At 36.5% G+C, this 72089-nt stretch overlaps 1 protein-coding gene across 1 annotated transcript; it reads right to left on the bottom strand.

Annotated features, from left to right (window-relative positions):
- Window positions 1–37880: 37880 nt before the first annotated feature.
- LOC132142095 (uncharacterized) lies at window positions 37881–62500 on the bottom strand (the record flags this gene model as incomplete). The annotated part of the gene is given in 2 exon segments (XM_059551735.1): window positions 37881–40715; window positions 59636–62500. Coding segments are annotated over 2 exon segments (5691 nt in total), but the record flags the coding sequence as incomplete, so codon positions are not given.
- Between the last annotated feature and the right edge of the window lie 9589 nt (window positions 62501–72089).

Below are 72089 nucleotides of genomic sequence, written 5' to 3'. Positions count from 1 at the left end.
ATTTCACTTCATTTGAACAGAAGCACTATTTCAACATAACTGGTCTCAGAAACCTGTAAACTGACAATCTTCAGCATTGAAGTCCTAACATATGTTTTTGTGCATATAACTTCGAACACATTAAAAACTGTCTCACTGCATTGCAGAAGTCATTTTATTTCATAAGACATAAGCATCTTTCAGTTTGGCAAGATTTGCACTAAATATTGAATAAAGCAGCTTTCTCTCATAGAGAGACAAGCATTTGAGCAGATTTGGGCTAGATTTCGCTTCATTTGAACAAAAGCACTATTTCAACATAACTGGTCTCAGAAACTTGTAAACTGACAATCTTGAGTATTGAAGTCCTAACATAAGTTCCTTTTCAGGAACTCGAGCTGCGTCGAAACGCTTTTGGGGAACGTCCCTGACGAGACCGACTCTGAATATCGTGTGCAATCAGTCCATCGGAAAGGCGTGACGTCACGGGCGGGGTGACGTAGCGACCAGGAAGCTATAAAAGCACGTGCCGTGCAGCTGGCTTCAGTTTCGAATCTGTCAGCAAGCGCTCTGTGTGTGCATGTGCAAGAGTCTGTCTGTTGGTCCTATTTATTGTTGTCTGTCCCTTAGCTTAAAAAGATCGCTAAAACAGCTACAATATGCCTAAACAAAAGCAAAAGACCAAACATTTGAAGGGCGATTCCAAGCCGCGTTACAGACTGTGTGTTCCTCCCTGCACTCGCTACATTACGAGTGGGGATACACACATGCTGTGCGTGGCTTGCCTGGGATCGAAGCACGCTGAGTCGGCTCTCGAGGGGGCCGACTGCCCGCATTGTGAACGTTTGCCAATGCGGACGCTTCGATCCCGGAGGGCTCTCTTCGAGGAGGGAGCCTTTACCAGCGTTCCTCGCGGTGCTGGACCCGCTTCTGCCGAGGCAGAGCGGCTGCTGCACTCGTGGGGCTCGCAGGTGGATCTGTCAGAAGGAATGGAGACGGGCCAGCCTTATCTCCTTCCTCATCTGCCAGATCCGGCGCCCAAACCCTGGGTTCGGAAGCACGCTCGTCGGTTTCTTCCCCCCAGGGTGAGGGATCAGCTCTTCACCTCTCGTCCTCCGAGGAGGTCGATGTGGAGACTGTTGCTGGGGATTCGCCACCCCTGTCGCCCCAGTATGAGGAGCTGTTGGAGGTGGTCACGCGGGCAGTAGATAAATTAAAAATTGACTGGCCTGCTGAAAAACAGACTGAGCCGCAGAGAAGCAAATTAGATGAACGCTTTCTGCGGCCGCAGCAACCACCTCCACGTCGGAGCCTTCCATATTTTCCCGATCTCCATGACGAGTTATCGAGATCGTGGAAACACCCGTATTCGACCCGCCTTGAACAGACGCTCCCGAGCTATCTGTCACCCGGTTCGGCCTCGTCTCTAAAGGCTCCGACATTGCCCACTAAGCCGCTTCGAGTTACATCATCGCTAGTGGGCAAAGGTTATGTGGCAGCAGGTCAGGCTGGGGCGTGCCTTCATACTATGGCAGTCCTGCAAGCTTATCAGGCTGACCTGCTGAGAGATGTCGATGAGGGGGAGGGGATTAAGTCTGAGGAGATTGAAGAACTCAGGAAGACCGCTGATCTCTCCCTCCGCGCCACTAAGGAGACCGCTCGCGCAATTGGGCGGTCTATGGCAGCTTTAGTGGCCGCGGAGAGGCATTTGTGGCTGACCCTGTCAGAAATTAAAGAACGGGACAGGGTCTGCCTCCTGGACGCCCCGCTTCAAGCCTCGGGCCTGTTCGGCGACACAGTTAATACTGTCGTCGACAGGTTCCAGGAGGCGCACAAGCAGGCGGCGGCGTTCCAGAGTTTCCTCCCTCGTCGCTCTCGTGGTACATCTGGGCAGGAGATGACCACGCCACATACCGGCTCCTCACACCGGGTAGCGCAAAAACAGAGCGTCGCCACTCGTGCTCCCCCACGTCGGGACCGAGGGCAACGACGCTCTGAGTCGGGGGCTTCTAGGGCGAAAGCCGATTTAAGATCTGTCATCGAAGCCCGGAAGTCCTCGACGAAACGATCCTGACGCCAGGATCCAGAGGGTAGCCCCTGCTGGGGTAGAGCGCGGTTCACCTCATTACACGGTGCCCGTCTCACCTCAGTACCCTCAGGAGGTCGGTCTGCCAACCCTGCCAGAGTTTCAGGGCGCAGCGGCCTCCAGCGAGCACCACTCCCAGTTACTTCCGCCCGTGACCGTAGCGGAGCTGGGATGCTCGCCGCCCCTTCGGGGGCCTCTTACACCAGAGGTCAGTCTCGAGAGACTGATTCCCTTAGTAGATTATTTAGCAGCGTGGAAGCTACTGCCAAATGTATCTCAATGGGTCCTGCGTACAATAGAAAGAGGCTATTGCATTCAGTTCGGTCATCCACCACCGAAGTTCAACGGGGTTACACCGACTGTGGTCGGCCCCCAGCAGGCTCTGGTTATGGAACAAGAAGTGAATACCCTATTAAGGAAGGAGGCCATCGAGGTGGTCCCTCCTCTAGACAGGGAATCCGGATTTTACAGCCGGTATTTCATAGTTCCAAAGAAGGATGGGGGGTTGCGTCCGATCCTGGACTTGCGTCTCCTGAACCGCTCAGTTATGTCACTGAAGTTCAAGATGCTCACTGTCAACCAGGTTGTAGCTCAAATCAGATCCGAGGACTGGTTTGTCACAATAGATCTCAAAGATGCATACTTCCACATATCCATCCTTCCACAACACAGGAAGTTTCTGAGGTTCGCTTTCGGGGGCAAAGCTTATCAATATCGAGTACTTCCCTTTGGCCTCGCACTCTCACCCCGCACGTTCACGAAATGTATGGATGCGGCTCTGGTATCCCTCCGTATGCAGGGCATCCGCATTTTAAATTATATCGACGATTGGTTGATCCTAGCTCAATCAGAGCAGATGGCGGCTCGACATCGAGATGTCGTTCTCGCACACATGGGGGAGCTGGGTTTGAGACTAAACGCCAAGAAGAGTGTACTTTCTCCAGTTCAGAGAACCACCTATCTAGGCGTAGTGTGGAATTCGGCCACGATGCAGGCACGCTTGTCTCCTGCTCGGATCGAGTCGATCCTCACATCAGTCGAGAGAGTCAAAGAAGGCCAGTCACTCACTGTCAAACAATTCCAGAGATTGTTAGGGCTGATGGCAGCTGCGTCCAACGTGATACCTTTTGGCCTGCTGTACATGAGACCCCTACAGTGGTGGCTCAAGTCCAAGGGTTTTTCCCCGAGGGGAAATCCACATCGAGTTATCAAGGTCACGCGGCGGTGCCTTCGTGCCTTAGACATGTGGAGGAAACCTTGGTTCTTGAATCAGGGCCCGGTGCTGGGAGTTCCTTGTCGCCGTGTAACGCTAGCGACAGATGCGTCCCTCACCGGTTGGGGTGCGGTCATGAGTGGCCACCCTGCCCGCGGTCTGTGGAGTGGTCGCCATCTAACATGGCACATCAATTGCCTAGAGATACTAGCGGTCTATCGAGCATTGAAATATTTCCTCCCGGACCTGAGAGGTCACCATGTGTTGGTGCGCACCGACAACACATCAGTGGTCTCTTATATCAATCACCAGGGGGGTCTGCGTTCGCGCCCCTTGTACAAGCTGGCACACCAGATCCTTCTGTGGTCCCAGGGCAAGCTCCTCTCGATCAGAGCAGCGTATATTCCTGGGAGATTGAATGTGGGAGCAGACATACTGTCGAGACAGGGGCCGAGGCCCGGGGAATGGATGCTTCACCCCGAGGTGGTGAAGCAGATATGGAGAGTATTTGGTACAGCTCAGGTGGACCTCTTTGCGACTCAGGAGACATCGCAATGTCCCCTCTGGTTCTCTCTAGTTCATCCAGCTCCTCTGGGACTGGACGCTATGGTACAGACCTGGCCGAGGCTTCGTCTGTACGCTTTCCCCCTATCGCTCTGCTCCCGGGAGTTCTGGCGAGAGTACGCCGGGACGGGGCCCGTCTACTACTAGTAGCCCCGTTCTGGCCGGGCCGAGTATGGTTCTCAGATCTAGTCTCACTCCTCGACGGCTCTCCGTGGGAGATACCGATCAGGACAGACCTACTCTCACAGGCGCAGGGCACGATAATTCACCCTCGCCCGGAGTTGTGGAGGCTGTGGGTGTGGCCCCTGAGGGGGCACAGCTGTTAGCAGCCGGTCTCTCAACCGAGGTTGTTGAGACCCTACTCCAATCCAGAGCTCCCTCTACGAGGAAACTGTACGCCCTGAAGTGGAAGCTCTTCACTTCATGGTGCAGAGACCGCCAGCTTGACCCAGCAGACTGCCCAGTTGGTACAGTTCTGGAGTTTTTACAAGCCAGGCTCTCTGCGGGGTTATCCCACTCCACCTTAAAGGTTTACGTGGCGGCCATAGCTGCTTTCCACGTCCCTTTCAATGGTCAGTCAGTGGGTAGACACCCCCTAGTTACACGTTTCCTCCGCGGTGCGCTGAGGCTGAGACCTCCAGTACGATCCCGTGTTCCCCCCTGGGATTTGGTTGTGGTTCTAGAGGCTCTTTGTAAAGCTCCATTCGAGCCTATACAAGATATCTCAGATAGACATCTGACACTTAAAACTGCCCTATTACTGGCAATCACCTCACTAAAGAGAGTTGGAGATCTTCAGGCCCTTTCGGTGGCCCCTACCTACTTAGACTTTGCCCCTGGTATGGCCAAAGCATTTTTATACCCTCGAGCGGGTTACGTTCCGAAGGTTCCCTCTGTTACACCACAGCCTATCGTACTGCAGGCCTTCTGTCCTCCTCCCTTTCGGGAGCACGACCAAGAGAAGCTAAACTGTATGTGTCCAGTGCGAGCACTGGACGCATACGTCCACAGAGCTGCCCTGTGGAGAAAATCAGACCAATTGCTTGTTTGCTACGGTCCTTCTAACAAGGGTTCTCCTGCCACCAAGCAGACCCTTAGTCGTTGGATAGTCGAGGCTATCAACCTCTCCTATGAGTCCTCTGGTCTTCCCCCCCCTTTGGGGGCCAAGGCTCACTCTACTCGGAGTATGGCGGCCTCCAAGGCCTTCTCAGCAGGTGTGTCCCTCTTGGACATCTGCAACGCTGCGGGGTGGTCCACGCCCTCCACATTTGTCCGATTTTACGATCTTGACATGCGAGCCACGCCGGGCTCTTCTGTCCTCTCGTCTTAGCTGTGCTCTTTTGACTACACACTAGGCAGGGATTTGGAAGTCTGGCAGCGTTGGCACATCGTTCCCCAAAAGCGTTTCGACGCAGCTCGAGTTCCTGAAAAGGAACGTCCCAAGGTTACGTATGTAACCCTAGTTCCTTGAAGGAACGAGACGCTGCGTCGCAGAGCCATACTCCCGGCACTCCTGCTGGCGCTTGCTTCCCTACTCGAAGCTGAAGCCAGCTGCACGGCACGTGCTTTTATAGCTTCCTGGTCGCTACGTCACCCCGCCCGTGACGTCACGCCTTTCCGATGGACTGATTGCACACGATATTCAGAGTCGGTCTCGTCAGGGACGTTCCCCAAAAGCGTTTCGACGCAGCGTCTCGTTCCTTCAAGGAACTAGGGTTACATACGTAACCTTGGGACGTTTTTGTGCATATAACTTCTAACACATTAAAAACTGTCTCAACGCAATGCAGAAGTCATTTTATTTAATAAGACATAAGCATCTTTCAGTTTGGCAAGATTTGCACTGAACATTGAATGAAGCAGCTCTATCTCACAGAGAGACAAGCTTTTGAGCAGATTTGGGCTAGATTTCACTTCATTTGAACAGAAGCACCATTTCAACATAACTGGTCTCAGAAACCTGTAAACTGACAATCTTGAGCATTGAAGTCCTAACATAAGTTTTTGTGCATATAACTTCTAACACATTAAAAACTGTCTTACAGCATTGCAAAAACATTGTATTTCATAAGGCATAAACATCTTTCAGTTTGGCAAGATTTGCACTGAATATTGAATGAAGCAGCTTTCTCTCATAGAGAGACAAGCTTTTGAGCAGATTTGGGCTAGATTTCACTTCATTTGAAAAGAAGCACTATTTCAACATTACTCGTCTCAGAAACCTGTAAACTGACAATCTTGAGCATTGAAGTCCTAACATATGTTTTTGTGCATATAACTTCTAACACATTAAAAACTGTCTTACAGCATTGCAAAAACATTGTATTTCATAAGGCATAAGCATCTTTCAGTTTGGCAAGATTTGCACTGAATATTGAATGAAGCAGCTCTCTCTCATAGAGAGACATGCTTTTGAGCAGATTTGGGCTAGATTTCACTTTATTTGAACAGAAGCACTATTTCAACATAACTGGTCTCAGAAACCTGTAAACTGACAATCTTGAGCATTGAAGTCCCAACATAAGGTTTTGTGCATATAACTTCTAACACATTAAAAACTGTCTCAACGCATTGCAAAAACATTGTATTTCATAAGGCATAAGAATCTTTCAGTTTGGCAAGATTTGCACTGAACATTGAATGAAGCAGCTTTCTCTCATAGAGAGACAAGCTTTTGAGCAGATTTGGGCTAGATTTCACTTCATTTGAACAGAAGCACTATTTCAACATTACTGGTCTCAGAAACCTGTAAACTGACAATCTTGAGCATTAAAGTCCTAACATAAGTTTTTGTGCATATAACTTCTAACACATTAAAAACTGTCTCACTGCATTGCAGAAATCATTTTATTTCATAAGACATAAGCATCTTTCAGTTTGGCAAGATTTGCACTGAATATTGAATAAAGCAGCTTTCTCTCATAGAGAGACAAGCATTTGAGCAGATTTGGGCTAGATTTCACTTCATTTGAACAAAAGCACTATTTCATCATAACTGGTCTCAGAAACTTGTAAACTGACAATCTTGAGTATTAAAGTCCTAACATAAGTTTTTGTGCATATAACTTCTAACACATTAAAAACTGTCTCAACGCATTGCAGAAGTCATTTTATTTCATAAGACATAAGCATCTTTCAGTTTGGCAAGATTTGCACTGAATATTGAATGAAGCAGCTCTATCTCACAGAGAGACAAGCTTTTGAGCAGATTTGGGCTAGATTTCACTTCATTTGAACAGAAGCACTATTTCAACATTACTGGTCTCAGAAACCTGTAAACTGACAATCTTGAGCTTTGAAGTCCTAACATAAGTTTTTGTGCATATAACTTCTAACACATTAAAAACTGTCTTACAGCATTGCAAAAACATTGTATTTCATAAGGCATAAGCATCTTTCAGTTTGGCAAGATTTGCACTGAATATTGAATGAAGCAGCATTCTCTCATAGAGAGACAAGCTTTTGAGCAGATTTGGGCTAGATTTCACTTCATTTGAACAGAAGCACTATTTCAACATTACTGGTCTCAGAAACCTGTAAACTGACAATCTTGAGCATTAAAGTCCTAACATAAGTTTTTGTGCATATAACTTCTAACACATTAAAAACTGTCTCAACGCATTGCAAAAACATTGTATTTCATAAGGCAGAAGCATCTTTCAGTTTGGCAAGATTTGCACTGAACATTGAATGAAGCAGCTTTCTCTCATAGAGAGACAAGCTTTTGAGCAGATTTGGGCTAGATTTCACTTCATTTGAACAGAAGCACCATTTCAACATTACTGGTCTCAGAAACCTGTAAACTGACAATCTTGAGCATTGAAGTCCTAACATAAGTTTTTGTGCATATAACTTCTAACACATTAAAAACTGTCTCATTGCATTGCAGAAATCATTTTATTTCATAAGACATAAGCATCTTTCAGTTTGGCAAGATTTGCACTGAATATTGAATAAAGCAGCTTTCTCTCATAGAGAGACAAGCATTTGAGCAGATTTGGGCTAGATTTCACTTCATTTGAACAAAAGCACTATTTCATCATAACTGGTCTCAGAAACTTGTAAACTGACAATCTTGAGTATTAAAGTCCTAACATAAGTTTTTGTGCATATAACTTCTAACACATTAAAAACTGTCTCATTGCATTGCAGAAATCATTTTATTTCATAAGACATAAGCATCTTTCAGTTTGGCAAGATTTGCACTGAATATTGAATAAAGCAGCTTTCTCTCATAGAGAGACAAGCATTTGAGCAGATTTGGGCTAGATTTCACTTCATTTGAACAAAAGCACTATTTCATCATAACTGGTCTCAGAAACTTGTAAACTGACAATCTTGAGTATTAAAGTCCTAACATAAGTTTTTGTGCATATAACTTCTAACACATTAAAAACTGTCTCAACGCATTGCAGAAGTCATTTTATTTCATAAGACATAAGCATCTTTCAGTTTGGCAAGATTTGCACTGAATATTAAATGAAGCAGCTCTATCTCACAGAGAGACAAGCTTTTGAGCATATTTGGGCTAGATTTCACTTCATTTGAACAGAATCACTATTTAAACATAACTTGTCTCAGAAACCTGTAAACTGACAATCTTGAGCATTGAAGTCCTAACATAAGTTTTTTGTGCATATAACTTCTAACACATTAAAAACTGTCTTACAGCATTGCAAAAACATTGTATTTCATAAGGCATAAGCATCTTTCAGTTTGGCAAGATTTGCACTGAATATTGAATGAAGCAGCTTTCTCTCATAGAGAGACAAGCTTTTGAGCAGATTTGGGCTAGATTTCACTTCATTTGAACAGAAGCACTATTTCAACATTACTGGTCTCAGAAACCTGTAAACTGACAATCTTGAGCATTGAAGTCCTAACATAAGGTTTTGTGCATATAACTTCTAACACATTAAAAACTGTCTTACAGTATTGCAAAAACATTGTATTTCATAAGGCATAAGCATCTTTCAGTTTGGCAAGATTTGCACTGAATATTGAATGAAGCAGCTTTCTCTCATAGAGAGACAAGCTTTTTGAGCAGATTTGGGCTAGATTTCACTTCATTTGAACAGAAGCACTATTTCAACATTACTGGTCTCAGAAACCTGTAAACTGACAATCTTGAGCATTGAAGTCCTAACATATGTTTTTGTGCATATAACTTCTAACACATTAAAAACTGTCTCAACGCATTGCAGAAATCATTTTATTTCATAAGACATAAGCATCTTTCAGTTTGGCAAGACTTGCACTGAACATTGAATGAAGCAGCTCTATCTCACAGAGAGACAAGCTTTTGAGCAGATTTGGGCTAGATTTCACTTCATTTGAACAGAAGCACTATTTCAACATGACTGGTCTCAGTTACCTGTAAACTGACAATCTTGAGCATTAAAGTCCTAACATAAGTTTTTGTGCATATAACTTCTAACACATTAAAAACTGTCTCAACGCATCGCAAAAACATTGTATTTCATAAGGCATAAGCATCTTTCAGTTTGGCAAGATTTGCACTGAACATTGAATGAAGCAGCTTTCTCTCATAGAGAGACAAGCTTTTGAGCAGATTTGGGCTAGATTTCACTTCATTTGAACAGAAGCACTATTTCAACATTACTGGTCTCAGAAACCTGTAAACTGACAATCTTGAGCATTGAAGTCCTAACATAAGTTTTTGTGCATATAACTTCTAACACATTAAAAACTGTCTCACTGCATTGCAGAAATCATTTTATTTCATAAGACATAAGCATCTTTTAGTTTGGCAAGATTTGCACTGAATATTGAATAAAGCAGCTTTCTCTCATAGAGAGACAAGCATTTGAGCAGATTTGGGCTAGATTTCACTTCATTTGAACAAAAGCACTATTTCATCATAACTGGTCTCAGAAACTTGTAAACTGACAATCTTGAGTATTAAAGTCCTAACATAAGTTTTTGTGCATATAACTTCTAACACATTAAAAACTGTCTCAACGCATTGCAGAAGTCATTTTATTTCATAAGACATAAGCATCTTTCAGTTTGGCAAGATTTGCACTGAATATTGAATGAAGCAGCTCTATCTCACAGAGAGACAAGCTTTTGAGCATATTTGGGCTAGATTTCACTTCATTTGAACAGAATCACTATTTAAACATAACTTGTCTCAGAAACCTGTAAACTGACAATCTTGAGCATTGAAGTCCTAACATAAGTTTTTGTGCATATAACTTCTAACACATTAAAAACTGTCTTACAACATTGCAAAAACATTGTATTTCATAAGGCATAAGCATCTTTCAGTTTGGCAAGATTTGCACTGAATATTGAATGAAGCAGCTCTATCTCACAGAGAGACAAGCTTTTGAGCAGATTTGGGCTAGATTTCACTTCATTTGAACAGAAGCACTATTTCAACATTACTGGTCTCAGAAACCTGTAAACTGACAATCTTGAGCTTTGAAGTCCTAACATAAGTTTTTGTGCATATAACTTCTAACACATTAAAAACTGTCTTACAGGATTGCAAAAACATTGTATTTCATAAGGCATAAGCATCTTTCAGTTTGGCAAGATTTGCACTGAATATTGAATAAAGCAGCATTCTCTCATAGAGAGACAAGCTTTTGAGCATATTTGGGCTAGATTTCACTTCATTTGAACAGAAGCACTATTTCAACATTACTGGTCTCAGAAACCTGTAAACTGACAATCTTGAGCATTAAAGTCCTAACATAAGTTTTTGTGCATATAACTTCTAACACATTAAAAACTGTCTCAACTCATTGCAAAAACATTGTATTTCATAAGGCATAAGCATCTTTCAGTTTGGCAAGATTTGCACTGAATATTGAATAAAGCAGCTTTCTCTCATAGAGAGACAAGCATTTGAGCAGATTTGGGCTAGATTTCACTTCATTTGAACAAAAGCACTATTTCATCATAACTGGTCTCAGAAACTTGTAAACTGACAATCTTGAGTATTAAAGTCCTAACATAAGTTTTTGTGCATATAACTTCTAACACATTAAAAACTGTCTCAACGCATTGCAGAAGTCATTTTATTTCATAAGACATAAGCATCTTTCAGTTTGGCAAGATTTGCACTGAATATTAAATGAAGCAGCTCTATCTCACAGAGAGACAAGTTTTTGAGCATATTTGGGCTAGATTTCACTTCATTTGAACAGAATCACTATTTAAACATAACTTGTCTCAGAAACCTGTAAACTGACAATCTTGAGCATTGAAGTCCTAACATAAGTTTTTGTGCATATAACTTCTAACACATTAAAAACTGTCTTACAGCATTGCAAAAACATTGTATTTCATAAGGCATAAGCATCTTTCAGTTTGGCAAGATTTGCACTGAATATTGAATGAAGCAGCTTTCTCTCATAGAGAGACAAGCTTTTGAGCAGATTTGGGCTAGATTTCACTTCATTTGAACAGAAGCACTATTTCAATATTACTGGTCTCAGAAACCTGTAAACTGACAATCTTGAGCATTGAAGTCCTAACATAAGGTTTTGTGCATATAACTTCTAACACATTAAAAACTGTCTTACAGCATTGCAAAAACATTGTATTTCATAAGGCATAAGCATCTTTCAGTTTGGCAAGATTTGCACTGAATATTGAATGAAGCAGCTTTCTCTCATAGAGAGACAAGCTTTTTGAGCAGATTTGGGCTAGATTTCACTTCATTTGAACAGAAGCACTATTTCAACATTACTGGTCTCAGAAACCTGTAAACTGACAATCTTGAGCATTGAAGTCCTAACATATGTTTTTGTGCATATAACTTCTAACACATTAAAAACTGTCTCAACGCATTGCAGAAATCATTTTATTTCATAAGACATAAGCATCTTTCAGTTTGGCAAGACTTGCACTGAACATTGAATGAAGCAGCTCTATCTCACAGAGAGACAAGCTTTTGAGCAGATTTGGGCTAGATTTCACTTCATTTGAACAGAAGCACTATTTCAACATAACTGGTCTCAGATACCTGTAAACTGACAATCTTGAGCATTAAAGTCCTAACATAAGTTTTTGTGCATATAACTTCTAACACATTAAAAACTGTCTCAACGCATCGCAAAAACATTGTATTTCATAAGGCATAAGCATCTTTCAGTTTGGCAAGATTTGCACTGAACATTGAATGAAGCAGCTTTCTCTCATAGAGAGACAAGCTTTTGAGCAGATTTGGGCTAGATTTCACTTCATTTGAACAGAAGCACTATTTCAACATTACTGGTCTCAGAAACCTGTAAACTGACAATCTTGAGCATTGAAGTCCTAACATAAGTTTTTGTGCATATAACTTCTAACACATTAAAAACTGTCTCACTGCATTGCAGAAATCATTTTATTTCATAAGACATAAGCATCTTTTAGTTTGGCAAGATTTGCACTGAATATTGAATAAAGCAGCTTTCTCTCATAGAGAGACAAGCATTTGAGCAGATTTGGGCTAGATTTCACTTCATTTGAACAAAAGCACTATTTCATCATAACTGGTCTCAGAAACTTGTAAACTGACAATCTTGAGTATTAAAGTCCTAACATAAGTTTTTGTGCATATAACTTCTAACACATTAAAAACTGTCTCAACGCATTGCAGAAGTCATTTTATTTCATAAGACATAAGCATCTTTCAGTTTGGCAAGATTTGCACTGAATATTGAATGAAGCAGCTCTATCTCACAGAGAGACAAGCTTTTGAGCATATTTGGGCTAGATTTCACTTCATTTGAACAGAATCACTATTTAAACATAACTTGTCTCAGAAACCTGTAAACTGACAATCTTGAGCATTGAAGTCCTAACATAAGTTTTTGTGCATATAACTTCTAACACATTAAAAACTGTCTTACAACATTGCAAAAACATTGTATTTCATAAGGCATAAGCATCTTTCAGTTTGGCAAGATTTGCACTGAATATTGAATGAAGCAGCTCTATCTCACAGAGAGACAAGCTTTTGAGCAGATTTGGGCTAGATTTCACTTCATTTGAACAGAAGCACTATTTCAACATTACTGGTCTCAGAAACCTGTAAACTGACAATCTTGAGCTTTGAAGTCCTAACATAAGTTTTTGTGCATATAACTTCTAACACATTAAAAACTGTCTTACAGGATTGCAAAAACATTGTATTTCATAAGGCATAAGCATCTTTCAGTTTGGCAAGATTTGCACTGAATATTGAATGAAGCAGCATTCTCTCATAGAGAGACAAGCTTTTGAGCATATTTGGGCTAGATTTCACTTCATTTGAACAGAAGCACTATTTCAACATTACTGGTCTCAGAAACCTGTAAACTGACAATCTTGAGCATTAAAGTCCTAACATAAGTTTTTGTGCATATAACTTCTAACACATTAAAAACTGTCTCAACTCATTGCAAAAACATTGTATTTCATAAGGCATAAGCATCTTTCAGTTTGGCAAGATTTGCACTGAATATTGAATAAAGCAGCTTTCTCTCATAGAGAGACAAGCATTTGAGCAGATTTGGGCTAGATTTCACTTCATTTGAACAAAAGCACTATTTCATCATAACTGGTCTCAGAAACTTGTAAACTGACAATCTTGAGTATTAAAGTCCTAACATAAGTTTTTGTGCATATAACTTCTAACACATTAAAAACTGTCTCAACGCATTGCAGAAGTCATTTTATTTCATAAGACATAAGCATCTTTCAGTTTGGCAAGATTTGCACTGAATATTAAATGAAGCAGCTCTATCTCACAGAGAGACAAGTTTTTGAGCATATTTGGGCTAGATTTCACTTCATTTGAACAGAATCACTATTTAAACATAACTTGTCTCAGAAACCTGTAAACTGACAATCTTGAGCATTGAAGTCCTAACATAAGTTTTTGTGCATATAACTTCTAACACATTAAAAACTGTCTTACAGCATTGCAAAAACATTGTATTTCATAAGGCATAAGCATCTTTCAGTTTGGCAAGATTTGCACTGAATATTGAATGAAGCAGCTTTCTCTCATAGAGAGACAAGCTTTTGAGCAGATTTGGGCTAGATTTCACTTCATTTGAACAGAAGCACTATTTCAATATTACTGGTCTCAGAAACCTGTAAACTGACAATCTTGAGCATTGAAGTCCTAACATAAGGTTTTGTGCATATAACTTCTAACACATTAAAAACTGTCTTACAGCATTGCAAAAACATTGTATTTCATAAGGCATAAGCATCTTTCAGTTTGGCAAGATTTGCACTGAATATTGAATGAAGCAGCTTTCTCTCATAGAGAGACAAGCTTTTTGAGCAGATTTGGGCTAGATTTCACTTCATTTGAACAGAAGCACTATTTCAACATTACTGGTCTCAGAAACCTGTAAACTGACAATCTTGAGCATTGAAGTCCTAACATATGTTTTTGTGCATATAACTTCTAACACATTAAAAACTGTCTCAACGCATTGCAGAAATCATTTTATTTCATAAGACATAAGCATCTTTCAGTTTGGCAAGACTTGCACTGAACATTGAATGAAGCAGCTCTATCTCACAGAGAGACAAGCTTTTGAGCAGATTTGGGCTAGATTTCACTTCATTTGAACAGAAGCACTATTTCAACATAACTGGTCTCAGATACCTGTAAACTGACAATCTTGAGCATTAAAGTCCTAACATAAGTTTTTGTGCATATAACTTCTAACACATTAAAAACTGTCTCAACGCATCGCAAAAACATTGTATTTCATAAGGCATAAGCATCTTTCAGTTTGGCAAGATTTGCACTGAACATTGAATGAAGCAGCTTTCTCTCATAGAGAGACAAGCTTTTGAGCAGATTTGGGCTAGATTTCACTTCATTTGAACAGAAGCACTATTTCAACATTACTGGTCTCAGAAACCTGTAAACTGACAATCTTGAGCATTGAAGTCCTAACATAAGTTTTTGTGCATATAACTTCTAACACATTAAAAACTGTCTCACTGCATTGCAGAAATCATTTTATTTCATAAGACATAAGCATCTTTTAGTTTGGCAAGATTTGCACTGAATATTGAATAAAGCAGCTTTCTCTCATAGAGAGACAAGCATTTGAGCAGATTTGGGCTAGATTTCACTTCATTTGAACAAAAGCACTATTTCATCATAACTGGTCTCAGAAACTTGTAAACTGACAATCTTGAGTATTAAAGTCCTAACATAAGTTTTTGTGCATATAACTTCTAACACATTAAAAACTGTCTCAACGCATTGCAGAAGTCATTTTATTTCATAAGACATAAGCATCTTTCAGTTTGGCAAGATTTGCACTGAATATTGAATGAAGCAGCTCTATCTCACAGAGAGACAAGCTTTTGAGCATATTTGGGCTAGATTTCACTTCATTTGAACAGAATCACTATTTAAACATAACTTGTCTCAGAAACCTGTAAACTGACAATCTTGAGCATTGAAGTCCTAACATAAGTTTTTGTGCATATAACTTCTAACACATTAAAAACTGTCTTACAACATTGCAAAAACATTGTATTTCATAAGGCATAAGCATCTTTCAGTTTGGCAAGATTTGCACTGAATATTGAATGAAGCAGCTCTATCTCACAGAGAGACAAGCTTTTGAGCAGATTTGGGCTAGATTTCACTTCATTTAAACAGAAGCACTATTTCAACATTACTGGTCTCAGAAACCTGTAAACTGACAATCTTGAGCTTTGAAGTCCTAACATAAGTTTTTGTGCATATAACTTCTAACACATTAAAAACTGTCTTACAGGATTGCAAAAACATTGTATTTCATAAGGCATAAGCATCTTTCAGTTTGGCAAGATTTGCACTGAATATTGAATGAAGCAGCATTCTCTCATAGAGAGACAAGCTTTTGAGCATATTTGGGCTAGATTTCACTTCATTTGAACAGAAGCACTATTTCAACATTACTGGTCTCAGAAACCTGTAAACTGACAATCTTGAGCATTAAAGTCCTAACATAAGTTTTTGTGCATATAACTTCTAACACATTAAAAACTGTCTCAACTCATTGCAAAAACATTGTATTTCATAAGGCATAAGCATCTTTCAGTTTGGCAAGATTTGCACTGAATATTGAATAAAGCAGCTTTCTCTCACAGAGAGACAAGCTTTTGAGCAGATTTGGGCTAGATTTCACTTCATTTGAACAGAAGCACTATTTCAACATTACTGGTCTCAGAAACTTGTAAACTGATAATCTTGAGCTTTGAAGTCCTAACATAAGTTTTTGTGCATATAACTTCTAACACATTAAAAACTGTCTTACAGCATTGCAAAAACATTGTATTTCATAAGGCATAAGCATCTTTCAGTTTGGCAAGATTTGCACTGAATATTGAATGAAGCAGCTTTCTCTCATAGAGAGACAAGCTTTTGAGCAGATTTGGGCTAGATTTCACTTTATTTGAACAGAAGCACTATTTCAACATTACTGGTCTCAGAAACTTGTAAACTGACAATCTTGAGCTTTGAAGTCCTAACATAAGTTTTTGTGCATATAACTTCTAACACATTAAAAACTGTCTTACAGCATTGCAAAAACATTGTATTTCATAAGGCATAAGCATCTTTCAGTTTGGCAAGATTTGCACTGAATATTGAATGAAGCAGCTTTCTCTCATAGAGAGACAAGCTTTTTGAGCAGATTTGGGCTAGATTTCACTTCATTTGAACAGAAGCACTATTTCAACATTACTGGTCTCAGAAACCTGTAAACTGACAATCTTTAGCATTGAAGTCCTAACATATGTTTTTGTGCATATAACTTCTAACACATTAAAAACTGTCTTACAGCATTGCAAAAACATTGTATTTCATAAGGCATAAGCATCTTTCAGTTTGGCAAGATTTGCACTGAATATTGAATGAAGCAGCTTTCTCTCATAGAGAGACAAGCTTTTGAGCAGATTTGGGCTAGATTTCACTTCATTTGAACAGAAGCACTATTTCAACATTACTGGTCTCAGAAACCTGTAAACTGACAATCTTGAGCATTAATGTCCTAACATAAGTTTTTGTGCATATAACTTCTAACACATTAAAAACTGTCTCAACGCATTGCAGAAGTCATTTTATTTCTTAAGACATAAGCATCTTTCAGTTTGGCAAGATTTGCACTGAATATTGAATGAAGCAGCTCTATCTCACAGAGAGACAAGCTTTTGAGCATATTTGGGCTAGATTTCACTTCATTTGAACAGAATCACTATTTAAACATAACTGATCTCAGAAACCTGTAAACTGACAATCTTGAGCATTGAAGTCCTAACATAAGTTTTTGTGCATATAACTTCTAACAAATTAAAAACTGTCTTACAGCATTGCAAAAACATTGTATTTCATAAGGCATAAGCATCTTTCAGTTTGGCAAGATTTGCACTGAATATTGAATGAAGCACCTTTCTGTCATAGAGAGACAAGCTTTTGAGCATATTTGGGCTAGATTTCACTTCATTTGAACAGAAGCACTATTTCAACATTACTGGTCTCAGAAACCTGTAAACTGACAATCTTGAGCATTGAAGTCCTAACATCCGTCATAAGGTTTTGTGCATATAACTTCTAACACATTAAAAACTGTCTTACAGCATTGCAAAAACATTGTATTTCATAAGGCATAAGCATCTTTCAGTTTGGCAAGATTTGCACTGAATATTGAATGAAGCAGCTCTATCTCACAGAGAGACAAGCTTTTGAGCATATTTGGGCTAGATTTCACTTCATTTGAACAGAAGCACTATTTCAACATTACTGGTCTCAGAAACCTGTAAACTGACAATCTTGAGCATTGAAGTCCTAACATAAGTTTTTGTGCATATAACTTCTAACACATTAAAAACGGTCTTACAGCATTGCAAAAACATTGTATTTCATAAGGCATAAGCATCTTTCAATTTGGCAAGATTTGCACTGAATATTGAATGAAGCAGCTCTATCTCACAGAGAGACAAGCTTTTGAGCATATTTGGGCTAGATTTCACTTCATTTGAACAGAATCACTATTTAAACATAACTGGTCTCAGAAACCTGTAAAAAGACAATCTTGAGCATTGAAGTCCTAACATAAGTTTTTGTGCATATAACTTCTAACACATTAAAAACTGTCTTACGGCATTGCAAAAACATTGTATTTCATAAGGCATAAGCATCTTTCAGTTTGGCAAGATTTGCACTGAATATTGAATGAAGCAGCTCTATCTCACAGAGAGACAAGCTTTTGAGCATATTTGGGCTAGATTTCACTTCATTTGAACAGAATCACTATTTAAACATAACTGGTCTCAGAAACCTGTAAACTGACAACCTTGAGCATTGAAGTCCTAACATAAGTTTTTGTGCATATAACTTCTAACACATTAAAAACTGTCTTACAGCATTGCAAAAACATTGTATTTCATAAGGCATAAGCATCTTTCAGTTTGGCAAGATTTGCACTGAATATTGAATGAAGCAGCTTTCTCTCATAGAGAGACAAGCTTTTGAGCAGATTTGGGCTAGATTTCACTTCATTTGAACAGAAGCACTATTTCAACATTACTGGTCTCAGAAACCTGTAAACTGACAATCTTGAGCATTGAATCCTAACATAAGGTTTTGTGCATATAACTTCTAACACATTAAAAACTGTCTTACAGCATTGCAAAAACATTGTATTTCATAAGGCATAAGCATCTTTCAGTTTGGCAAGATTTGCACTGAATATTGAATGAAGCAGCTTTCTCTCATAGAGAGACAAGCTTTTGCAGATTTGGGCTAGATTTCACTTCATTTGAACAGAAGCACTATTTCAACATTACTGGTCTCAGAAACCTGTAAACTGACAATCTTGAGCATTGAAGTCCTAACATATGTTTTTGTGCATATAACTTCTAACACATTAAAAACTGTCTCAACGCATTGCAGAAATCATTTTATTTCATAAGACATAAGCATCTTTCAGTTTGGCAAGACTTGCACTGAACATTGCATGAAGCAGCTCTATCTCACAGAGAGACAAGCTTTTGAGCAGATTTGGGCTAGATTTCACTTCATTTGAACAGAAGCACTATTTCAACATAACGGGTCTCAGATACCTGTAAACTGACAATCTTGAGCATTAAAGTCCTAACATAAGTTTTTGTGCATATAACTTCTAACACATTAAAAACTGTCTCAACGCATCGCAAAAACATTGTATTTCATAAGGCATAAGCATCTTTCAGTTTGGCAAGATTTGCACTGAACATTGAATGAAGCAGCTTTCTCTCATAGAGAGACAAGCTTTTGAGCAGATTTGGGCTAGATTTCACTTCATTTGAACAGAAGCACTATTTCAACATTACTGGTCTCAGAAACCTGTAAACTGACAATCTTGAGCATTGAAGTCCTAACATAAGTTTTTGTGCATATAACTTCTAACACATTAAAAACTGTCTTACAGCATTGCAAAAACATTGTATTTCATAAGGCATAAGCATCTTTCAGTTTGGCAAGATTTGCACTGAATATTGAATGAAGCAGCTCTCTCTCATAGAGAGACAAGCTTTTGAGCAGATTTGGGCTAGATTTCACTTTATTTGAACAGAAGCACTATTTCAACATAACTGGTCTCAGAAACCTGTAAACTGACAATCTTGAGCATTGAAGTCCCAACATAAGGTTTTGTGCATATAACTTCTAACACATTAAAAACTGTCTCAACGCATTGCAAAAACATTGTATTTCATAAGGCATAAGAATCTTTCAGTTTGGCAAGATTTGCACTGAACATTGAATGAAGCAGCTTTCTCTCATAGAGAGAGAAGCTTTTGAGCAGATTTGGGCTAGATTTCACTTCATTTGAACAGAAGCACTATTTCAACATTACTGGCCTCAGAAACCTGTAAACTGACAATCTTGAGCATTAAAGTCCTAACATAAGTTTTTGTGCATATAACTTCTAACACATTAAAAACTGTCTCACTGCATTGCAGAAATCATTTTATTTCATAAGACATAAGCATCTTTCAGTTTGGCAAGATTTGCACTGAATATTGAATAAAGCAGCTTTCTCTCATAGAGAGACAAGCATTTGAGCAGATTTGGGCTAGATTTCACTTCATTTGAACAAAAGCACTATTTCATCATAACTGGTCTCAGAAACTTGTAAACTGACAATCTTGAGTATTAAAGTCCTAACATAAGTTTTTGTGCATATAACTTCTAACACATTAAAAACTGTCTCAACGCATTGCAGAAGTCATTTTATTTCATAAGACATAAGCATCTTTCAGTTTGGCAAGATTTGCACTGAATATTGAATGAAGCAGCTCTATCTCACAGAGAGACAAGCTTTTGAGCATATTTGGGCTAGATTTCACTTCATTTGAACAGAATCACTATTTAAACATAACTTGTCTCAGAAACCTGTAAACTGACAATCTTGAGCATTGAAGTCCTAACATAAGTTTTTGTGCATATAACTTCTAACACATTAAAAACTGTCTTACAACATTGCAAAAACATTGTATTTCATAAGGCATAAGCATCTTTCAGTTTGGCAAGATTTGCACTGAATATTGAATGAAGCAGCTTTCTCTCATAGAGAGACAAGCTTTTGAGCAGATTTGGGCTAGATTTCACTTTATTTGAACAGAAGCACTATTTCAACATTACTGGTCTCAGAAACTTGTAAACTGACAATCTTGAGCTTTGAAGTCCTAACATAAGTTTTTGTGCATATAACTTCTAACACATTAAAAACTGTCTTACAGCATTGCAAAAACATTGTATTTCATAAGGCATAAGCATCTTTCAGTTTGGCAAGATTTGCACTGAATATTGAATGAAGCAGCTTTCTCTCATAGAGAGACAAGCTTTTTGAGCAGATTTGGGCTAGATTTCACTTCATTTGAACAGAAGCACTATTTCAACATTACTGGTCTCAGAAACCTGTAAACTGACAATCTTTAGCATTGAAGTCCTAACATATGTTTTTGTGCATATAACTTCTAACACATTAAAAACTGTCTTACAGCATTGCAAAAACATTGTATTTCATAAGGCATAAGCATCTTTCAGTTTGGCAAGATTTGCACTGAATATTGAATGAAGCAGCTTTCTCTCATAGAGAGACAAGCTTTTGAGCAGATTTGGGCTAGATTTCACTTCATTTGAACAGAAGCACTATTTCAACATTACTGGTCTCAGAAACCTGTAAACTGACAATCTTGAGCATTAATGTCCTAACATAAGTTTTTGTGCATATAACTTCTAACACATTAAAAACTGTCTCAACGCATTGCAGAAGTCATTTTATTTCTTAAGACATAAGCATCTTTCAGTTTGGCAAGATTTGCACTGAATATTGAATGAAGCAGCTCTATCTCACAGAGAGACAAGCTTTTGAGCATATTTGGGCTAGATTTCACTTCATTTGAACAGAATCACTATTTAAACATAACTGATCTCAGAAACCTGTAAACTGACAATCTTGAGCATTGAAGTCCTAACATAAGTTTTTGTGCATATAACTTCTAACAAATTAAAAACTGTCTTACAGCATTGCAAAAACATTGTATTTCATAAGGCATAAGCATCTTTCAGTTTGGCAAGATTTGCACTGAATATTGAATGAAGCACCTTTCTGTCATAGAGAGACAAGCTTTTGAGCATATTTGGGCTAGATTTCACTTCATTTGAACAGAAGCACTATTTCAACATTACTGGTCTCAGAAACCTGTAAACTGACAATCTTGAGCATTGAAGTCCTAACATCCGTCATAAGGTTTTGTGCATATAACTTCTAACACATTAAAAACTGTCTTACAGCATTGCAAAAACATTGTATTTCATAAGGCATAAGCATCTTTCAGTTTGGCAAGATTTGCACTGAATATTGAATGAAGCAGCTCTATCTCACAGAGAGACAAGCTTTTGAGCATATTTGGGCTAGATTTCACTTCATTTGAACAGAAGCACTATTTCAACATTACTGGTCTCAGAAACCTGTAAACTGACAATCTTGAGCATTGAAGTCCTAACATAAGTTTTTGTGCATATAACTTCTAACACATTAAAAACGGTCTTACAGCATTGCAAAAACATTGTATTTCATAAGGCATAAGCATCTTTCAATTTGGCAAGATTTGCACTGAATATTGAATGAAGCAGCTCTATCTCACAGAGAGACAAGCTTTTGAGCATATTTGGGCTAGATTTCACTTCATTTGAACAGAATCACTATTTAAACATAACTGGTCTCAGAAACCTGTAAAAAGACAATCTTGAGCATTGAAGTCCTAACATAAGTTTTTGTGCATATAACTTCTAACACATTAAAAACTGTCTTACGGCATTGCAAAAACATTGTATTTCATAAGGCATAAGCATCTTTCAGTTTGGCAAGATTTGCACTGAATATTGAATGAAGCAGCTCTATCTCACAGAGAGACAAGCTTTTGAGCATATTTGGGCTAGATTTCACTTCATTTGAACAGAATCACTATTTAAACATAACTGGTCTCAGAAACCTGTAAACTGACAACCTTGAGCATTGAAGTCCTAACATAAGTTTTTGTGCATATAACTTCTAACACATTAAAAACTGTCTTACAGCATTGCAAAAACATTGTATTTCATAAGGCATAAGCATCTTTCAGTTTGGCAAGATTTGCACTGAATATTGAATGAAGCAGCTTTCTCTCATAGAGAGACAAGCTTTTGAGCAGATTTGGGCTAGATTTCACTTCATTTGAACAGAAGCACTATTTCAACATTACTGGTCTCAGAAACCTGTAAACTGACAATCTTGAGCATTGAATCCTAACATAAGGTTTTGTGCATATAACTTCTAACACATTAAAAACTGTCTTACAGCATTGCAAAAACATTGTATTTCATAAGGCATAAGCATCTTTCAGTTTGGCAAGATTTGCACTGAATATTGAATGAAGCAGCTTTCTCTCATAGAGAGACAAGCTTTTGCAGATTTGGGCTAGATTTCACTTCATTTGAACAGAAGCACTATTTCAACATTACTGGTCTCAGAAACCTGTAAACTGACAATCTTGAGCATTGAAGTCCTAACATATGTTTTTGTGCATATAACTTCTAACACATTAAAAACTGTCTCAACGCATTGCAGAAATCATTTTATTTCATAAGACATAAGCATCTTTCAGTTTGGCAAGACTTGCACTGAACATTGCATGAAGCAGCTCTATCTCACAGAGAGACAAGCTTTTGAGCAGATTTGGGCTAGATTTCACTTCATTTGAACAGAAGCACTATTTCAACATAACGGGTCTCAGATACCTGTAAACTGACAATCTTGAGCATTAAAGTCCTAACATAAGTTTTTGTGCATATAACTTCTAACACATTAAAAACTGTCTCAACGCATCGCAAAAACATTGTATTTCATAAGGCATAAGCATCTTTCAGTTTGGCAAGATTTGCACTGAACATTGAATGAAGCAGCTTTCTCTCATAGAGAGACAAGCTTTTGAGCAGATTTGGGCTAGATTTCACTTCATTTGAACAGAAGCACTATTTCAACATTACTGGTCTCAGAAACCTGTAAACTGACAATCTTGAGCATTGAAGTCCTAACATAAGTTTTTGTGCATATAACTTCTAACACATTAAAAACTGTCTTACAGCATTGCAAAAACATTGTATTTCATAAGGCATAAGCATCTTTCAGTTTGGCAAGATTTGCACTGAATATTGAATGAAGCAGCTCTCTCTCATAGAGAGACAAGCTTTTGAGCAGATTTGGGCTAGATTTCACTTTATTTGAACAGAAGCACTATTTCAACATAACTGGTCTCAGAAACCTGTAAACTGACAATCTTGAGCATTGAAGTCCCAACATAAGGTTTTGTGCATATAACTTCTAACACATTAAAAACTGTCTCAACGCATTGCAAAAACATTGTATTTCATAAGGCATAAGAATCTTTCAGTTTGGCAAGATTTGCACTGAACATTGAATGAAGCAGCTTTCTCTCATAGAGAGAGAAGCTTTTGAGCAGATTTGGGCTAGATTTCACTTCATTTGAACAGAAGCACTATTTCAACATTACTGGCCTCAGAAACCTGTAAACTGACAATCTTGAGCATTAAAGTCCTAACATAAGTTTTTGTGCATATAACTTCTAACACATTAAAAACTGTCTCACTGCATTGCAGAAATCATTTTATTTCATAAGACATAAGCATCTTTCAGTTTGGCAAGATTTGCACTGAATATTGAATAAAGCAGCTTTCTCTCATAGAGAGACAAGCATTTGAGCAGATTTGGGCTAGATTTCACTTCATTTGAACAAAAGCACTATTTCATCATAACTGGTCTCAGAAACTTGTAAACTGACAATCTTGAGTATTAAAGTCCTAACATAAGTTTTTGTGCATATAACTTCTAACACATTAAAAACTGTCTCAACGCATTGCAGAAGTCATTTTATTTCATAAGACATAAGCATCTTTCAGTTTGGCAAGATTTGCACTGAATATTGAATGAAGCAGCTCTATCTCACAGAGAGACAAGCTTTTGAGCATATTTGGGCTAGATTTCACTTCATTTGAACAGAATCACTATTTAAACATAACTTGTCTCAGAAACCTGTAAACTGACAATCTTGAGCATTGAAGTCCTAACATAAGTTTTTGTGCATATAACTTCTAACACATTAAAAACTGTCTTACAACATTGCAAAAACATTGTATTTCATAAGGCATAAGCATCTTTCAGTTTGGCAAGATTTGCACTGAATATTGAATGAAGCAGCTCTATCTCACAGAGAGACAAGCTTTTGAGCAGATTTGGGCTAGATTTCACTTCATTTGAACAGAAGCACTATTTCAACATTACTGGTCTCAGAAACCTGTAAACTGACAATCTTGAGCTTTGAAGTCCTAACATAAGTTTTTGTGCATATAACTTCTAACACATTAAAAACTGTATTACAGGATTGCAAAAACATTGTATTTCATAAGGCATAAGCATCTTTCAGTTTGGCAAGATTTGCACTGAATATTGAATGAAGCAGCATTCTCTCATAGAGAGACAAGCTTTTGAGCATATTTGGGCTAGATTTCACTTCATTTGAACAGAAGCACTATTTCAACATTACTGGTCTCAGAAACCTGTAAACTGACAATCTTGAGCATTAAAGTCCTAACATAAGTTTTTGTGCATATAACTTCTAACACATTAAAAACTGTCTCAACTCATTGCAAAAACATTGTATTTCATAAGGCATAAGCATCTTTCAGTTTGGCAAGATTTGCACTGAATATTGAATAAAGCAGCTTTCTCTCACAGAGAGACAAGCTTTTGAGCAGATTTGGGCTAGATTTCACTTCATTTGAACAGAAGCACTATTTCAACATTACTGGTCTCAGAAACTTGTAAACTGATAATCTTGAGCTTTGAAGTCCTAACATAAGTTTTTGTGCATATAACTTCTAACACATTAAAAACTGTCTTACAGCATTGCAAAAACATTGTATTTCATAAGGCATAAGCATCTTTCAGTTTGGCAAGATTTGCACTGAATATTGAATGAAGCAGCTTTCTCTCATAGAGAGACAAGCTTTTGAGCAGATTTGGGCTAGATTTCACTTTATTTGAACAGAAGCACTATTTCAACATTACTGGTCTCAGAAACTTGTAAACTGACAATCTTGAGCTTTGAAGTCCTAACATAAGTTTTTGTGCATATAACTTCTAACACATTAAAAACTGTCTTACAGCATTGCAAAAACATTGTATTTCATAAGGCATAAGCATCTTTCAGTTTGGCAAGATTTGCACTGAATATTGAATGAAGCAGCTTTCTCTCATAGAGAGACAAGCTTTTTGAGCAGATTTGGGCTAGATTTCACTTCATTTGAACAGAAGCACTATTTCAACATTACTGGTCTCAGAAACCTGTAAACTGACAATCTTTAGCATTGAAGTCCTAACATATGTTTTTGTGCATATAACTTCTAACACATTAAAAACTGTCTTACAGCATTGCAAAAACATTGTATTTCATAAGGCATAAGCATCTTTCAGTTTGGCAAGATTTGCACTGAATATTGAATGAAGCAGCTTTCTCTCATAGAGAGACAAGCTTTTGAGCAGATTTGGGCTAGATTTCACTTCATTTGAACAGAAGCACTATTTCAACATTACTGGTCTCAGAAACCTGTAAACTGACAATCTTGAGCATTAATGTCCTAACATAAGTTTTTGTGCATATAACTTCTAACACATTAAAAACTGTCTCAACGCATTGCAGAAGTCATTTTATTTCTTAAGACATAAGCATCTTTCAGTTTGGCAAGATTTGCACTGAATATTGAATGAAGCACCTTTCTCTCATAGAGAGACAAGCTTTTGAGCATATTTGGGCTAGATTTCACTTCATTTGAACAGAAGCACTATTTCAACATTACTGGTCTCAGAAACCTGTAAACTGACAATCTTGAGCATTGAAGTCCTAACTAAGGTTTAGTGCATATAACTTCTAACACATTAAAAACTGTCTTACAGCATTGCAAAAACATTGTATTTCATAAGGCATAAGCATCTTTCAGTTTGGCAAGATTTGCACTGAATATTGAATGAAGCAGCTCTATCTCACAGAGAGACAAGCTTTTGAGCAGATTTGGGCTAGATTTCACTTCATTTGAACAGAAGCACTATTTCAACATTACTGGTCTCAGAAACCTGTAAACTGACAATCTTGAGCATTGAAGTCCTAACATAAGGTTTAGTGCATATAACTTCTAACACATTAAAAACTGTCTTACAGCATTGCAAAAACATTGTATTTCATAAGGCATAAGCATCTTTCAGTTTGGCAAGATTTGCACTGAATATTGAATGAAGCACCTCTCTCTCATAGAGACACAAGCTTTTGAGCAGATTTGAGCTAGATTTCACTTCATTTGAACAGAAGCACTATTTCAACATTACTGGTCTCAGAAACTTGTAAACTTACAATCTTGAGCTTTGAAGTCCTAACATAAGTTTTTGTGCATATAACTTCTAACACATTACAAACTGTCTTACAGCATTGCAAAAACATTGTATTTCATAAGGCATAAGCATCTTTCAGTTTGGCAAGATTTGCACTGAATATTGAATGAAGCAGCTTTCTCTCATAGAGAGACAAGCTTTTGAGCAGATTTGGGCTAGATTTCACTTCATTTGAACAGAAGCACTATTTCAACATTACTGGTCTCAGAAACCTGTAAACTGACAATCTTGAGCATTGAAGTCCCAACATAAGTTTTTGTGCATATAACTTCTAACACATTAAAAACTGTCTCAACGCATTGCAAAAACATTGTATTTCATAAGGCATAAGCATCTTTCAGTTTGGCAAGATTTGCACTGAATATTGAATGAAGCAGCTTTCTCTCATAGAGAGACAAGCTTTTGAGCAGATTTGGGCTAGATTTCACTTCATTTGAACAGAAGCACTATTTCAACATTACTGGTCTCAGAAACCTGTAAACTGACAATCTTGAGCATTGAAGTCCTAACATAAGTTTTTGTGCATATAACTTCTAACACATTAAAAACTGTCTCCACTGCATTGCAGAAATCATTTTATTTCATAAGACATAAGCATCTTTCAGTTTGGCAAGATTTGCACTGAATATTGAATAAAGCAGCTTTCTCTCATAGAGAGACAAGCATTTGAGCAGATTTGGGCTAGATTTCACTTCATTTGAACAAAAGCACTATTTCATCATAACTGGTCTCAGAAACTTGTAAACTGACAATCTTGAGTATCGAAGTCCTAACATAAGGTTTTGTGCATATAACTTCTAACACATTAAAAACTGTCTTACAGCATTGCAAAAACATTGTATTTCATAAGGCATAAGCATCTTTCAGTTTGGCAAGATTTGCACTGAATATTGAATGAAGCAGCTCTATCTCACAGAGAGACAAGCTTTTGAGCATATTTGGGCTAGATTTCACTTCATTTGAACAGAATCACTATTTAAACATAACTGGTCTCAGAAACCTGTAAACTGACAATCTTGAGCATTGAAGTCCTAACATAAGTTTTTGTGCATATAACTTCTAACACATTAAAATCTGTCTTACAGCATTGCAAAAACATTGTATTTCATAAGGCATAAGCATCTTTCAGTTTGGCAAGATTTGCACTGAATATTGAATGAAGCAGCTCTATCTCACAGAGAGACAAGCTTTTGAGCATATTTGGGCTAGATTTCACTTCATTTGAACAGAATCACTATTTAAACATAACTGGTCTCAGAAACCTGTAAACTGACAATCTTGAGCATTGAAGTCCCAACATAAGGTTTTGTGCATATAACTCCTAACACATTAAAAACTGTCTCAACGCATTGCAAAAACTTTGTATTTCATAAGGCATAAGCATCTTTCAGTTTGGCAAGATTTGCACTGATCATTGAATGAAGCAGCTTTCTCTCACAGAGAGACAAGCTTTTGAGCAGATTTGGGCTAGATTTCACTTCATTTGAACAGAAGCACCATTTCAACATAACTGGTCTCAGAAACCTGTAAACTGACAATCTTGAGCATTGAAGTCCTAACATAAGGTTTAGTGCATATAACTTCTAACACATTAAAAACTGTCTTACAGCATTGCAAAAACATTGTATTTCATAAGGCATAAGCATCATTCAGTTTGGCAAGATTTGCACTGAATATTGAATGAAGCAGCATTCTCTCATAGAGAGACAAGCTTTTGAGCAGATTTGGGCTAGATTTCACTTCATTTGAACAGAAGCACTATTTCAACATTATTGGTCTCAGAAACCTGTAAACTGACAATCTTGAGCATTGAAGTCCTAACATAAGTTTTTGTGCATATAACTTCTAACACATTAAAAACTGTCTCAACGCATTGCAGAAGTCATTTTATTTCTTAAGACATAAGCATCTTTCAGTTTGGCAAGATTTGCACTGAATATTGAATGAAGCACCTTTCTCTCATAGAGAGACAACCTTTTGAGCATATTTGGGCTAGATTTCACTTCATTTGAACAGAAGCACTATTTCAACATTACTGGTCTCAGAAACCTGTAAACTGACAATCTTGAGCATTGAAGTCCTAACATCCGTCATAAGGTTTTGTGCATATAACTTCTAACACATTAAAAACTGTCTTACAGCATTGCAAAAACATTGTATTTCATATGGCATAAGCATCTTTCAGTTTGGCAAGATTTGCACTGAATATTGAATGAAGCAGCTCTATCTCACAGAGAGACAAGCTTTTGAGCATATTTGGGCTAGATTTCACTTCATTTGAACAGAAGCACTATTTCAACATTACTGGTCTCAGAAACCTGCAAACTGACAATCTTGAGCATTGAAGTCCTAACATAAGTTTTTGTGCATATAACTTCTAACACATTAAAAACTGTCTTACAGCATTGCAAAAACATTGTATTTCATAAGGCATAAGCATCTTTCAGTTTGGCAAGATTTGCACTGAATATTGAATGAAGCAGCTCTATCTCACAAAGAGACAAGCTTTTGAGCATATTTGGGCTAGATTTCACTTCATTTGAACAGAATCACTATTTAAACATAACTGGTCTCAGAAACCTGTAAAATGACAATCTTGAGCATTGAAGTCCTAACATAAGTTTTTGTGCATATATCTTCTAACACATTAAAAACTGTCTTACAGCATTGCAAAAACATTGTATTTCATAAGGCATAAGCATCTTTCAGTTTGGCAAGATTTGCACTGAATATTGAATGAAGCAGCTCTATCTCACAGAGAGACAAGCTTTTGAGCATATTTGGGCTAGATTTCACTTCATTTGAACAGAATCACTATTTCAACATTACTGGTCTCAGAAACGTGTAAACTGACAATCTTGAGCTTTGAAGTCCTAACATAAGTTTTTGTGCATATAACTTCTAACACATTAAAAACTGTCTTACAGCATTGCAAAAACATTATATTTCATAAGGCATAAGCATCTTTCAGTTTGGCAAGATTTGCACTGAATATTGAATGAAGCAGCTTTCTCTCATAGAGAGACAAGCTTTTGAGCAGATTTGGGCTAGATTTCACTTCATTTGAACAGAAGCACTATTTCAACATTACTGGTCTCAGAAACTTGTAAACTGACAATCTTGAGCTTTGAAGCCCTAACATAAGTTTTTGTGCATATAACTTCTAACACATTAAAAACTGTCTTACAGCATTGCAAAAACATTGTATTTCATAAGGCATAAGCATCTTTCAGTTTGGCAAGATTTGCACTGAATATTGAATGAAGCAGCTTTCTCTCATAGAGAGACAAGCTTTTTGAGCAGATTTGGGCTAGATTTCACTTCATTTGAACAGAAGCACTATTTCAACATTACTGGTCTCAGAAACCTGTAAACTGACAATCTTTAGCATTGAAGTCCTAACATATGTTTTTGTGCATATAACTTCTAACACATTAAAAACTGTCTTACAGCATTGCAAAAACATTGTATTTCATAAGGCATAAGCATCTTTCAGTTTGGCAAGATTTGCACTGATCATTGAATGAAGCAGCTTTCTCTCATAGAGAGACAAGCTTTTGAGCAGATTTGGGCTAGATTTCACTTCATTTGAACAGAAGCACTATTTCAACATTACTGGTCTCAGAAACCTGTAAACTGACAATCTTGAGCATTAAAGTCCTAACATAAGTTTTTGTGCATATAACTTCTAACACATTAAAAACTGTCTCACTGCATTGCAGAAATCATTTTATTTCATAAGACATAAGCATCTTTCAGTTTGGCAAGATTTGCACTGAATATTGAATAAAGCAGCTTTCTCTCATAGAGAGACAAGCATTTGAGCAGATTTGGGCTAGATTTCACTTCATTTGAACAAAAGCACTATTTCATCATAACTGGTCTCAGAAACTTGTAAACTGACAATCTTGAGTATTGACGTCCTAACATAAGGTTTTGTGCATATAGCTTCTAACACATTAAAAACTGTCTTACAGCATTGCAAAAACATTGTATTTCATAAGGCATAAGCATCTTTCAGTTTGGCAAGATTTGCACTGATTATTGAATGAAGCAGCTCTATCTCACAGAGAGACAAGCTTTTGAGCATATTTGGGCTATATTTCACTTCATTTGAACAGAATCACTACTTAAACATAACTGGTCTCAGAAACCTGTAAACTGACAACCTTGAGCATTGAAGTCCTAACATAAATTTTTGTGCATATAACTTCTAACACATTAAAAACTGTCTTACAGCATTGCAAAAACATTGTATTTAATAAGGCATAAGCATCTTTCAGTTTGGCAAGATTTGCACTGAATATTGAATGAAGCAGCTTTCTCTCATAGAGAGATAAGCTTTTGAGCAGATTTGGGCTAGATTTCACTTCATTTGAACAGAAGCACTATTTCAACATTACTGGTCTCAGAAACCTGTAAACTGACAATCTTGAGCATTGAAGTCCTAACATAAGGTTTTGTGCATATAACTTCTAACACATTAAAAACTGTCTTACAGGATTGCAAAAACATTGTATTTCATAAGGCATAAGCATCTTTCAGTTTGGCAAGATTTGCACTGAATATTGAATGAAGCAGCATTCTCTCATAGAGAGACAAGCGTTTGAGCAGATTTGGGCTAGATTTCACTTCATTTGAACAGAAGCACTATTTCAACATTACTGGTCTCAGAAACTTGTAAACTGACAATCTTGAGCTTTGAAGTCCTAACATAAGTTTTTGTGCATATAACTTCTAACACATTAAAAACTGTCTTACAGCATTGCAAAAACATTATATTTCATAAGGCATAAGCATCTTTCAGTTTGGCAAGATTTGCACTGAATATTGAATGAAGCAGCTTTCTCTCATAGAGAGACAAGCTTTTGAGCAGATTTGGGCTAGATTTCACTTCATTTGAACAGAAGCACTATTTCAACATTACTGGTCTCAGAAACTTGTAAACTGACAATCTTGAGCTTTGAAGTCCTAACATAAGTTTTTGTGCATATAACTTCTAACACATTAAAAACTGTCTTACAGCATTGCAAAAACATTGTATTTCATAAGGCATAAGCATCTTTCAGTTTGGCAAGATTTGCACTGAATATTGAATGAAGCAGCTTTCTCTCATAGAGAGACAAGCTTTTTGAGCAGATTTGGGCTAGATTTCACTTCATTTGAACAGAAGCACTATTTCAACATTACTGGTCTCAGAAACCTGTAAACTGACAATCTTTAGCATTGAAGTCCTAACACATGTTTTTGTGCATATAACTTCTAACACATTAAAAACTGTCTTACAGCATTGCAAAAACATTGTATTTCATAAGGCATAAGCATCTTTCAGTTTGGCAAGATTTGCACTGAATATTGAATGAAGCAGCTTTCTCTCATAGAGAGAAAAGCTTTTGAGCAGATTTGGGCTAGATTTCACTTCATTTGAACAGAAGCACTATTTCAACATTACTGGTCTCAGAAACCTGTAAACTGACAATCTTGAGCATTGAAGTCCTAACATAAGGTTTAGTGCATATAACTTCTAACACATTAAAAACTGTCTTACAGCATTGCAAAAACATTGTGTTTCATAAGGCATAAGCATCATTCAGTTTGGCAAGATTTGCACTGAATATTGAATGAAGCAGCATTCTCTCATAGAGAGACAAGCTTTTGAGCAGATTTGGGCTAGATTTCACTTCATTTGAACAGAAGCACTATTTCAACATTATTGGTCTCAGAAACCTGTAAACTGACAATCTTGAGCATTGAAGTCCTAACATAAGTTTTTGTGCATATAACTTCTAACACATTAAAAACTGTCTCAACGCATTGCAGAAGTCATTTTATTTCTTAAGACATAAGCATCTTTCAGTTTGGCAAGATTTGCACTGAATATTGAATGAAGCACCTTTCTCTCATAGAGAGACAACCTTTTGAGCATATTTGGGCTAGATTTCACTTCATTTGAACAGAAGCACTATTTCAACATTACTGGTCTCAGAAACTAGTAAACTGACAATCTTGAGCATTGAAGTCCTAACATCCGTCATAAGGTTTTGTGCATATAACTTCTAACACATTAAAAACTGTCTTACAGCATTGCAAAAACATTGTATTTCATAAGGCATAAGCATCTTTCAGTTTGGCAAGATTTGCACTGAATATTGAATGAAGCAGCTCTATCTCACAGAGAGACAAGCTTTTGAGCATATTTGGGCTAGATTTCACTTCATTTGAACAGAAGCACTATTTCAACATTACTGGTCTTAGAAACCTGTAAACTGACAATCTTGAGCATTGAAGTCCTAACATAAGTTTTTGTGCATATAACTTCTAACACATTAAAAACTGTCTTAAAGCATTGCAAAAACATTGTATTTCATAAGGCATAAGCATCTTTCAGTTTGGCAAGATTTGCACTGAATATTGAATGAAGCAGCTTTCTCTCATAGAGAGACAAGCTTTTGAGCAGATTTGGGCTAGATTTCACTTCATTTGAACAGAAGCACTATTTCAACATTACTGGTCTCAGAAACCTGTAAACTGACAATCTTGAGCATTGAAGTCCTAACATAAGGTTTAGTGCATATAACTTCTAACACATTAAAAACTGTCTTACAGCATTGCAAAAACATTGTATTTCATAAGGCATAAGCATCATTCAGTTTGGCAAGATTTGCACTGAATATTGAATGAAGCAGCATTCTCTCATAGAGAGACAAGCTTTTGAGCAGATTTGGGCTAGATTTCACTTCATTTGAACAGAAGCACTATTTCAACATTATTGGTCTCAGAAACCTGTAAACTGACAATCTTGAGCATTGAAGTCCTAACATAAGTTTTTGTGCATATAACTTCTAACACATTAAAAACTGTCTCAACGCATTGCAGAAGTCATTTTATTTCTTAAGACATAAGCATCTTTCAGTTTGGCAAGATTTGCACTGAATATTGAATGAAGCACCTTTCTCTCATAGAGAGACAACCTTTTGAGCATATTTGGGCTAGATTTCACTTCATTTGAACAGAAGCACTATTTCAACATTACTGGTCTCAGAAACCTGTAAACTGACAATCTTGAGCATTGAAGTCCTAACATCCGTCATAAGGTTTTGTGCATATAACTTCTAACACATTAAAAACTGTCTTACAGCATTGCAAAAACATTGTATTTCATAAGGCATAAGCATCTTTCAGTTTGGCAAGATTTGCACTGAATATTGAATGAAGCAGCTCTATCTCACAGAGAGACAAGCTTTTGAGCATATTTGGGCTAGATTTCACTTCATTTGAACAGAAGCACTATTTCAACATTACTGGTCTTAGAAACCTGTAAACTGACAATCTTGAGCATTGAAGTCCTAACATAAGTTTTTGTGCATATAACTTCTAACACATTAAAAACTGTCTTAAAGCATTGCAAAAACATTGTATTTCATAAGGCATAAGCATCTTTCAGTTTGGCAAGATTTGCACTGAATATTGAATGAAGCAGCTTTCTCTCATAGAGAGACAAGCTTTTGAGCAGATTTGGGCTAGATTTCACTTCATTTGAACAGAAGCACTATTTCAACATTACTGGTCTCAGAAACCTGTAAACTGACAATCTTGAGCATTGAAGTCCTAACATAAGGTTTAGTGCATATAACTTCTAACACATTAAAAACTGTCTTACAGCATTGCAAAAACATTGTATTTCATAAGGCATAAGCATCATTCAGTTTGGCAAGATTTGCACTGAATATTGAGTGAAGCAGCATTCTCTCATAGAGAGACAAGCTTTTGAGCAGATTTGGGCTAGATTTCACTTCATTTGAACAGAAGCACTATTTCAACATTATTGGTCTCAGAAACCTGTAAACTGACAATCTTGAGCATTGAAGTCCTAACATAAGTTTTTGTGCATATAACTTCTAACACATTAAAAACTGTCTCAACGCATTGCAGAAGTCATTTTATTTCTTAAGACATAAGCATCTTTCAGTTTGGCAAGATTTGCACTGAATATTGAATGAAGCACCTTTCTCTCATAGAGAGACCACCTTTTGAGCATATTTGGGCTAGATTTCACTTCATTTGAACAGAAGCACTATTTCAACATTACTGGTCTCAGAAACCTGTAAACTGACAATCTTGAGCATTGAAGTCCTAACATCCGTCATAAGGTTTTGTGCATATAACTTCTAACACATTAAAAACTGTCTTACAGCATTGCAAAAACATTGTATTTCATAAGGCATAAGCATCTTTCAGTTTGGCAAGATTTGCACTGAATATTGAATGAAGCAGCTCTATCTCACAGAGAGACAAGCTTTTGAGCATATTTGGGCTAGATTTCACTTCATTTGAACAGAATCACTATTTCAACATTACTGGTCTCAGAAACGTGTAAACTGACAATCTTGAGCTTTGAAGTCCTAACATAAGTTTTTGTGCATATAACTTCTAACACATTAAAAACTGTCTTACAGCATTGCAAAAACATTATATTTCATAAGGCATAAGCATCTTTCAGTTTGGCAAGATTTGCACTGAATATTGAATGAAGCAGCTTTCTCTCATAGAGAGACAAGCTTTTGAGCAGATTTGGGCTAGATTTCACTTCATTTGAACAGAAGCACTATTTCAACATTACTGGTCTCAGAAACTTGTAAACTGACAATCTTGAGCTTTGAAGTCCTAACATAAGTTTTTGTGCATATAACTTCTAACACATTAAAAACTGTCTTACAGCATTGCAAAAACATTGTATTTCATAAGGCATAAGCATCTTTCAGTTTGGCAAGATTTGCACTGAATATTGAATGAAGCAGCTTTCTCTCATAGAGAGACAAGCTTTTTGAGCAGATTTGGGCTAGATTTCACTTCACTTGAACAGAAGCACTATTTCAACATTACTGGTCTCAGAAACCTGTAAACTGACAATCTTGAGCATTAAAGTCCTAACATAAGTTTTTGTGCATATAACTTCTAACACATTAAAAACTGTCTCAACGCATTGCAGACGTCATTTTATTTCTTAAGACATAAGCATCTTTCAGTTTGGCAAGATTTGCACTGAATATTGAATGAAGCAGCTCTATCTCACAGAGAGACAAGCTTTTGAGCATATTTGGGCTAGATTTCACTTCATTTGAACAGAATCACTATTTAAACATAACTGGTCTCAGAAACCTGTAAACTGACAATCTTGAGCATTGAAGTCCTAACATAAGTTTTTGTGCATATAACTTCTAACACATTAAAAACTGTCTTACAGCATTGCAAAAACATTGTATTTCATAAGGCATAAGCATCTTTCAGTTTGGCAAGATTTGCACTGAATATTGAATGAAGCAGCTTTCTCTCATAGAGAGACAAGCTTTTGAGCAGATTTGGGCTAGATTTCACTTCATTTGAACAGAAGCACTATTTCAACATTACTGGTCTCAGAAACCTGTAAACTGACAATCTTGAGCATTGAAGTCCTAACATAAGGTTTAGTGCATATAACTTCTAACACATTAAAAACTGTCTTACAGCATTGCAAAAACATTGTATTTCATAAGGCATAAGCATCTTTCAGTTTGGCAAGATTTGCACTGAATATTGAATGAAGCAACATTCTCTCATAGAGAGACAAGCTTTTGAGCAGATTTGGGCTAGATTTCACTTCATTTGAACAGAAGCACTATTTCAACATTATTGGTCTCAGAAACCTGTAAACTGACAATCTTGAGCATTGAAGTCCTAACATAAGTTTTTGTGCATATAACTTCTAACACATTAAAAACTGTCTCAACGCATTGCAGAAGTCATTTTATTTCTTAAGACATAAGCATCTTTCAGTTTGGCAAGATTTGCACTGAATATTGAATGAAGCACCTTTCTCTCATAGAGAGACAACCTTTTGAGCATATTTGGGCTAGATTTCACTTCATTTGAACAGAAGCACTATTTCAACATTACTGGTCTCAGAAACCTGTAAACTGACAATCTTGAGCATTGAAGTCCTAACATCCGTCATAAGGTTTTGTGCATATAACTTCTAACACATTAAAAACTGTCTTACAGCATTGCAAAAACATTGTATTTCATAAGGCATAAGCATCTTTCAGTTTGGCAAGATTTGCACTGAATATTGAATGAAGCAGCTTTCTCTCATAGAGAGACAAGCTTTTGAGCATATTTGGGCTAGATTTCACTTCATTTGAACAGAATCACTATTTAAACATAACTGGTCTCAGAAACCTGTAAATGTCAATGTCAATGTCACCTTTATTTATATAGCGCTTTAAACAAAATACATTGCGTCAAAGCAACTGAACAACATTCATTAGGAAAACAGTGTCAATAATGCAAAAATGAGAGTTAAAGGCAGTTCATCATTGGATTCAGTTATGTCATCTCTGTTCAGTTAAATAGTGTCTGTGCATTTATTTGCAATCAAGTCAACGATATCGCTGTAGATGAAGGGTCCCCAACTAAGCAAGCCAGAGGCGACAGCGGCAAGGAACCGAAACTCCATCGGTGACAGAATGGAGAAAAAAACCTTGGGAGAAACCAGGCTCAGTTGGGGGGCCAGTTCTCCTCTGACCAGACGAAACCAGTAGTTCAATTCCAGGCTGCAGCAAAGTCAGATTGTGCAGAAGAATCATCTGTTTCCTGTGGTCTTGTCCTGGTGCTCCTCTGAGACAAGGTCTTTACAGGGGATCTGTATCTGGGGCTCTAGTTGTCCTGGTCCCCGCTGTCTTTCAGGGATGTAGAGGTCCTTTCTAGGTGCTGATCCACCATCTGGTCTGGATACGTACTGGATCCGGGTGACTGCAGTGACCCTCTGATCTGGACACAGACTGGATCTGGTGGCCACGGTGACCTCGGAACAAGAGAGAAACAGACAAATATTAGCGTAGATGCCATTCTTCTAATGATGTAGCAAGTACATAGGTTGTTATGGGAAGTGTTTCCGGTTCCGGTTTACCTAATTAATGCAGCCTAAAAATCCTTTAACGGATTTGGATAATAAAAGCATATTAGTATGTTATGTGTATGCCAGGTTAAAGAGATGGGTCTTTAATCTAGATTTAAACTGCAAGAGTGTGTCTGCCTCCCGAACAATGTTAGGTAGGTTATTCCAGAGTTTGGGCGCCAAATAGGAAAAGGATCTGCCGCCTGCAGTTGATTTTGATATTCTAGGTATTATCAAATTGCCTGAGTTTTGAGAACGTAGCGGACGTAGAGGATTAGAATGTAAAAGGAGCTCATTCAAATACTGAGGTGCTAAACCATTCAGGGCTTTATAAGTAATAAGCAATATTTTAAAATCTATGCGATGCTTGATAGGGAGCCAGTGCAGTGTTGACAGGACCGGGCTAATATGGTCATACTTCCTGGTTCTAGTAAGAACTCTTGCTGCTGCATTTTGGACTAGCTGTAGTTTGTTTACTAAGCGTGCAGAACAACCACCCAATAAAGCATTACAATAATCTAACCTTGAGGTCATAAATGCATGGATTTACATTTCTGCATTTGACATTGAGAGCATAGGCCGTAATTTAGATATGTTTTTGAGATGGAAAAATGCAGTTTTACAAATGCTAGAAACGTGGCTTTCTAAGGAAAGATTGCGATCAAGTAGCACACCTAGGTTCCTAACTGATGATGAAGAATTGACAGAGCAACCATCAAGTCTTAGACAGTGTTCCAGGTTATTACAAGCAGAGTTTTTAGGTCCTATAATTAACACCTCTGTTTTTTCAGAATTTAGCAGTAAGAAATTACTCGTCATCCAGTTTTTTATATCGACTATGCAATCCATTAGTTTTTCAAATTGGTGTGTTTCACCGGGCTGCGAAGAAATATAGAGCTGAGTATCATCAGCATAACAGTGAAAGCTAACACCATGTTTCCTGATGATATCTCCCAAGGGTAACATATAAAGCGTGAAGAGTAGCGGCCCTAGTACTGAGCCTTGAGGTACTCCATACTGCACTTGTGATCGATAGGATACATCTTCATTCACTGCTACGAACTGATGGCGGTCATATAAGTACGATTTAAACCATGCTAATGCACTTCCACTGATGCCAACAAAGTATTCAAGTCTATGCAAAAGAATGTTGTGGTCAATTGTGTCAAACGCAGCACTAAGATCCAATAAAACTAATAGAGAGATACACCCACGATCAGATGATAAGAGCAGATCATTTGTAACTCTAAGAAGAGCAGTCTCAGTACTATGATACGGTCTAAATCCTGACTGGAAATCCTCACATATACCATTTTTCTCTAAGAAGGAATATAATTGTGTGGATACCACCTTTTCTAGTATCTTGGACAGAAAAGGGAGATTCGAGATTGGTCTATAATTAACTAGTTCTTTGGGGTCAAGTTGTGGTTTTTTGATGAGAGGCTTAATAACAGCCAGTTTGAAGGTTTTGGGGACATGTCCTAATGACAATGAGGAATTAATAATAGTCAGAAGAGGATCTATGACTTCTGGAAGCACCTCTTTCAGGAGCTTAGATGGTATAGGGTCTAACATACATGTTGTTGGTTTAGATGATTTAACAAGTTTATACAACTCTTCCTCTCCTATAGTAGAGAATGAGTGGAACTGTTCCTCAGGGGATCTATAGTGCACTGTCTGATGTGATACTGTAGCTGACGGCTGAATGGTTGCAATTTTATCTCTAATAGTATTGATTTTAGAAGTAAAGTAGTTCATAAAGTCATTACTGCTGTGGTGTTGGGAAATGTCAACACTTGTTGAGGCTTTATTTTTCGTTAATTTAGCCACTGTATTGAATAAATACCTGGGGTTATGTTTGTTTTCTTCTAAAAGAGAAGAAAAGTAATCGGATCTAGCAGTTTTTAATGCTTTTCTGTAGGATATGTTACTTTCCCGCCAAGCAATACGAAATACCTCTAGTTTTGTTTTCCTCCAGCTGCGCTCCATTTTTCGGGCTGCTCTCTTTAGGGTGCGAGTATGCTCATTATACCATGGTGTCAAACTGTTTTCCTTAACCTTCCTTAAGCGTAAAGGAGCAACTTTATTTAAAGTGCTAGAAAAGAGAGAGTCCATAGTTTCTGTTACATCATCAAGTTGTTCTGAGGTTTTGGATATGCTAAGGAATTTGGATACATCAGGAAGATAACTTAAAAAGCAGTCTTTTGTGTTAGAAGTGATGGTTCTTCCATACTTGTAACAAGAAGTAGAATTTACAATTTTGGCTATATGAATTTTGCAAAGAACTAAATAATGATCTGAGATATCATCACTTGGCTGAATAATTTCAACACCATCAACATCAATTCCATGTGACAGTATTAAATCTAGAGTATGATTTCGACAATGAGTAGGTCCTGAAACGTGTTGTCTAACACCAATAGAGTTCAGAATGTCTATAAATGCTGATCCCAATGCATCGTTTTCATTATCAACATGGATATTAAAATCACCAACTATTAAAACTTTATCTGCAGCCAGAACTAACTCGGATGTAAAATCACCAAACTCTTTAATAAAGTCTGTATGGTGCCCTGGTGGCCTGTATACAGTAGCCAGTACAAACATAACAGGGGATTTATCATTAACATTTGTTTCTTTGGATAAAGTTATATGAAGTACCATTACTTCAAATGAGTTATACTTGAAGCCTGCCCTCTGAGAAATCCTGAAAACGTTGTTATAAATTGAAGCAACACCTCCACCTTTGCCTTTTAGACGTGGCCCATGTTTATAACAGTAATCTTGGGGGGTGGACTCATTTAAAATAATGTAATCATCAGGTTTTAGCCAGGTTTCTGTCAAACAGAGTACATCTATATTATGATCAGTGATCATATTATTTACAAAAAGTGTTTTCGTAGAAAGGGATCTGATATTCAATAAGCCAAGCTTTATCATTTGTTTATCCATATTGCTTCTGTTTTTTATTTGTTGAACCTCAATTAAATTGTTAATCTTAACTTGGTTTGGACGTTTTTTGTATTTTCTAGTTCGGGGAACAGACACAGTCTCTATAGTGTGATATCTAGGTGAAAAAGTCTCTATGTGCTGAGAATTAACTGTAATTAAATTAACTGTAATTAGAATTAACTGTAAACTGACAATCTTGAGCATTGAAGTCCTAACATAAGTTTTTGTGCATATAACTTCTAACACATTAAAAACTGTCTTACAGCATTGCAAAAACATTGTATTTCATAAGGCATAAGCATCTTTCAGTTTGGCAAGATTTGCACTGAATATTGAATGAAGCAGCTTTCTCTCATAGAGAGACAAGCTTTTGAGCAGATTTGGGCTAGATTTCACTTCATTTGAACAGAAGCACTATTTCAACATTACTGGTCTCAGAAACCTGTAAACTGACAATCTTGAGCATTGAAGTCCTAACATAAGGTTTAGTGCATATAACTTCTAACACATTAAAAACTGTCTTACAGCATTGCAAAAACATTGTATTTCATAAGGCATAAGCATCATTCAGTTTGGCAAGATTTGCACTGAATATTGAATGAAGCAGCATTCTCTCATAGAGAGACAAGCTTTTGAGCAGATTTGGGCTAGATTTCACTTCATTTGAACAGAAGCACTATTTCAACATTATTGGTCTCAGAAACCTGTAAACTGACAATCTTGAGCATTGAAGTCCTAACATAAGTTTTTGTGCATATAACTTCTAACACATTAAAAACTGTCTCAACGCATTGCAGAAGTCATTTTATTTCTTAAGACATAAGCATCTTTCAGTTTGGCAAGATTTGCACTGAATATTGAATGAAGCACCTTTCTCTCATAGAGAGACAACCTTCTGAGCATATTTGGGCTAGATTTCACTTCATTTGAACAGAAGCACTATTTCAACATTACTGGTCTCAGAAACCTGTAAACTGACAATCTTGAGCATTGAAGTCCTAACATCCGTCATAAGGTTTTGTGCATATAACTTCTAACACATTAAAAACTGTCTTACAGCATTGCAAAAACATTGTATTTCATAAGGCATAAGCATCTTTCAGTTTGGCAAGATTTGCACTGAATATTGAATGAAGCAGCTCTATCTCACAGAGAGACAAGCTTTTGAGCATATTTGGGCTAGATTTCACTTCATTTGAACAGAAGCACTATTTCAACATTACTGGTCTCAGAAACCTGTAAACTGACAATCTTGAGCATTGAAGTCCTAACATAGGTTTTTGTGCATATAACTTCTAACACATTAAAAACTGTCTTAAAGCATTGCAAAAACATTGTATTTCATAAGGCATAAGCATCTTTCAGTTTGGCAAGATTTGCACTGAATATTGAATGAAGCAGCTTTCTCTCATAGAGAGACAAGCTTTTGAGCAGATTTGGGCTAGATTTCACTTCATTTGAACAGAAGCACTATTTCAACATTACTGGTCTCAGAAACCTGTAAACTGACAATCTTGAGCATTGAAGTCCTAACATAAGGTTTAGTGCATATAACTTCTAACACATTAAAAACTGTCTTACAGCATTGCAAAAACATTGTATTTCATAAGGCATAAGCATCATTCAGTTTGGCAAGATTTGCACTGAATATTGAATGAAGCAGCATTCTCTCATAGAGAGACAAGCTTTTGAGCAGATTTGGGCTAGATTTCACTTCATTTGAACAGAAGCACTATTTCAACATTATTGGTCTCAGAAACCTGTAAACTGACAATCTTGAGCATTGAAGTCCTAACATAAGTTTTTGTGCATATAACTTCTAACACATTAAAAACTGTCTCAACGCATTGCAGAAGTCATTTTATTTCTTAAGACATAAGCATCTTTCAGTTTGGCAAGATTTGCACTGAATATTGAATGAAGCACCTTTCTCTCATAGAGAGACAACCTTCTGAGCATATTTGGGCTAGATTTCACTTCATTTGAACAGAAGCACTATTTCAACATTACTGGTCTCAGAAACCTGTAAACTGACAATCTTGAGCATTGAAGTCCTAACATCCGTCATAAGGTTTTGTGCATATAACTTCTAACACATTAAAAACTGTCTTACAGCATTGCAAAAACATTGTATTTCATAAGGCATAAGCATCTTTCAGTTTGGCAAGATTTGCACTGAATATTGAATGAAGCAGCTCTATCTCACAGAGAGACAAGCTTTTGAGCATATTTGGGCTAGATTTCACTTCATTTGAACAGAAGCACTATTTCAACATTACTGGTCTCAGAAACCTGTAAACTGACAATCTTGAGCATTGAAGTCCTAACATAGGTTTTTGTGCATATAACTTCTAACACATTAAAAACTGTCTTAAAGCATTGCAAAAACATTGTATTTCATAAGGCATAAGCATCTTTCAGTTTGGCAAGATTTGCACTGAATATTGAATGAAGCAGCTTTCTCTCATAGAGAGACAAGCTTTTGAGCAGATTTGGGCTAGATTTCACTTCATTTGAACAGAAGCACTATTTCAACATTACTGGTCTCAGAAACCTGTAAACTGACAATCTTGAGCATTGAAGTCCTAACATAAGGTTTAGTGCATATAACTTCTAACACATTAAAAACTGTCTTACAGCATTGCAAAAACATTGTATTTCATAAGGCATAAGCATCATTCAGTTTGGCAAGATTTGCACTGAATATTGAATGAAGCAGCATTCTCTCATAGAGAGACAAGCTTTTGAGCAGATTTGGGCTAGATTTCACTTCATTTGAACAGAAGCACTATTTCAACATTATTGGTCTCAGAAACCTGTAAACTGACAATCTTGAGCATTGAAGTCCTAACATAAGTTTTTGTGCATATAACTTCTAACACATTAAAAACTGTCTCAACGCATTGCAGAAGTCATTTTATTTCTTAAGACATAAGCATCTTTCAGTTTGGCAAGATTTGCACTGAATATTGAATGAAGCACCTTTCTCTCATAGAGAGACAACCTTCTGAGCATATTTGGGCTAGATTTCACTTCATTTGAACAGAAGCACTATTTCAACATTACTGGTCTCAGAAACCTGTAAACTGACAATCTTGAGCATTGAAGTCCTAACATCCGTCATAAGGTTTTGTGCATATAACTTCTAACACATTAAAAACTGTCTTACAGCATTGCAAAAACATTGTATTTCATAAGGCATAAGCATCTTTCAGTTTGGCAAGATTTGCACTGAATATTGAATGAAGCAGCTCTATCTCACAGAGAGACAAGCTTTTGAGCATATTTGGGCTAGATTTCACTTCATTTGAACAGAAGCACTATTTCAACATTACTGGTCTCAGAAACCTGTAAACTGACAATCTTGAGCATTGAAGTCCTAACATAAGTTTTTGTGCATATAACTTCTAACACATTAAAAACTGTCTTACAGCATTGCAAAAACATTGTATTTCATAAGGCATAAGCATCTTTCAGTTTGGCAAGATTTGCACTGAATATTGAATGAAGCAGCTCTATCTCACAGAGAGACAAGCTTTTGAGCATATTTGGGCTAGATTTCACTTCATTTGAACAGAATCACTATTTAAACATAACTGGTCTCAGAAACCTGTAAAATGACAATATTGAGCATTGAAGTCCTAACATAAGTTTTTGTGCATATAACTTCTAACACATTAAAAACTGTCTTACAGCATTGCAAAAACATTGTATTTCATAAGGCATAAGCATCTTTCAGTTTGGCAAGATTTGCACTGAATATTGAATGAAGCAGCTCTATCTCACAGAGAGACAAGCTTTTGAGCATATTTGGGCTAGATTTCACTTCATTTGAACAGAATCACTATTTAAACATAACTGGTCTCAGAAACCTGTAAACTGACAATCTTGAGCATTGAAGTCCTAACATAAGTTTTTGTGCATATAACTTCTAACACATTAAAAACTGTCTTACAGCATTGCAAAAACATTGTATTTCATAAGGCATAAGCATCTTTCAGTTTGGCAAGATTTGCACTGAATATTGAATGAAGCAGCTCTATCTCACAGACAGACAAGCTTTTGAGCATATTTGGGCTAGATTTCACTTCATTTGAACAGAATCACTATTTCAACATTAATGGTCTCAGAAACCTGTAAACTAACAATCTTGAGCATTGAAGTCCTAACATAAGTTTTTGTGTATATAACTTCTAACACATTAAAAACTGTCTTACAGCATAGCAAAAACATTGTATTTCATAAGGCATAAGCATCTTTCAGTTTGGCAAGATTTGCACTGAATATTGAATGAAGCAGCTTTCTCGCATAGAGAGACAAGCTTTTGAGCAGATTTGGGCTAGATTTCACTTCATTTGAACAGAAGCACTATTTCAACATTACTGGTCTCAGAAACCTGTAAACTGACAATCTTGAGCATTGAAGTCCTAACTAAGGTTTAGTGCATATAACTTCTAACACATTAAAAACTGTCTTACAGCATTGCAAAAACATTGTATTTCATAAGGCATAAGCATCTTTCAGTTTGGCAAGATTTGCACTGAATATTGAATGAAGCAGCATTCTCTCATAGAGAGACAAGCTTTTGAGCAGATTTGGGCTAGATTTCACTTCATTTGAACAGAAGCACTATTTCAACATTATTGGTCTCAGAAACCTGTAAACTGACAATCTTGAGCATTAAAGTCCTAACATAAGTTTTTGTGCATATATATCTTCTAACACATTAAAAACTGTCTCAACGCATTGCAGAAGTCATTTTATTTCTTAAGACATAAGCATCTTTCAGTTTGGCAAGATTTGCACTGAATATTGAATGAAGCACCTTTCTCTCATAGAGAGACAAGCTTTTGAGCATATTTGGGCTAGATTTCACTTCATTTGAACAGAAGCACTATTTCAACATTACTGGTCTCAGAAACCTGTAAACTGACAATCTTGAGCATTGAAGTCCTAACATCCGTCATAAGGTTTTGTGCATATAACTTCTAACACATTGAAAACTGTCTTACAGCATTGCAAAAACATTGTATTTCATAAGGCATAAGCATCTTTCAGTTTGGCAAGATTTGCACTGAATATTGAATGAAGCAGCTCTATCTCACAGAGAGACAAGCTTTTGAGCATATTTGGGCTAGATTTCACTTCATTTGAACAGAAACACTATTTCAACATTACTGGTCTCAGAAACCTGTAAACTGACAATCTTGAGCATTGAAGTCCTAACATAAGGTTTAGTGCATATAACTTCTAACACATTAAAAACTGTCTTACAGCATTGCAAAAACATTGTATTTCATAAGGCATAAGCATCTTTCAGTTTGGCAAGATTTGCACTGAATATTGAATGAAGCACCGCTCTCTCATAGAGACACAAGCTTTTGAGCAGATTTGAGCTAGATTTCACTTCATTTGAACAGAAGCACTATTTCAACATTACTGGTCTCAGAAACTTGTAAACTGACAATCTTGAGCTTTGAAGTCCTAACATAAGTTTTTGTGCATATAACTTCTAACACATTACAAACTGTCTTACAGCATTGCAAAAACATTGTATTTCATAAGGCATAAGCATCTTTCAGTTTGGCAAGATTTGCACTGAATATTGAATGAAGCAGCTTTCTCTCATAGAGAGACAAGCTTTTGAGCAGATTTGGGCTAGATTTCACTTCATTTGAACAGAAGCACTATTTCAACATTACTGGTCTCAGAAACCTGTAAACTGACAATCTTGAGCATTGAAGTCCTAAAATAAGTTTTTGTGCATATAACTTCTAACACATTAAAAACTGTCTCAACGCATTGCAAAAACATTGTATTTCATAAGGCATAAGCATCTTTCAGTTTGGCAAGATTTGCACTGAATATTGAATGAAGCAGCTTTCTCTCATAGAGAGACAAGCTTTTGAGCAGATTTGGGCTAGATTTCACTTCATTTGAACAGAAGCACTATTTCAACATTAGTGGTCTCAGAAACCTGTAAACTGACAATCTTGAGCATTGAAGTCCTAACATAAGTTTTTGTGCATATAACTTCTAACACATTAAAAACTGTCTCCACTGCATTGCAGAAATCATTTTATTTCATAAGACATAAGCATCTTTCAGTTTGGCAAGATTTGCACTGAATATTGAATAAAGCAGCTTTCTCTCATAGAGAGACAAGCATTTGAGCAGATTTGGGCTAGATTTCACTTCATTTGAACAAAAGCACTATTTCATCATAACTGGTCTCAGAAACTTGTAAACTGACAATCTTGAGTATTGAAGTCCGAACATAAGGTTTTGTGCATATAACTTCTAACACATTAAAAACTGTCTTACAGCATTGCAAAAACATTGTATTTAATAAGGCATAAGCATCTTTCAGTTTGGCAAGATTTGCACTGAATATTGAATAAGGCAGCTCTATCTCACAGAGAGACAAGCTTTTGAGCATATTTGGGCTAGATTTCACTTCATTTGAACAGAAGCACTATTTCAACATTACTGGTCTCAGAAACCTGTAAACTGACAATCTTGAGCATTGAAGTCCTAACTAAGGTTTAGTGCATATAACTTCTAACACATGAAAAACTGTCTTACAGCATTGCAAAAACATTGTATTTCATAAGGCATAAGCATCTTTCAGTTTGGCAAGATTTGCACTGAATATTGAATGAAGCAGCATTCTCTCATAGAGAGACAAGCTTTTGAGCAGATTTGGGCTAGATTTCACTTCATTTGAACAGAAGCACTATTTCAACATTATTGGTCTCAGAAACCTGTAAACTGACAATCTTGAGCATTGAAGTCCTAACATAAGTTTTTGTGCATATATATCTTCTAACACATTAAAAACTGTCTCAACGCATTGCAGAAGTCATTTTATTTCTTAAGACATAAGCATCTTTCAGTTTGGCAAGATTTGCACTGAATATTGAATGAAGCACCTTTCTCTCATAGAGAGACAAGCTTTTGAGCATATTTGGGCTAGATTTCACTTCATTTGAACAGAAGCACTATTTCAACATTACTGGTCTCAGAAACCTGTAAACTGACAATCTTGAGCATTGAAGTCCTAACATCCGTCATAAGGTTTTGTGCATATAACTTCTAACACATTAAAAACTGTCTTACAGCATTGCAAAAACATTGTATTTCATAAGGCATAAGCATCTTTCAGTTTGGCAAGATTTGCACTGAATATTGAATGAAGCAGCTCTATCTCACAGAGAGACAAGCTTTTGAGCATATTTGGGCTAGATTTCACTTCATTTGAACAGAAGCACTATTTCAACATTACTGGTCTCAGAAACATGTAAACTGACAATCTTGAGCATTGAAGTCCTAACATAAGGTTTAGTGCATATAACTTCTAACACATTAAAAACTGTCTTACAGCATTGCAAAAACATTGTATTTCATAAGGCATAAGCATCTTTCAGTTTGGCAAGATTTGCACTGAATATTGAATGAAGCACCTCTCTCTCATAGAGACACAAGCTTTTGAGCAGATTTGAGCTAGATTTCACTTCATTTGAACAGAAGCACTATTTCAACATTACTGGTCTCAGAAACTTGTAAACTGACAATCTTGAGCTTTGAAGTCCTAACATAAGTTTTTGTGCATATAACTTCTAACACATTACAAACTGTCTTACAGCATTGCAAAAACATTGTATTTCATAAGGCATAAGCATCTTTCAGTTTGGCAAGATTTGCACTGAATATTGAATGAAGCAGCTCTATCTCACAGAGAGACAAGCTTTTGAGCATATTTGGGCTAGATTTCACTTCATTTGAACAGAATCACTATTTAAACATAACTGGTCTCAGAAACCTGTAAACTGACAATCTTGAGCATTGAAGTCCTAACATAAGTTTTTGTGCATATAACTTCTAACACATTAAAATCTGTCTTACAGCATTGCAAAAACATTGTATTTCATAAGGCATAAGCATCTTTCAGTTTGGCAAGATTTGCACTGAATATTGAATGAAGCAGCTCTATCTCACAGAGAGACAAGCTTTTGAGCATATTTGGGCTAGATTTCACTTCATTTGAACAGAATCACTATTTAAACATAACTGGTCTCAGAAACCTGTAAACTGACAATCTTGAGCATTGAAGTCCCAACATAAGGTTTTGTGCATATAACTCCTAACACATTAAAAACTGTCTCAACGCATTGCAAAAACTTTGTATTTCGTAAGGCATAAGCATCTTTCAGTTTGGCAAGATTTGCACTGATCATTGAATGAAGCAGCTTTCTCTCACAGAGAGACAAGCTTTTGAGCAGATTTGGGCTAGATTTCACTTCATTTGAACAGAAGCACCATTTCAACATAACTGGTCTCAGAAACCTGTAAACTGACAATCTTGAGCATTGAAGTCCTAACATAAGGTTTAGTGCATATAACTTCTAACACATTAAAAACTGTCTTACAGCATTGCAAAAACATTGTATTTCATAAGGCATAAGCATCATTCAGTTTGGCAAGATTTGCACTGAATATTGAATGAAGCAGCATTCTCTCATAGAGAGACAAGCTTTTGAGCAGATTTGGGCTAGATTTCACTTCATTTGAACAGAAGCACTATTTCAACATTATTGGTCTCAGAAACCTGTAAACTGACAATCTTGAGCATTGAAGTCCTAACATAAGTTTTTGTGCATATAACTTCTAACACATTAAAAACTGTCTCAACGCATTGCAGAAGTCATTTTATTTCTTAAGACATAAGCATCTTTCAGTTTGGCAAGATTTGCACTGAATATTGAATGAAGCACCTTTCTCTCATAGAGAGACAACCTTTTGAGCATATTTGGGCTAGATTTCACTTCATTTGAACAGAAGCACTATTTCAACATTACTGGTCTCAGAAACCTGTAAACTGACAATCTTGAGCATTGAAGTCCTAACATCCGTCATAAGGTTTTGTGCATATAACTTCTAACACATTAAAAACTGTCTTACAGCATTGCAAAAACATTGTATTTCATATGGCATAAGCATCTTTCAGTTTGGCAAGATTTGCACTGAATATTGAATGAAGCAGCTCTATCTCACAGAGAGACAAGCTTTTGAGCATATTTGGGCTAGATTTCACTTCATTTGAACAGAAGCACTATTTCAACATTACTGGTCTCAGAAACCTGCAAACTGACAATCTTGAGCATTGAAGTCCTAACATAAGTTTTTGTGCATATAACTTCTAACACATTAAAAACTGTCTTACAGCATTGCAAAAACATTGTATTTCATAAGGCATAAGCATCTTTCAGTTTGGCAAGATTTGCACTGAATATTGAATGAAGCAGCTCTATCTCACAGAGAGACAAGCTTTTGAGCATATTTGGGCTAGATTTCACTTCATTTGAACAGAATCACTATTTAAACATAACTGGTCTCAGAAACCTGTAAAATGACAATCTTGAGCATTGAAGTCCTAACATAAGTTTTTGTGCATATATCTTCTAACACATTAAAAACTGTCTTACAGCATTGCAAAAACATTGTATTTCATAAGGCATAAGCATCTTTCAGTTTGGCAAGATTTGCACTGAATATTGAATGAAGCAGCTCTATCTCACAGAGAGACAAGCTTTTGAGCATATTTGGGCTAGATTTCACTTCATTTGAACAGAATCACTATTTCAACATTACTGGTCTCAGAAACGTGTAAACTGACAATCTTGAGCTTTGAAGTCCTAACATAAGTTTTTGTGCATATAACTTCTAACACATTAAAAACTGTCTTACAGCATTGCAAAAACATTATATTTCATAAGGCATAAGCATCTTTCAGTTTGGCAAGATTTGCACTGAATATTGAATGAAGCAGCTTTCTCTCATAGAGAGACAAGCTTTTGAGCAGATTTGGGCTAGATTTCACTTCATTTGAACAGAAGCACTATTTCAACATTACTGGTCTCAGAAACTTGTAAACTGACAATCTTGAGCTTTGAAGCCCTAACATAAGTTTTTGTGCATATAACTTCTAACACATTAAAAACTGTCTTACAGCATTGCAAAAACATTGTATTTCATAAGGCATAAGCATCTTTCAGTTTGGCAAGATTTGCACTGAATATTGAATGAAGCAGCTTTCTCTCATAGAGAGACAAGCTTTTTGAGCAGATTTGGGCTAGATTTCACTTCATTTGAACAGAAGCACTATTTCAACATTACTGGTCTCAGAAACCTGTAAACTGACAATCTTTAGCATTGAAGTCCTAACATATGTTTTTGTGCATATAACTTCTAACACATTAAAAACTGTCTTACAGCATTGCAAAAACATTGTATTTCATAAGGCATAAGCATCTTTCAGTTTGGCAAGATTTGCACTGATCATTGAATGAAGCAGCTTTCTCTCATAGAGAGACAAGCTTTTGAGCAGATTTGGGCTAGATTTCACTTCATTTGAACAGAAGCACTATTTCAACATTACTGGTCTCAGAAACCTGTAAACTGACAATCTTGAGCATTAAAGTCCTAACATAAGTTTTTGTGCATATAACTTCTAACACATTAAAAACTGTCTCACTGCATTGCAGAAATCATTTTATTTCATAAGACATAAGCATCTTTCAGTTTGGCAAGATTTGCACTGAATATTGAATAAAGCAGCTTTCTCTCATAGAGAGACAAGCATTTGAGCAGATTTGGGCTAGATTTCACTTCATTTGAACAAAAGCACTATTTCATCATAACTGGTCTCAGAAACTTGTAAACTGACAATCTTGAGTATTGAAGTCCTAACATAAGGTTTTGTGCATATAGCTTCTAACACATTAAAAACTGTCTTACAGCATTGCAAAAACATTGTATTTCATAAGGCATAAGCATCTTTCAGTTTGGCAAGATTTGCACTGATTATTGAATGAAGCAGCTCTATCTCACAGAGAGACAAGCTTTTGAGCATATTTGGGCTATATTTCACTTCATTTGAACAGAATCACTACTTAAACATAACTGGTCTCAGAAACCTGTAAACTGACAACCTTGAGCATTGAAGTCCTAACATAAATTTTTGTGCATATAACTTCTAACACATTAAAAACTGTCTTACAGCATTGCAAAAACATTGTATTTAATAAGGCATAAGCATCTTTCAGTTTGGCAAGATTTGCACTGAATATTGAATGAAGCAGCTTTCTCTCATAGAGAGATAAGCTTTTGAGCAGATTTGGGCTAGATTTCACTTCATTTGAACAGAAGCACTATTTCAACATTACTGGTCTCAGAAACCTGTAAACTGACAATCTTGAGCATTGAAGTCCTAACATAAGGTTTTGTGCATATAACTTCTAACACATTAAAAACTGTCTTACAGGATTGCAAAAACATTGTATTTCATAAGGCATAAGCATCTTTCAGTTTGGCAAGATTTGCACTGAATATTGAATGAAGCAGCATTCTCTCATAGAGAGACAAGCGTTTGAGCAGATTTGGGCTAGATTTCACTTCATTTGAACAGAAGCACTATTTCAACATTACTGGTCTCAGAAACTTGTAAACTGACAATCTTGAGCTTTGAAGTCCTAACATAAGTTTTTGTGCATATAACTTCTAACACATTAAAAACTGTCTTACAGCATTGCAAAAACATTATATTTCATAAGGCATAAGCATCTTTCAGTTTGGCAAGATTTGCACTGAATATTGAATGAAGCAGCTTTCTCTCATAGAGAGACAAGCTTTTGAGCAGATTTGGGCTAGATTTCACTTCATTTGAACAGAAGCACTATTTCAACATTACTGGTCTCAGAAACTTGTAAACTGACAATCTTGAGCTTTGAAGTCCTAACATAAGTTTTTGTGCATATAACTTCTAACACATTAAAAACTGTCTTACAGCATTGCAAAAACATTGTATTTCATAAGGCATAAGCATCTTTCAGTTTGGCAAGATTTGCACTGAATATTGAATGAAGCAGCTTTCTCTCATAGAGAGACAAGCTTTTTGAGCAGATTTGGGCTAGATTTCACTTCATTTGAACAGAAGCACTATTTCAACATTACTGGTCTCAGAAACCTGTAAACTGACAATCTTTAGCATTGAAGTCCTAACACATGTTTTTGTGCATATAACTTCTAACACATTAAAAACTGTCTTACAGCATTGCAAAAACATTGTATTTCATAAGGCATAAGCATCTTTCAGTTTGGCAAGATTTGCACTGAATATTGAATGAAGCAGCTTTCTCTCATAGAGAGAAAAGCTTTTGAGCAGATTTGGGCTAGATTTCACTTCATTTGAACAGAAGCACTATTTCAACATTACTGGTCTCAGAAACCTGTAAACTGACAATCTTGAGCATTGAAGTCCTAACATAAGGTTTAGTGCATATAACTTCTAACACATTAAAAACTGTCTTACAGCATTGCAAAAACATTGTGTTTCATAAGGCATAAGCATCATTCAGTTTGGCAAGATTTGCACTAAATATTGAATGAAGCAGCATTCTCTCATAGAGAGACAAGCTTTTGAGCAGATTTGGGCTAGATTTCACTTCATTTGAACAGAAGCACTATTTCAACATTATTGGTCTCAGAAACCTGTAAACTGACAATCTTGAGCATTGAAGTCCTAACATAAGTTTTTGTGCATATAACTTCTAACACATTAAAAACTGTCTCAACGCATTGCAGAAGTCATTTTATTTCTTAAGACATAAGCATCTTTCAGTTTGGCAAGATTTGCACTGAATATTGAATGAAGCACCTTTCTCTCATAGAGAGACAACCTTTTGAGCATATTTGGGCTAGATTTCACTTCATTTGAACAGAAGCACTATTTCAACATTACTGGTCTCAGAAACCTGTAAACTGACAATCTTGAGCATTGAAGTCCTAACATCCGTCATAAGGTTTTGTGCATATAACTTCTAACACATTAAAAACTGTCTTACAGCATTGCAAAAACATTGTATTTCATAAGGCATAAGCATCTTTCAGTTTGGCAAGATTTGCACTGAATATTGAATGAAGCAGCTCTATCTCACAGAGAGACAAGCTTTTGAGCATATTTGGGCTAGATTTCACTTCATTTGAACAGAAGCACTATTTCAACATTACTGGTCTTAGAAACCTGTAAACTGACAATCTTGAGCATTGAAGTCCTAACATAAGTTTTTGTGCATATAACTTCTAACACATTAAAAACTGTCTTAAAGCATTGCAAAAACATTGTATTTCATAAGGCATAAGCATCTTTCAGTTTGGCAAGATTTGCACTGAATATTGAATGAAGCAGCTTTCTCTCATAGAGAGACAAGCTTTTGAGCAGATTTGGGCTAGATTTCACTTCATTTGAACAGAAGCACTATTTCAACATTACTGGTCTCAGAAACCTGTAAACTGACAATCTTGAGCATTGAAGTCCTAACATAAGGTTTAGTGCATATAACTTCTAACACATTAAAAACTGTCTTACAGCATTGCAAAAACATTGTATTTCATAAGGCATAAGCATCATTCAGTTTGGCAAGATTTGCACTGAATATTGAATGAAGCAGCATTCTCTCATAGAGAGACAAGCTTTTGAGCAGATTTGGGCTAGATTTCACTTCATTTGAACAGAAGCACTATTTCAACATTATTGGTCTCAGAAACCTGTAAACTGACAATCTTGAGCATTGAAGTCCTAACATAAGTTTTTGTGCATATAACTTCTAACACATTAAAAACTGTCTCAACGCATTGCAGAAGTCATTTTATTTCTTAAGACATAAGCATCTTTCAGTTTGGCAAGATTTGCACTGAATATTGAATGAAGCACCTTTCTCTCATAGAGAGACAACCTTTTGAGCATATTTGGGCTAGATTTCACTTCATTTGAACAGAAGCACTATTTCAACATTACTGGTCTCAGAAACCTGTAAACTGACAATCTTGAGCATTGAAGTCCTAACATCCGTCATAAGGTTTTGTGCATATAACTTCTAACACATTAAAAACTGTCTTACAGCATTGCAAAAACATTGTATTTCATAAGGCATAAGCATCTTTCAGTTTGGCAAGATTTGCACTGAATATTGAATGAAGCAGCTCTATCTCACAGAGAGACAAGCTTTTGAGCATATTTGGGCTAGATTTCACTTCATTTGAACAGAAGCACTATTTCAACATTACTGGTCTCAGAAACCTGTAAACTGACAATCTTGAGCATTGAAGTCCTAACATAGGTTTTTGTGCATATAACTTCTAACACATTAAAAACTGTCTTAAAGCATTGCAAAAACATTGTATTTCATAAGGCATAAGCATCTTTCAGTTTGGCAAGATTTGCACTGAATATTGAATGAAGCAGCTTTCTCTCATAGAGAGACAAGCTTTTGAGCAGATTTGGGCTAGATTTCACTTCATTTGAACAGAAGCACTATTTCAACATTACTGGTCTCAGAAACCTGTAAACTGACAATCTTGAGCATTGAAGTCCTAACATAAGGTTTAGTGCATATAACTTCTAACACATTAAAAACTGTCTTACAGCATTGCAAAAACATTGTATTTCATAAGGCATAAGCATCATTCAGTTTGGCAAGATTTGCACTGAATATTGAATGAAGCAGCATTCTCTCATAGAGAGACAAGCTTTTGAGCAGATTTGGGCTAGATTTCACTTCATTTGAACAGAAGCACTATTTCAACATTATTGGTCTCAGAAACCTGTAAACTGACAATCTTGAGCATTGAAGTCCTAACATAAGTTTTTGTGCATATAACTTCTAACACATTAAAAACTGTCTCAACGCATTGCAGAAGTCATTTTATTTCTTAAGACATAAGCATCTTTCAGTTTGGCAAGATTTGCACTGAATATTGAATGAAGCACCTTTCTCTCATAGAGAGACCACCTTTTGAGCATATTTGGGCTAGATTTCACTTCATTTGAACAGAAGCACTATTTCAACATTACTGGTCTCAGAAACCTGTAAACTGACAATCTTGAGCATTGAAGTCCTAACATCCGTCATAAGGTTTTGTGCATATAACTTCTAACACATTAAAAACTGTCTTACAGCATTGCAAAAACATTGTATTTCATATGGCATAAGCATCTTTCAGTTTGGCAAGATTTGCACTGAATATTGAATGAAGCAGCTCTATCTCACAGAGAGACAAGCTTTTGAGCATATTTGGGCTAGATTTCACTTCATTTGAACAGAAGCACTATTTCAACATTACTGGTCTCAGAAACCTGCAAACTGACAATCTTGAGCATTGAAGTCCTAACATAAGTTTTTGTGCATATAACTTCTAACACATTAAAAACTGTCTTACAGCATTGCAAAAACATTGTATTTCATAAGGCATAAGCATCTTTCAGTTTGGCAAGATTTGCACTGAATATTGAATGAAGCAGCTCTATCTCACAGAGAGACAGGCTTTTGAGCATATTTGGGCTAGATTTCACTTCATTTGAACAGAATCACTATTTAAACATAACTGGTCTCAGAAACCTGTAAAATGACAATCTTGAGCATTGAAGTCCTAACATAAGTTTTTGTGCATATATCTTCTAACACATTAAAAACTGTCTTACAGCATTGCAAAAACATTGTATTTCATAAGGCATAAGCATCTTTCAGTTTGGCAAGATTTGCACTGAATATTGAATGAAGCAGCTCTATCTCACAGAGAGACAAGCTTTTGAGCATATTTGGGCTAGATTTCACTTCATTTGAACAGAATCACTATTTAAACATAACTGGTCTCAGAAACCTGTAAAATGACAATCTTGAGCATTGAAGTCCTAACATAAGTTTTTGTGCATATATCTTCTAACACATTAAAAACTGTCTTACAGCATTGCAAAAACATTGTATTTCATAAGGCATAAGCATCTTTCAGTTTGGCAAGATTTGCACTGAATATTGAATGAAGCAGCTCTATCTCACAGAGAGACAAGCTTTTGAGCATATTTGGGCTAGATTTCACTTCATTTGAACAGAATCACTATTTCAACATTACTGGTCTCAGAAACGTGTAAACTGACAATCTTGAGCTTTGAAGTCCTAACATAAGTTTTTGTGCATATAACTTCTAACACATTAAAAACTGTCTTACAGCATTGCAAAAACATTATATTTCATAAGGCATAAGCATCTTTCAGTTTGGCAAGATTTGCACTGAATATTGAATGAAGCAGCTTTCTCTCATAGAGAGACAAGCTTTTGAGCAGATTTGGGCTAGATTTCACTTCATTTGAACAGAAGCACTATTTCAACATTACTGGTCTCAGAAACTTGTAAACTGACAATCTTGAGCTTTGAAGTCCTAACATAAGTTTTTGTGCATATAACTTCTAACACATTAAAAACTGTCTTACAGCATTGCAAAAACATTGTATTTCATAAGGCATAAGCATCTTTCAGTTTGGCAAGATTTGCACTGAATATTGAATGAAGCAGCTTTCTCTCATAGAGAGACAAGCTTTTTGAGCAGATTTGGGCTAGATTTCACTTCATTTGAACAGAAGCACTATTTCAACATTACTGGTCTCAGAAACCTGTAAACTGACAATCTTTAGCATTGAAGTCCTAACATATGTTTTTGTGCATATAACTTCTAACACATTAAAAACTGTCTTACAGCATTGCAAAAACATTGTATTTCATAAGGCATAAGCATCTTTCAGTTTGGCAAGATTTGCACTGAATATTGAATGAAGCAGCTTTCTCTCATAGAGAGACAAGCTTTTGAGCAGATTTGGGCTAGATTACACTTCACTTGAACAGAAGCACTATTTCAACATTACTGGTCTCAGAAACCTGTAAACTGACAATCTTGAGCATTAAAGTCCTAACATAAGTTTTTGTGCATATAACTTCTAACACATTAAAAACTGTCTCAACGCATTGCAGACGTCATTTTATTTCTTAAGACATAAGCATCTTTCAGTTTGGCAAGATTTGCACTGAATATTGAATGAAGCAGCTCTATCTCACAGAGAGACAAGCTTTTGAGCATATTTGGGCTAGATTTCACTTCATTTGAACAGAATCACTATTTAAATATAACTGGTCTCAGAAACCTGTAAACTGACAATCTTGAGCATTGAAGTCCTAACATAAGTTTTTGTGCATATAACTTCTAACACATTAAAAACTGTCTTACAGCATTGCAAAAACATTGTATTTCATAAGGCATAAGCATCTTTCAGTTTGGCAAGATTTGCACTGAATATTGAATGAAGCAGCTTTCTCTCATAGAGAGACAAGCTTTTGAGCAGATTTGGGCTAGATTTCACTTCATTTGAACAGAAGCACTATTTCAACATTACTGGTCTCAGAAACCTGTAAACTGACAATCTTGAGCATTGAAGTCCTAACATAAGGTTTAGTGCATATAACTTCTAACACATTAAAAACTGTCTTACAGCATTGCAAAAACATTGTATTTCATAAGGCATAAGCATCTTTCAGTTTGGCAAGATTTGCACTGAATATTGAATGAAGCAACATTCTCTCATAGAGAGACAAGCTTTTGAGCAGATTTGGGCTAGATTTCACTTCATTTGAACAGAAGCACTATTTCAACATTATTGGTCTCAGAAACCTGTAAACTGACAATCTTGAGCATTGAAGTCCTAACATAAGTTTTTGTGCATATAACTTCTAACACATTAAAAACTGTCTCAACGCATTGCAGAAGTCATTTTATTTCTTAAGACATAAGCATCTTTCAGTTTGGCAAGATTTGCACTGAATATTGAATGAAGCACCTTTCTCTCATAGAGAGACAACCTTTTGAGCATATTTGGGCTAGATTTCACTTCATTTGAACAGAAGCACTATTTCAACATTACTGGTCTCAGAAACCTGTAAACTGACAATCTTGAGCATTGAAGTCCTAACATCCGTCATAAGGTTTTGTGCATATAACTTCTAACACATTAAAAACTGTCTTACAGCATTGCAAAAACATTGTATTTCATAAGGCATAAGCATCTTTCAGTTTGGCAAGATTTGCACTGAATATTGAATGAAGCAGCTTTCTCTCATAGAGAGACAAGCTTTTGAGCATATTTGGGCTAGATTTCACTTCATTTGAACAGAATCACTATTTAAACATAACTGGTCTCAGAAACCTGTAAATGTCAATGTCAATGTCACCTTTATTTATATAGCGCTTTAAACAAAATACATTGCGTCAAAGCAACTGAACAACATTCATTAGGAAAACAGTGTCAATAATGCAAAAATGAGAGTTAAAGGCAGTTCATCATTGGATTCAGTTATGTCATCTCTGTTCAGTTAAATAGTGTCTGTGCATTTATTTGCAATCAAGTCAACGATATCGCTGTAGATGAAGGGTCCCCAACTAAGCAAGCCAGAGGCGACAGCGGCAAGGAACCGAAACTCCATCGGTGACAGAATGGAGAAAAAAACCTTGGGAGAAACCAGGCTCAGTTGGGGGGCCAGTTCTCCTCTGACCAGACGAAACCAGTAGTTCAATTCCAGGCTGCAGCAAAGTCAGATTGTGCAGAAGAATCATCTGTTTCCTGTGGTCTTGTCCTGGTGCTCCTCTGAGACAAGGTCTTTACAGGGGATCTGTATCTGGGGCTCTAGTTGTCCTGGTCCCCGCTGTCTTTCAGGGATGTAGAGGTCCTTTCTAGGTGCTGATCCACCATCTGGTCTGGATACGTACTGGATCCGGGTGACTGCAGTGACCCTCTGATCTGGACACAGACTGGATCTGGTGGCCACGGTGACCTCGGAACAAGAGAGAAACAGACAAATATTAGCGTAGATGCCATTCTTCTAATGATGTAGCAAGTACATAGGTTGTTATGGGAAGTGTTTCCGGTTCCGGTTTACCTAATTAATGCAGCCTAAAAATCCTTTAACGGATTTGGATAATAAAAGCATATTAGTATGTTATGTGTATGCCAGGTTAAAGAGATGGGTCTTTAATCTAGATTTAAACTGCAAGAGTGTGTCTGCCTCCCGAACAATGTTAGGTAGGTTATTCCAGAGTTTGGGCGCCAAATAGGAAAAGGATCTGCCGCCTGCAGTTGATTTTGATATTCTAGGTATTATCAAATTGCCTGAGTTTTGAGAACGTAGCGGACGTAGAGGATTATAATGTAAAAGGAGCTCATTCAAATACTGAGGTGCTAAACCATTCAGGGCTTTATAAGTAATAAGCAATATTTTAAAATCTATGCGATGCTTGATAGGGAGCCAGTGCAGTGTTGACAGGACCGGGCTAATATGGTCATACTTCCTGGTTCTAGTAAGAACTCTTGCTGCTGCATTTTGGACTAGCTGTAGTTTGTTTACTAAGCGTGCAGAACAACCACCCAATAAAGCATTACAATAATCTAACCTTGAGGTCATAAATGCATGGATTAACATTTCTGCATTTGACATTGAGAGCATAGGCCGTAATTTAGATATGTTTTTGAGATGGAAAAATGCAGTTTTACAAATGCTAGAAACGTGGCTTTCTAAGGAAAGATTGCGATCAAGTAGCACACCTAGGTTCCTAACTGATGATGAAGAATTGACAGAGCAACCATCAAGTCTTAGACAGTGTTCCAGGTTATTACAAGCAGAGTTTTTAGGTCCTATAATTAACACCTCTGTTTTTTCAGAATTTAGCAGTAAGAAATTACTCGTCATCCAGTTTTTTATATCGACTATGCAATCCATTAGTTTTTCAAATTGGTGTGTTTCACCGGGCTGCGAAGAAATATAGAGCTGAGTATCATCAGCATAACAGTGAAAGCTAACACCATGTTTCCTGATGATATCTCCCAAGGGTAACATATAAAGCGTGAAGAGTAGCGGCCCTAGTACTGAGCCTTGAGGTACTCCATACTGCACTTGTGATCGATAGGATACATCTTCATTCACTGCTACGAACTGATGGCGGTCATATAAGTACGATTTAAACCATGCTAATGCACTTCCACTGATGCCAACAAAGTATTCAAGTCTATGCAAAAGAATGTTGTGGTCAATTGTGTCAAACGCAGCACTAAGATCCAATAAAACTAATAGAGAGATACACCCACGATCAGATGATAAGAGCAGATCATTTGTAACTCTAAGAAGAGCAGTCTCAGTACTATGATACGGTCTAAATCCTGACTGGAAATCCTCACATATACCATTTTTCTCTAAGAAGGAATATAATTGTGTGGATACCACCTTTTCTAGTATCTTGGACAGAAAAGGGAGATTCGAGATTGGTCTATAATTAACTAGTTCTTTGGGGTCAAGTTGTGGTTTTTTGATGAGAGGCTTAATAACAGCCAGTTTGAAGGTTTTGGGGACATGTCCTAATGACAATGAGGAATTAATAATAGTCAGAAGAGGATCTATGACTTCTGGAAGCACCTCTTTCAGGAGCTTAGATGGTATAGGGTCTAACATACATGTTGTTGGTTTAGATGATTTAACAAGTTTATACAACTCTTCCTCTCCTATAGTAGAGAATGAGTGGAACTGTTCCTCAGGGGATCTATAGTGCACTGTCTGATGTGATACTGTAGCTGACGGCTGAATGGTTGCAATTTTATCTCTAATAGTATTGATTTTAGAAGTAAAGTAGTTCATAAAGTCATTACTGCTGTGGTGTTGGGAAATGTCAACACTTGTTGAGGCTTTATTTTTCGTTAATTTAGCCACTGTATTGAATAAATACCTGGGGTTATGTTTGTTTTCTTCTAAAAGAGAAGAAAAGTAATCGGATCTAGCAGTTTTTAATGCTTTTCTGTAGGATATGTTACTTTCCCGCCAAGCAATACGAAATACCTCTAGTTTTGTTTTCCTCCAGCTGCGCTCCATTTTTCGGGCTGCTCTCTTTAGGGTGCGAGTATGCTCATTATACCATGGTGTCAAACTGTTTTCCTTAACCTTCCTTAAGCGTAAAGGAGCAACTTTATTTAAAGTGCTAGAAAAGAGAGAGTCCATAGTTTCTGTTACATCATCAAGTTGTTCTGAGGTTTTGGATATGCTAAGGAATTTGGATACATCAGGAAGATAACTTAAAAAGCAGTCTTTTGTGTTAGAAGTGATGGTTCTTCCATACTTGTAACAAGAAGTAGAATTTACAATTTTGGCTATATGAATTTTGCAAAGAACTAAATAATGATCTGAGATATCATCACTTGGCTGAATAATTTCAACACCATCAACATCAATTCCATGTGACAGTATTAAATCTAGAGTATGATTTCGACAATGAGTAGGTCCTGAAACGTGTTGTCTAACACCAATAGAGTTCAGAATGTCTATAAATGCTGATCCCAATGCATCATTTTCATTATCAACATGGATATTAAAATCACCAACTATTAAAACTTTATCTGCAGCCAGAACTAACTCGGATGTAAAATCACCAAACTCTTTAATAAAGTCTGTATGGTGCCCTGGTGGCCTGTATACAGTAGCCAGTACAAACATAACAGGGGATTTATCATTAACATTTGTTTCTTTGGATAAAGTTATATGAAGTACCATTACTTCAAATGAGTTATACTTGAAGCCTGCCCTCTGAGAAATCCTGAAAACGTTGTTATAAATTGAAGCAACACCTCCACCTTTGCCTTTTAGACGTGGCCCATGTTTATAACAGTAATCTTGGGGGGTGGACTCATTTAAAATAATGTAATCATCAGGTTTTAGCCAGGTTTCTGTCAAACAGAGTACATCTATATTATGATCAGTGATCATATTATTTACAAAAAGTGTTTTCGTAGAAAGGGATCTGATATTCAATAAGCCAAGCTTTATCATTTGTTTATCCATATTGCTTCTGTTTTTTATTTGTTGAACCTCAATTAAATTGTTAATCTTAACTTGGTTTGGACGTTTTTTGTATTTTCTAGTTCGGGGAACAGACACAGTCTCTATAGTGTGATATCTAGGTGAAAAAGTCTCTATGTGCTGAGAATTAACTGTAATTAAATTAACTGTAATTAGAATTAACTGTAAACTGACAATCTTGAGCATTGAAGTCCTAACATAAGTTTTTGTGCATATAACTTCTAACACATTAAAAACTGTCTTACAGCATTGCAAAAACATTGTATTTCATAAGGCATAAGCATCTTTCAGTTTGGCAAGATTTGCACTGAATATTGAATGAAGCAGCTTTCTCTCATAGAGAGACAAGCTTTTGAGCAGATTTGGGCTAGATTTCACTTCATTTGAACAGAAGCACTATTTCAACATTACTGGTCTCAGAAACCTGTAAACTGACAATCTTGAGCATTGAAGTCCTAACATAAGGTTTAGTGCATATAACTTCTAACACATTAAAAACTGTCTTACAGCATTGCAAAAACATTGTATTTCATAAGGCATAAGCATCATTCAGTTTGGCAAGATTTGCACTGAATATTGAATGAAGCAGCATTCTCTCATAGAGAGACAAGCTTTTGAGCAGATTTGGGCTAGATTTCACTTCATTTGAACAGAAGCACTATTTCAACATTATTGGTCTCAGAAACCTGTAAACTGACAATCTTGAGCATTGAAGTCCTAACATAAGTTTTTGTGCATATAACTTCTAACACATTAAAAACTGTCTCAACGCATTGCAGAAGTCATTTTATTTCTTAAGACATAAGCATCTTTCAGTTTGGCAAGATTTGCACTGAATATTGAATGAAGCACCTTTCTCTCATAGAGAGACAACCTTCTGAGCATATTTGGGCTAGATTTCACTTCATTTGAACAGAAGCACTATTTCAACATTACTGGTCTCAGAAACCTGTAAACTGACAATCTTGAGCATTGAAGTCCTAACATCCGTCATAAGGTTTTGTGCATATAACTTCTAACACATTAAAAACTGTCTTACAGCATTGCAAAAACATTGTATTTCATAAGGCATAAGCATCTTTCAGTTTGGCAAGATTTGCACTGAATATTGAATGAAGCAGCTCTATCTCACAGAGAGACAAGCTTTTGAGCATATTTGGGCTAGATTTCACTTCATTTGAACAGAAGCACTATTTCAACATTACTGGTCTCAGAAACCTGTAAACTGACAATCTTGAGCATTGAAGTCCTAACATAGGTTTTTGTGCATATAACTTCTAACACATTAAAAACTGTCTTAAAGCATTGCAAAAACATTGTATTTCATAAGGCATAAGCATCTTTCAGTTTGGCAAGATTTGCACTGAATATTGAATGAAGCAGCTTTCTCTCATAGAGAGACAAGCTTTTGAGCAGATTTGGGCTAGATTTCACTTCATTTGAACAGAAGCACTATTTCAACATTACTGGTCTCAGAAACCTGTAAACTGACAATCTTGAGCATTGAAGTCCTAACATAAGGTTTAGTGCATATAACTTCTAACACATTAAAAACTGTCTTACAGCATTGCAAAAACATTGTATTTCATAAGGCATAAGCATCATTCAGTTTGGCAAGATTTGCACTGAATATTGAATGAAGCAGCATTCTCTCATAGAGAGACAAGCTTTTGAGCAGATTTGGGCTAGATTTCACTTCATTTGAACAGAAGCACTATTTCAACATTATTGGTCTCAGAAACCTGTAAACTGACAATCTTGAGCATTGAAGTCCTAACATAAGTTTTTGTGCATATAACTTCTAACACATTAAAAACTGTCTCAACGCATTGCAGAAGTCATTTTATTTCTTAAGACATAAGCATCTTTCAGTTTGGCAAGATTTGCACTGAATATTGAATGAAGCACCTTTCTCTCATAGAGAGACAACCTTCTGAGCATATTTGGGCTAGATTTCACTTCATTTGAACAGAAGCACTATTTCAACATTACTGGTCTCAGAAACCTGTAAACTGACAATCTTGAGCATTGAAGTCCTAACATCCGTCATAAGGTTTTGTGCATATAACTTCTAACACATTAAAAACTGTCTTACAGCATTGCAAAAACATTGTATTTCATAAGGCATAAGCATCTTTCAGTTTGGCAAGATTTGCACTGAATATTGAATGAAGCAGCTCTATCTCACAGAGAGACAAGCTTTTGAGCATATTTGGGCTAGATTTCACTTCATTTGAACAGAAGCACTATTTCAACATTACTGGTCTCAGAAACCTGTAAACTGACAATCTTGAGCATTGAAGTCCTAACATAGGTTTTTGTGCATATAACTTCTAACACATTAAAAACTGTCTTAAAGCATTGCAAAAACATTGTATTTCATAAGGCATAAGCATCTTTCAGTTTGGCAAGATTTGCACTGAATATTGAATGAAGCAGCTTTCTCTCATAGAGAGACAAGCTTTTGAGCAGATTTGGGCTAGATTTCACTTCATTTGAACAGAAGCACTATTTCAACATTACTGGTCTCAGAAACCTGTAAACTGACAATCTTGAGCATTGAAGTCCTAACATAAGGTTTAGTGCATATAACTTCTAACACATTAAAAACTGTCTTACAGCATTGCAAAAACATTGTATTTCATAAGGCATAAGCATCATTCAGTTTGGCAAGATTTGCACTGAATATTGAATGAAGCAGCATTCTCTCATAGAGAGACAAGCTTTTGAGCAGATTTGGGCTAGATTTCACTTCATTTGAACAGAAGCACTATTTCAACATTATTGGTCTCAGAAACCTGTAAACTGACAATCTTGAGCATTGAAGTCCTAACATAAGTTTTTGTGCATATAACTTCTAACACATTAAAAACTGTCTCAACGCATTGCAGAAGTCATTTTATTTCTTAAGACATAAGCATCTTTCAGTTTGGCAAGATTTGCACTGAATATTGAATGAAGCACCTTTCTCTCATAGAGAGACAACCTTCTGAGCATATTTGGGCTAGATTTCACTTCATTTGAACAGAAGCACTATTTCAACATTACTGGTCTCAGAAACCTGTAAACTGACAATCTTGAGCATTGAAGTCCTAACATCCGTCATAAGGTTTTGTGCATATAACTTCTAACACATTAAAAACTGTCTTACAGCATTGCAAAAACATTGTATTTCATAAGGCATAAGCATCTTTCAGTTTGGCAAGATTTGCACTGAATATTGAATGAAGCAGCTCTATCTCACAGAGAGACAAGCTTTTGAGCATATTTGGGCTAGATTTCACTTCATTTGAACAGAAGCACTATTTCAACATTACTGGTCTCAGAAACCTGTAAACTGACAATCTTGAGCATTGAAGTCCTAACATAGGTTTTTGTGCATATAACTTCTAACACATTAAAAACTGTCTTAAAGCATTGCAAAAACATTGTATTTCATAAGGCATAAGCATCTTTCAGTTTGGCAAGATTTGCACTGAATATTGAATGAAGCAGCTTTCTCTCATAGAGAGACAAGCTTTTGAGCAGATTTGGGCTAGATTTCACTTCATTTGAACAGAAGCACTATTTCAACATTACTGGTCTCAGAAACCTGTAAACTGACAATCTTGAGCATTGAAGTCCTAACATAAGGTTTAGTGCATATAACTTCTAACACATTAAAAACTGTCTTACAGCATTGCAAAAACATTGTATTTCATAAGGCATAAGCATCATTCAGTTTGGCAAGATTTGCACTGAATATTGAATGAAGCAGCATTCTCTCATAGAGAGACAAGCTTTTGAGCAGATTTGGGCTAGATTTCACTTCATTTGAACAGAAGCACTATTTCAACATTATTGGTCTCAGAAACCTGTAAACTGACAATCTTGAGCATTGAAGTCCTAACATAAGTTTTTGTGCATATAACTTCTAACACATTAAAAACTGTCTCAACGCATTGCAGAAGTCATTTTATTTCTTAAGACATAAGCATCTTTCAGTTTGGCAAGATTTGCACTGAATATTGAATGAAGCACCTTTCTCTCATAGAGAGACAACCTTCTGAGCATATTTGGGCTAGATTTCACTTCATTTGAACAGAAGCACTATTTCAACATTACTGGTCTCAGAAACCTGTAAACTGACAATCTTGAGCATTGAAGTCCTAACATCCGTCATAAGGTTTTGTGCATATAACTTCTAACACATTAAAAACTGTCTTACAGCATTGCAAAAACATTGTATTTCATAAGGCATAAGCATCTTTCAGTTTGGCAAGATTTGCACTGAATATTGAATGAAGCAGCTCTATCTCACAGAGAGACAAGCTTTTGAGCATATTTGGGCTAGATTTCACTTCATTTGAACAGAAGCACTATTTCAACATTACTGGTCTCAGAAACCTGTAAACTGACAATCTTGAGCATTGAAGTCCTAACATAAGTTTTTGTGCATATAACTTCTAACACATTAAAAACTGTCTTACAGCATTGCAAAAACATTGTATTTCATAAGGCATAAGCATCTTTCAGTTTGGCAAGATTTGCACTGAATATTGAATGAAGCAGCTCTATCTCACAGAGAGACAAGCTTTTGAGCATATTTGGGCTAGATTTCACTTCATTTGAACAGAATCACTATTTAAACATAACTGGTCTCAGAAACCTGTAAAATGACAATCTTGAGCATTGAAGTCCTAACATAAGTTTTTGTGCATATAACTTCTAACACATTAAAAACTGTCTTACAGCATTGCAAAAACATTGTATTTCATAAGGCATAAGCATCTTTCAGTTTGGCAAGATTTGCACTGAATATTGAATGAAGCAGCTCTATCTCACAGAGAGACAAGCTTTTGAGCATATTTGGGCTAGATTTCACTTCATTTGAACAGAATCACTATTTAAACATAACTGGTCTCAGAAACCTGTAAACTGACAATCTTGAGCATTGAAGTCCTAACATAAGTTTTTGTGCATATAACTTCTAACACATTAAAAACTGTCTTACAGCATTGCAAAAACATTGTATTTCATAAGGCATAAGCATCTTTCAGTTTGGCAAGATTTGCACTGAATATTGAATGAAGCAGCTCTATCTCACAGACAGACAAGCTTTTGAGCATATTTGGGCTAGATTTCACTTCATTTGAACAGAATCACTATTTCAACATTAATGGTCTCAGAAACCTGTAAACTAACAATCTTGAGCATTGAAGTCCTAACATAAGTTTTTGTGTATATAACTTCTAACACATTAAAAACTGTCTTACAGCATTGCAAAAACATTGTATTTCATAAGGCATAAGCATCTTTCAGTTTGGCAAGATTTGCACTGAATATTGAATGAAGCAGCTTTCTCGCATAGAGAGACAAGCTTTTGAGCAGATTTGGGCTAGATTTCACTTCATTTGAACAGAAGCACTATTTCAACATTACTGGTCTCAGAAACCTGTAAACTGACAATCTTGAGCATTGAAGTCCTAACTAAGGTTTAGTGCATATAACTTCTAACACATTAAAAACTGTCTTACAGCATTGCAAAAACATTGTATTTCATAAGGCATAAGCATCTTTCAGTTTGGCAAGATTTGCACTGAATATTGAATGAAGCAGCATTCTCTCATAGAGAGACAAGCTTTTGAGCAGATTTGGGCTAGATTTCACTTCATTTGAACAGAAGCACTATTTCAACATTATTGGTCTCAGAAACCTGTAAACTGACAATCTTGAGCATTAAAGTCCTAACATAAGTTTTTGTGCATATATATCTTCTAACACATTAAAAACTGTCTCAACGCATTGCAGAAGTCATTTTATTTCTTAAGACATAAGCATCTTTCAGTTTGGCAAGATTTGCACTGAATATTGAATGAAGCACCTTTCTCTCATAGAGAGACAAGCTTTTGAGCATATTTGGGCTAGATTTCACTTCATTTGAACAGAAGCACTATTTCAACATTACTGGTCTCAGAAACCTGTAAACTGACAATCTTGAGCATTGAAGTCCTAACATCCGTCATAAGGTTTTGTGCATATAACTTCTAACACATTGAAAACTGTCTTACAGCATTGCAAAAACATTGTATTTCATAAGGCATAAGCATCTTTCAGTTTGGCAAGATTTGCACTGAATATTGAATGAAGCAGCTCTATCTCACAGAGAGACAAGCTTTTGAGCATATTTGGGCTAGATTTCACTTCATTTGAACAGAAGCACTATTTCAACATTACTGGTCTCAGAAACCTGTAAACTGACAATCTTGAGCATTGAAGTCCTAACATAAGGTTTAGTGCATATAACTTCTAACACATTAAAAACTGTCTTACAGCATTGCAAAAACATTGTATTTCATAAGGCATAAGCATCTTTCAGTTTGGCAAGATTTGCACTGAATATTGAATGAAGCACCGCTCTCTCATAGAGACACAAGCTTTTGAGCAGATTTGAGCTAGATTTCACTTCATTTGAACAGAAGCACTATTTCAACATTACTGGTCTCAGAAACTTGTAAACTGACAATCTTGAGCTTTGAAGTCCTAACATAAGTTTTTGTGCATATAACTTCTAACACATTACAAACTGTCTTACAGCATTGCAAAAACATTGTATTTCATAAGGCATAAGCATCTTTCAGTTTGGCAAGATTTGCACTGAATATTGAATGAAGCAGCTTTCTCTCATAGAGAGACAAGCTTTTGAGCAGATTTGGGCTAGATTTCACTTCATTTGAACAGAAGCACTATTTCAACATTACTGGTCTCAGAAACCTGTAAACTGACAATCTTGAGCATTGAAGTCCTAAAATAAGTTTTTGTGCATATAACTTCTAACACATTAAAAACTGTCTCAACGCATTGCAAAAACATTGTATTTCATAAGGCATAAGCATCTTTCAGTTTGGCAAGATTTGCACTGAATATTGAATGAAGCAGCTTTCTCTCATAGAGAGACAAGCTTTTGAGCAGATTTGGGCTAGATTTCACTTCATTTGAACAGAAGCACTATTTCAACATTACTGGTCTCAGAAACCTGTAAACTGACAATCTTGAGCATTGAAGTCCTAACATAAGGTTTAGTGCATATAACTTCTAACACATTAAAAACTGTCTTACAGCATTGCAAAAACATTGTATTTCATAAGGCATAAGCATCATTCAGTTTGGCAAGATTTGCACTGAATATTGAATGAAGCAGCATTCTCTCATAGAGAGACAAGCTTTTGAGCAGATTTGGGCTAGATTTCACTTCATTTGAACAGAAGCACTATTTCAACATTATTGGTCTCAGAAACCTGTAAACTGACAATCTTGAGCATTGAAGTCCTAACATAAGTTTTTGTGCATATAACTTCTAACACATTAAAAACTGTCTCAACGCATTGCAGAAGTCATTTTATTTCTTAAGACATAAGCATCTTTCAGTTTGGCAAGATTTGCACTGAATATTGAATGAAGCACCTTTCTCTCATAGAGAGACAACCTTCTGAGCATATTTGGGCTAGATTTCACTTCATTTGAACAGAAGCACTATTTCAACATTACTGGTCTCAGAAACCTGTAAACTGACAATCTTGAGCATTGAAGTCCTAACATCCGTCATAAGGTTTTGTGCATATAACTTCTAACACATTAAAAACTGTCTTACAGCATTGCAAAAACATTGTATTTCATAAGGCATAAGCATCTTTCAGTTTGGCAAGATTTGCACTGAATATTGAATGAAGCAGCTCTATCTCACAGAGAGACAAGCTTTTGAGCATATTTGGGCTAGATTTCACTTCATTTGAACAGAAGCACTATTTCAACATTACTGGTCTCAGAAACCTGTAAACTGACAATCTTGAGCATTGAAGTCCTAACATAGGTTTTTGTGCATATAACTTCTAACACATTAAAAACTGTCTTAAAGCATTGCAAAAACATTGTATTTCATAAGGCATAAGCATCTTTCAGTTTGGCAAGATTTGCACTGAATATTGAATGAAGCAGCTTTCTCTCATAGAGAGACAAGCTTTTGAGCAGATTTGGGCTAGATTTCACTTCATTTGAACAGAAGCACTATTTCAACATTACTGGTCTCAGAAACCTGTAAACTGACAATCTTGAGCATTGAAGTCCTAACATAAGGTTTAGTGCATATAACTTCTAACACATTAAAAACTGTCTTACAGCATTGCAAAAACATTGTATTTCATAAGGCATAAGCATCATTCAGTTTGGCAAGATTTGCACTGAATATTGAATGAAGCAGCATTCTCTCATAGAGAGACAAGCTTTTGAGCAGATTTGGGCTAGATTTCACTTCATTTGAACAGAAGCACTATTTCAACATTATTGGTCTCAGAAACCTGTAAACTGACAATCTTGAGCATTGAAGTCCTAACATAAGTTTTTGTGCATATAACTTCTAACACATTAAAAACTGTCTCAACGCATTGCAGAAGTCATTTTATTTCTTAAGACATAAGCATCTTTCAGTTTGGCAAGATTTGCACTGAATATTGAATGAAGCACCTTTCTCTCATAGAGAGACAACCTTCTGAGCATATTTGGGCTAGATTTCACTTCATTTGAACAGAAGCACTATTTCAACATTACTGGTCTCAGAAACCTGTAAACTGACAATCTTGAGCATTGAAGTCCTAACATCCGTCATAAGGTTTTGTGCATATAACTTCTAACACATTAAAAACTGTCTTACAGCATTGCAAAAACATTGTATTTCATAAGGCATAAGCATCTTTCAGTTTGGCAAGATTTGCACTGAATATTGAATGAAGCAGCTCTATCTCACAGAGAGACAAGCTTTTGAGCATATTTGGGCTAGATTTCACTTCATTTGAACAGAAGCACTATTTCAACATTACTGGTCTCAGAAACCTGTAAACTGACAATCTTGAGCATTGAAGTCCTAACATAGGTTTTTGTGCATATAACTTCTAACACATTAAAAACTGTCTTAAAGCATTGCAAAAACATTGTATTTCATAAGGCATAAGCATCTTTCAGTTTGGCAAGATTTGCACTGAATATTGAATGAAGCAGCTTTCTCTCATAGAGAGACAAGCTTTTGAGCAGATTTGGGCTAGATTTCACTTCATTTGAACAGAAGCACTATTTCAACATTACTGGTCTCAGAAACCTGTAAACTGACAATCTTGAGCATTGAAGTCCTAACATAAGGTTTAGTGCATATAACTTCTAACACATTAAAAACTGTCTTACAGCATTGCAAAAACATTGTATTTCATAAGGCATAAGCATCTTTCAGTTTGGCAAGATTTGCACTGAATATTGAATGAAGCACCTTTCTCTCATAGAGAGACAACCTTCTGAGCATATTTGGGCTAGATTTCACTTCATTTGAACAGAAGCACTATTTCAACATTACTGGTCTCAGAAACCTGTAAACTGACAATCTTGAGCATTGAAGTCCTAACATCCGTCATAAGGTTTTGTGCATATAACTTCTAACACATTAAAAACTGTCTTACAGCATTGCAAAAACATTGTATTTCATAAGGCATAAGCATCTTTCAGTTTGGCAAGATTTGCACTGAATATTGAATGAAGCAGCTCTATCTCACAGAGAGAC

The sequence above is a fragment of the Carassius carassius genome, chromosome 6 (genome assembly GCF_963082965.1).
Source record: "Carassius carassius chromosome 6, fCarCar2.1, whole genome shotgun sequence".
Classification (NCBI taxonomy): Eukaryota; Metazoa; Chordata; class Actinopteri; order Cypriniformes; family Cyprinidae; genus Carassius; species Carassius carassius.
Note: the sequence above shows the minus strand (reverse complement) of the source record. Positions and strands in the feature narration are given on the sequence as shown.